General features: G+C 40.0%; 2 protein-coding genes across 2 annotated transcripts; one reads left to right on the top strand and one right to left on the bottom strand.

Annotated features, from left to right (window-relative positions):
- Positions 1-37,121: 37,121 nt before the first annotated feature.
- LOC107808060 (cytosolic enolase 3) lies at positions 37,122-45,878 on the top strand. Its single transcript, XM_075219546.1, is given in 14 exon segments — positions 37,122-37,333; positions 37,336-37,392; positions 37,480-37,634; positions 39,404-39,578; positions 40,367-40,438; positions 40,516-40,632; positions 41,298-41,378; positions 42,251-42,327; positions 42,395-42,498; positions 42,874-42,972; positions 43,069-43,154; positions 43,320-43,406; positions 45,014-45,211; positions 45,538-45,878. Coding segments are annotated over 14 exon segments (1,449 nt in total). The 5' UTR covers positions 37,122-37,258; the 3' UTR covers positions 45,604-45,878.
- Positions 45,879-46,540: 662 nt separating this feature from the next.
- LOC107778290 (proliferating cell nuclear antigen-like) lies at positions 46,541-48,412 on the bottom strand. The gene is given in 4 exon segments (NM_001325257.1): positions 46,541-46,924; positions 47,013-47,110; positions 47,201-47,353; positions 48,012-48,412. Coding segments are annotated over 4 exon segments (795 nt in total). The 5' UTR covers positions 48,331-48,412; the 3' UTR covers positions 46,541-46,699.
- Positions 48,413-72,089: the final 23,677 nt, after the last annotated feature.

The following is a 72,089-nucleotide window of genomic DNA, read 5'->3' as shown; positions in this document are numbered from 1 at the left end:
TCATGACTTTTGTTTTTGTTTTTTATAACGGTGTATTCGGGGCTTCGGGCTAGCTTGCGCACACCACTTCTTCTTCCTCTCTCCTTTTAATAAATATTTTCCCATTTGTTTTCCACTCTTTCATTTGTTTACTGCTATTCTAAGCTTCTTTGTCACAAAATTTCAGTCCATAAAAGCTATTTGTATTTCTACTTTGGTTTTTCCCTCACAAAAATGTCATGTCAGTTTTTGGTTTGTCGAAAAGTTGCAATGGTTTTGTAATTAAACTTTAGTTTCATTCGGTATAAAAAATAATTGCCCGTGTGGTTACTATTTCTCCTTACGCTTGGTCTTCTCTGTTCAAGTTCGTCCTTTACCACTCCGGCACATTTAGTTCTCTTTTCTTTCTTGTTTGTGCTTTGAATAATTTCGTTGTTCAAGTTCCAATAAGACTTATAATCCTATATGGTCATTCACTACTCTACCAATCAAATCACTTAAGATTCTTGGTCATGATGTTTTTTTTTGTTATTAGTCATACTTAATTTGGACTTCTTATTTTAATTTGCGGATGTAAGTCAATACCTGAAGTATTTTTTACATTAGGTTTGAGAAAAAGAATGGAGATTTGGATGAGAGTTGAACACTACACTTCTAGGCTGTAAGGCAAGAGCCAAGGAATTTGATCTTATAGCACTTCAGATTTGTAGGATGTCACAGTACAAAATATTTTGTACTATTATCACGTACAGAGGATTTTTGATATATGCATCATAATAATTTCTCTCGTGTTAAAAGGCACAGTACATGTTATTTCTCGCCCTTATATACGCTTAACATGTTAATATGTTATTTGTTTGGTTCATTATTGTCACGAACCCGGTTCGCCCTCCGTGAACCATCGTGACGGCACCTAGTCTCTACGACTAGGTAAGCCTAAATTGCGGAAGAAAACCAAATTTTCGGAAATAAAACAATTTAAAACAGAAATAATATAATAAAATAGCATCTAAAAGTGCCGCTCGGCATACAAAATACAACTCTCAAATCTAATATATATCACTCCAAAACCCGAAAACCCATGAATCACAAGCTAAGAGATACATAAGAAGCTCTAACTCCAGAATTTGTCTAACAAAAAGGGAAATACTGAAGGGCTATACTATTACAGAAAGATAGAAAGGGACTCCTCTGCGGACGCGGCAGATATACCTCGAAGTCTCTACAGAAGCATCTCGCTTCAAGGATGATAAGACTAAATGAGAGTACCTGGATCTGCACATGAAAAACATGTGCAGAAGGGGCATGAGTACACCACAGCGGTACTCAGTAAGTGTCAAACCTAACCTCGGTCGGGTAGTGACGAGGAAGGTCAGGTCTCTACTGAGATTAAATAAATATAGGGATGACAGAATAAGATAAGCAGCACAATTGAGAATCTATAGTAAGAATTTAATACAGGATAATAATAAATACACATAAAGGAAATACAGCTCAGCACCAATAATAACAATCGGGGATCTCCCAGGATACGTTCCTGTAGACCCATATGTACGTATCCAATGAATCTCCCGGGATCCCGTCCCGTAGTCCAACTCATAGTGCGCGGGGATCTACCGGAATCACGTTCCGTAGTCCCAAATATAAATATCTTGTACTGGGAGAATCTACCAGGTGCATTCCCATAGTTCCATATAACTGTGCAGGGGGATCTACCGGAATCCCACATCCGTAGTCCCTAAATAAACAGACAATGGGGAGCTACCGGAATCCCACATCCATAGTCCCAAATTAAACAGATAAGGGGGAGCTACCGGAATCCCACATTCGTAGTCCCAAAATAAATACACAGCAGCAACAAGAAAATATACAAAAATGGCAAAATTTCATATTAAGGCAACAAATGATTCTAGCCTAGCATGCTGCACAGAATTCAGGTAAGACAGGTTGAGCAAATAAAGTAATTAAGTCACTTAGACATGCTTTCCTAAGCTAACAACAGGCTTAATAGTGCAAGTAATAAAAACAGGAAAAGGAAACATACTAGTGATTACTTAATGAAAACCGGATTTCCAACAATTAGCACAAGTAAGCACTCGTCACCTCACGTACAAGGCATTTCAATTACCAAATATACCAATCCTAAGGGAAGGTCCCCCACACAAGGTTAGGCAAGCCACTTACCTCGAAACGGCTCAAAATCAACCTGAAACCACGCTCTTGCCACGAGTACTCGACTCCAAATGGTCCAAATCTATTCAATTCAATTGCATAACGTAAATAACACTTCAAGTAATTGATTCTACAAAGAAATTTTAAGCTAATACGCGAAATTAGGTAAAATGACCAAAATGCCCCTCGGTCCCACATCTCGGAATCGGGTAAAATTTATATTTTCAAAATTCCCACACTCTCCCAAGTTCATGCATACCAAAATTATCCCAATCCAATGTCAAATCTCCAATTAAAACCCAAATTTTTGGTCTAAGAACTTTCCCCAATTTTCATACAAATTTCGAAATTAAAGGATGAATTCATGTTTGGATTAATGGGTTACAAGCAAAAAGGAGTTAAGAATCGTTACTCAATCCATATCTCTGAAAATCCCTCAAAATCTCGCTCAAATCCGAGCTCCCAAGCTTAAGTTTTGATAAAAATGGCTAAACCCTCGATTTTGAAATTTTTATATTTTATCCAGATGTTTGTACATCGCGATCGCGTAAAATGATGTGCGATCACGAAGAGGAAAATCTGATGGCTCCTGACCTGGGCTAAGCGAACGCGTGATGAAGCACTCGAACGCAGAAGAGGAAAAGGGCAGGCTTACGCGTTCGCGGATGGGGCAATGCAAACGCGAAGGAGAAATGGTCACAGTACCCCCAGCTCCTAGTTCTACTACGCGAACGCAAATGGAGGGATGCGAACGCGAAAGAGGAGAGGGCAGACTTCCGTGATCGCGAGCCAAAACATGTGATCGCGAAGAACAATTAAATCATCCTCTGAAATTACACTACGCGAATGCGGAGGGAAGGGCGCGAACGCAATTAAAGAAACCAGATATCAGCAGTTCTGCAGTTCCAACAAGTTCCAAAATGACCCGTTGAGCATTCGAAACACACCCGAGGCCCCCGGGACCTCAACCAAACCTGCCAACCAACCCTAAAACATCATTGAAACTTGTTTCAACCTTTGGAATGCTCAAAATAACATTAAAACACCTATTTTTCATCAGATTCAAGCCTAAGAATTCCAAAAACTCTAAAAACACGCTTTCGATCAAAAAGTCTATCAAACCTCGTCTGAATGACCTGAAATTTTTCACACACGTCACATTCAACACTACAGAGCTACTCTAACTTTTGGAATTCCATTCCGCCCTCTGATCAAAATCTCACCATCGAACCGGGAACTTCAAAAATTCAACTTTTGGCATTTCAAGCATAAATTAGCTACGGACCTACAAAACACAATCTGAATACGCTCCTAAACCCAAAATCACCCAATGGAGCTAACGAAACTATCAAATTTCCATTCCGAGGCCATCTTCACAGTGTTCCGACTATAGTCAACTTTCCAACACTTAAGCTCTCATTTAGGGACTAAGTGTCCCAAAACTCTCCGAAACTCAAAACCGAACATCCCGGCAAATCCAAATAGCAGAAATAAACTTGGGGAAAGCAGTTAATAGGGGATCGGGGTTTTAATTCTTAAGACGACCGGCCGGGTCGTATCCTCCAACACTTAAACATTCGTTCGTCCTTGAACGAGCATAAAGGCATACCTGAAGTAGTGAAAAGATGAGGGTAACGGCTGCGCATATCCTGCTCGGTCTCCCAGGTCGCCTCCTCGACCGGCTGACCTTGCCACTGAACCTTCACAGATGCAATGTTTTTTGACCTCAGCTTTCTAACCTGCCTTTCCAATATTGCCACTGGCTCCTCAACATAGGATAAATCCTTGTCCAACTGGATTGAACTGAAATCCAACACGTGCGACGGATCACCGTGATACCTCTGGAGCATCGAAACATGAAATACCGGATGAACCCCTACCAAGCTGGGAGGTAAGGAAAGCTCATAAGCAACCTCCCCAACACGCCTCAATATCTCAAAAGGGCCAATAAACATCGGACTCAACTTCCCTTTCTTCTCAAATCTCATAACGCCCTTCATAGGTGAAACCCGAAGCAGAACCCGCTCTCCAACCATATAGGAAACATCACGAACCTTCCGATCTACGTAACTCTTCTGTCTAGACTGGGCTGTACGGAGTCTATCCTAAATCACCTTGACCTTCTCCAAAGCATCCTGAACTAAGTCTGTGCCCAATAATCTAGCCTCACCTGGCTCAAACCAACCCACCGGGGATCTACACCGCCTACCATATAAAGTCTCATACGGTGCCATCTGAATGCTGGACTGATAGTTGTTGTTGTAAGCAAACTTTGCCAATGGTAAGAAATGATCCCAAGACCCTCCAAACTCAATCACACATGCACGGAGCATATTCTCAAGAATCTGAATAATGCGCTTGGATTGTTCGTCCGTCTGAGGGTGAAATGATGTACTCAACTCCACCCTAGTACCCAACTTATACTGAACGGCCCTCCAGAACCGTAATGTGAACTGAGTACCTCTATCTGAAATGATGGACACTGGAATACCATGCAGACGAACAATCTCCCGGATATAAATATTCACCAACCGCTCCGAAGAATAAGTAGTAACATAGGAATGAAATGAGTGGACTTGGTCAGTCGATCCACAATTACCCAAATAGCATCGAACTTTCTCAAAGTCCGTGGGAGCCCAACTACAAAGTCCATGGTGATCTGCTCCCATTTCTACTCCGGAATCTCTATCTGTTGAAGCAACCCACCCGGTCTCTGGTGCTCATACTTCATCTGCTGACAGTTGAGACACCGAACTACAAATCCAACTATATCTTTCTTCATCCGCCTCCACCAATAGTGATGTCTCAAATCCTGATGCATCTTCGCAGCACTCGGATGGATGGAATACCGCGAACTATGGGCCTCCTCTAGAATCAACTCTCGAAGCCCACCAACATTGGGTACACAAATCCGACCCTACATCCTCAATACCCCATCATCACCAATAGTCACATCTCTGGCATCACCGTGCTGAACCTTGTCCTTGAGGACAAGCAAATGAGGGTCATCATACTGCTGCTCCCTGATACGATCAAATAAGGAAGACCGAGAAACCACGCAAGCTAGAACCCGATTGGGCTCTGAAAGATCCAAATCTCACAAACTAGCTGGCTAAGGGGTGAACATCCATTGCCATAGGCCTCTCCGATACTAGTAAATAAGCCAAACTCCCCAAACTCTCTGCCCGACGACTCAAAGCATCGGCCACCATATTGGCATTGCTCGGGTGATACAAAATAGTGATATCATAGTCCTTCAGCAACTCTAACCACCTCCTCTGGCAAAAATTTAGATCCTTTTGCTTGAACAGGTGCTGCAAGCTCCAATGGTCAGTATAAATCTCACAGGGAACCCCGTATAAATGATGGCGCCAAATCTTCAGGGCGTGAACAATGGCAGCTAACTCAAGGTCGTGAACAGGGTAGTTCTTCTCATATATCTTCAACTGTCTGGACACGTAGGCAATCACCCTACCATCTTACATCAACACCGCTCCGAGGCCAATCCTCGAGGCATCATAATAGACCGTATAAGACCTCGAGCCTGTAGGTAGTATCAAAACTAGGGCTGTAGTCAAAGCTGTCTTGAGCTTCTAAAAGCTCGCCTCACACTCCTCCATCCACTAGAATGGAGCACCCTTCTGGGTCAGTCTGGTCATAGAGGCTGCAATCGATGAAAACCCCTCCACAAAACGACGATAGTAGCCCACCAAGCCAAGAAAACTGTGGATCTCGGTAGCTGAGGATGGTCTGGGCCAACTCTGCATGGCCTCTATCTTCTTCGGATCCACCTGAATACCCTCACTCGATACCACGTGGCCTAAGAATGCCACTGAATCCAACCAAAACTCACATTTCGAGAACTTAGCATATAACTTCTTCTCTCTCAGAGTCTGAAGCACAGTCCTCAGGTGTTGCTCATGATCTTCCCGACTCCGATAATACACCAGAATATCATCAATAAAGACAATGACGAACGAGTCAAGATACGGCCGGAACACACTGTGCATCAAATAAATAAAGGCTGATGGGGCATTAGTCAGCCCAAATGACATAACAAGGAACTCGTAATGACCATACCGAGTCCTAAAAGCAGTCTTCAGGATATCTGGCTCCCGAATCTTCAACTGATGGTAACCTGAGCGCAAGTCAATCTTAGAAAACGCTTGTGCACCCTGAAGCTGGTCAAACAGATCATCAATATGAGGCAAAGGATAATGGTTCTTCATTGTAACCTTGTTCAACTGGCGGTAATCAATACATATCCGCATTGAACCATCCTTTTTCTTTACAAACAAGACAGTAGCACCCCAAGGTGATACACTAGGCCGAATAAAACCCTTGTCAAGCAATTCCTGTAACTGATCCTTCAACTCCTTCAACTCAGGAGGAGCCATACGATACAGAGGAATAGAAATGGGCCGAGTGCCCGGCAACAGATCAATGCCAAAATCAATATCTCTATCAGGAGGCATGCCTGGAAGATCAGCTGGAAACACATCGGGGAAATATTGTACTACTGGAACTGAAACAACTGAAGGGGTATCAATACTGATATCTCTCACATAAGCTAAGCGCAAATGCGCAAACTCTGTGCACCATGCGTCCTGAGGCTCTAAGGAACATACTCTCTCAGGAACAGATCTGAAAACTGAGTCTAAGTCAGTGAAGCAGCTTCATCTGGACTGTCTAACTCATAGGTGTGCCACCACTCATAGGCGGCTCCTTGAAGCTGAAAAGTAGTGAAGGAAACCCTGCTCGATCCTGATATACCCACGGTACGGAGAATGCGGTAACTCTCATCTAGATATTCCAGAGCATCCTCTGATGCTAGACTGATGAATACATGAGGCTTGTACCTATTGAACCTCTCAAGCCTTAGCTGCTCCTCCTCGGAAGTCGTTGCCATGTCCTTAGGCTGAACTGGCACTACAGGCGGTACAGGAATAATCTCAGGGACCTGCTCAACATGCACTCACTACTCAGGAGTGCGGGCGGCGAGAGTCTGTGCTCCTCCCCTGGCTTTAGATGTAGCTGCAACAAGGGGAAGAAACCCTGCCTGAGCCAGAGTGGTGTACATGCTCATGAACTGTGCCAGAGTCTCTTGAAGAGCTGGAGTAGTAGTAGCAGTAGGCGTGTCAGGTGCCTGGACTCTGGCTGGAACTGCTGGTGGTACCTCGGCGGTAGCTCGCGCAGGTGCTCTGGCTACACCACGTGCGCGTCCTCGGCCTCTACCCCGGCCCCGACTTCTGGCGACTCTCGTAGGGGCGCGAGTGCCTGATCATTTCAGGTGGCGCGTGTCCTCACCATCGGTGAAAGAATAGAAGATAAAAGTTCAGAATTCGTGATGTCAAAAATCTCGCATGACAGGGAAATCAAATGAAGTGGAATTTTCCTTACGGTTACATAGCCTCTCATAGATAAGTACAGATGTCTTCGTACCGATCAGCGAGACTCTAATAAATTGGCTTATGATCCATGACTCCTATGAACCTAGAGCTCTGATACCAACTTGTCACGACCCCGGTTCGCCCTCTGTGAACCATCATTACGGCACCTAGTCTCTACGACTAGGTAAGCCTAAATTGCAGAAGAAAACCAAATTTGCGGAAATAAAACAATTTAAAACAGAAATAATAGTCTAAAAGTGTCGCTCGGCATACAAAATATAACTTTCAAATCTAATATATATCACTCCCAAAACCCGGAAACCCATGAATCACAAGCTAAGAGGTACATAAGAAACTCTAATTCCAGAATTTGTCTAACAAAAACGGAAATACTGAAGGGCTATACTATTACAGAAAGATAGAAAGGGACTCCTCGGTCTGCGGACGCGGCAGATATACCTCGAAGTCTCTACAGAAGCACCTCCCCTCAAGGATGATAAGATTGAATGAGAGTGCATGGATCTGCACATGAAAAATATGCGCAGAAGGGGCATGAGTACACCGCAACGGTACTCAATAAGTGTCAAGTCTAACCTCGGTCGGGTAGTGACGAGGAAGGTCAGGGCCCTACTAGGTTAAATAAAATATAAAGATCAACAGTATAGAATAGAATAGTATAAATAAGTATAGCAGTAAAATAACATAGGATGTACAGGACAGCAACAACTATATAGAACTAGGTAAACACGGAAAAGAAATACAGCTCAGCACCAATAATAACAATTGCGGATCTCCCGGGATACCGTCCTGTAGTCTCATATGTACGTATCCAATAAATCTCCCGGGATCTCGGCCCATAGTCCAAGTCATAGTGCGCGGGTATCTACCAAAATCCCGTTTCGTAGTCCTAAATATAAATACCCAGTACTGGGAGAATCTAACGGGTGCATTCATGTAGTTCCATATAACTGTGCAGGGGGGTCTACCGAAATCCCACATCCGTAGTCCCAAAATAAACAGACAAGAGGGAGCTACCGGAATCCCATATCCGTAGTCCCAAATTAAACATGCAAGGGGGAGCTACCGTAATCCCACATCCGTAGTCCCAAAATAAATACACAGCAGCAATAGGAAAATATACAAAAATGGCAAAATTTCATATTAAGGCAACAAGTGATTCTAGCCTAGCTTGTTGCACAGAATTCAGGTAAGATAGGATGAGAAAATAAAGTAATTAAGTCACTTAGACATGCTTTCCTAAGCTAACAACAGGCTTAATAGTGCAAGTAATAAAAACAGGAAAAGGAAACATACTAATGATTACTTAATGAAAATCGATTTCCAACAATTAGCACAAGTACGCACTCGTCACCTCACGTACAAGGCATTTCAATTACCAAATATACCAATCCTAAGGGGAAGGTCCCCCACACAAGGTTAGACAAGCCACTTACCACGAACCTGCTCAAAATCAACACAAAATCACGCTCTTGCCACGAGTACTCGACTCCAAATGGCCCAAATCTATTCAATTCAATTGCATAATGTAAATAACACTTCAAATAACTGATTCTACAAAGAAATTCTAAGCTAATACGCGAAATTAGGTAAAAGGACCAAAACGCTCCTCGGGGCCATGTCTCGGAATCGGGTAAAATTTATATTAGAATCCTCACACTCTCCCGAGTTCATGCATACCAAAATTATCTCAATCCAATATCAAATCCCCAATCAAAACTCAAATTCTTGGTCTAAGAACTTTTCCCAATATTCATACAAATTCTGAAATTAAAGGATGAATTCATGTTTAGATTAATGGGTTACAAGCAAAAAAGAGTTAAGAATCGTTACCCAATCGATATCTCTGAAAATCCTCAAAATCTCGCTCAAATCCGAGCTCCCAAGCTTAAGTTTTGATAAAAATGGCTAAACCCTCGATTTTGAAATTTTTATATTCTGTCCAGATGTTTGTACATCGCGATCACGTAAAATGATGTGCGATCGCGAAGAGAAAAATCTGATGGCTCCTAAACTGGGCTATGCGAATGCGTGATGACGCACGCGAACACGGAAGAGGAAAAGGGCAGGCTTACACGTTCGCAGATGGGGCAATGCGAACGTGAAGGGGAAATGGTCACAGTACCCCCGGCTCCTAGTTCTACTACGTGAACGTGAATGGAGGGATGCGAATGCAAAAGAGGAGGGGGCAGACTTCCACGATCGCGATCCAAAACATGTGATCGCGAAGAACAATTAAATCATCCTCCGAAATTACACTACGCGAAAACGGAGGGAAGGGCGTGAACGCGATTAAAGAAACCAGATACCAGCAGTTCTGCAGTTCCAACAAGTTCCAAAATGACCCGTTGAGCATCTGAAACACACCCAAGGCCCCCGGGACCTCAACCAAACCTGCCAACCAATCCTAAAACATCATTCAAACGTGTTCCAACCTTCGGAACGCTCAAAACAATATCAAAACACCTATTTTTCATCGGATTCAAGCCTAAGAATTCCAAAAACTCTAAAAACATGTTTTCGATCAAAAAGTCTATCAAACCTCGTCCGAATGACCTGAATTTTGCACACACATCACATTCAACACTATGGAGCTACTCCAACTTCCGGAATTCCATTCCGACCCTCGGATCAAATTCTCACTATCGAACCGGAAACTTTAAAAATTCAACTTTCGGCATTTCAAGCCTAAATTAGCTACGAACCTCCAAAACACAATCCGAACATGCTCCTAACCACGAAATCACCCAACGGAGCTAACGGAACCATCGGATTTCCATTCCGAGGCCTTCTTCACACTGTTCCAACTACGGTCAACTTTCCAACACTTAAGCTCTCATTTAGGGACTAAGTGTCCCAAAACTCTCCGAAACTCAAAACTGAACATCCCGGCAAATCAAAATAGCAGAAATAAACTTGGGGAAAGCAGTTAATAGGGGATCGGGGCATTAATTCTTAAGACGACCGGCCGGGTCGTCACAATTATATGGCATTGCATCTCACAGAAATTACCGGACACACTTGGACATTTATATACTATGTTTTTGGAAAATACATTTCTGTATTCTTAATTTTCATTAGCATCATATCCGAGACTAATTAAAAGGATAGCCTAGCCATTTATTAAATAAATTAATCACGAGTTCAAGTCCCACATTTTCATTCTTTAAGACCATATTAGGAGATTTCAGAATAAATAAATTGTTTTGAGGCATGAACTTGCATTATCCTAAAAGTAAATATTAACTCCCGATATCACTTTTGTATTTTATTCATATTTCGATTTATGTGCCTTTAGTTTTTTTCTCTTAAATTTGGAGTACAATCAACCTATGTTAAATAAATTGTGACAATGGAGTTCTATTATACTTTTTTGTGAGTTAAATAATTAGTTTTCTCTGATAATAGTTTTTCCAAAATATTTTAATCTTTAGAGTTATAACTTATAAGTTCATTTGGAACTTTAACTATCGTCCTTTTTTTTTACTGACATTTTACTCTTTCTTCTCTGACTATTCTGATATATCTCAAATTTATCTATGTGAAACAAGATTACAAGACAACCCTAATGAAGTATTAAAGAGATTAATTTTTGTAACACAAATAGCTCTAGAATGACAGTTAGGGCAAAGGATATAGAGAAAAAATGTTGATCAAATAATTCCTACTTCCGACATCGTTAGTTAGAATAGTCAAATTTCAAAAAGATGATATACCAAAATTTAGCTGATAGTATGATGACTAGAAAAATATCCCGGTTTGGCCATAGATTTTACCAAGTTTTTTTTCCAAATTTGTTTTGAAAAAGCCTATTTGTTTATAAATTTTATCCATATTTTGGCAGATTTTGAAAATAAAATTTTCAAATCCAAAAACTAGCTCTACACCTGTTTTGGCCCAAGATATTACTACCTTTGAATTTTTTTAAAAAATTATCCCAAACTTTTATATTTTATAAAAAAGCGTATGATCTATTATGACCCAACTAATCCATCGGCTAGTTACTATCAAATTTTTTTTAGGCTAATGGATCTTGTAATATCATTACAATTTCACGAATTGTAGTAGCTAGTGATTATGTTATTAGCAGTTGATATTAAAATATCAGATTATAATTTTAGGATAGTGTATTATGTAATTCATTATAAAAATGATGATTTTGTGCCAAACTTATCTATGTTTAGGACTATGCTGTGTGATAATGATAATGAATGGCATCGATGAAGGTTATACATATACAGGATTAGTAAGTTTGTTTGTTTGGTATTATTGATATTTTTGATAGTTTTTAGAACTTATGGGTGTAAGTCACGTTTTATTTTTTTTTATAAAAAAAGTGAAATATATTTGGAAAAATGATGTCCAAACATATTTTCATCTTCAAACCAGACTTCAAACAGGTTTTTTTAAAACAAATTTGGGAATCTATGGCCAAACGGTACCATAGAGATAGAGTTTGTTGGGAAGTATACCTTTTGAATTTACTCATAAAAGATTTTAGGATTATACGAGAATGCTAGCTTTTGTATATCTAGATTTATAATTTTATTGATAAATTACGTGGGTGTTTGGACATAAGAATTGTAAAATTTCAAAAAAGGGTAAAAAAAAATTTAAAGTGAAAATGGTATTTGAAATTTTGGGTTGTGTTTGGACATGAATATAATTTTGGGTTATTTTTGAAGTTTTGTGAGTGATTTGAGTGAAAATTTTGAAAAACAGGTTTTTGGAATTTTTAAAATTTTCAAAAATTTCCTTCTTCAAGTGAAAATTGGAAATTTTATGAACAAACAGTGATTTCGAAAAAAATGAAAACTTTTTGAAAAAAAGAGAAAAATTTCTTATGTCCAAACAGGCTCTATATTTTCTGAATATGTAGATTAACTATTTTAGTGTATATGCAGAAAAACTATTTTTTTTAAAATAGTATAAAATTTTAGCCAAAACTCATAACTATAAGGTTGGCTATGTAACTAGGGGTGGGCGTTCGGTTCAGTTATTTGGTTTTCGATTTTGTAAAAGTAGTAACCGAAACCGAACTGAAATAAGTTCGGTTCAGTTAGGTTTTCTAATTTCGATTCGGTTTATTTCGAATCGGTTTCCATTTTGAACATTATCATACTAGGTTCCTTTTATGTAATACTAGAACTGGTGAATTTGCTTTTTTTTTCAAAACTTCGGACTTCTTAGAAATACTGTGTTTATAAATAAATAAAAAAGACTAAGCTTAACACACTATTATGGATCATAAAATTCAAACAGAGTGCAAATTATAACTCTGTGTGAAATCCTCCAAGTATACTATCTGTCACGAGCCGGATTTCTCACCCTTGAGAGTCGTGATGGCACCTACTAGTGAAAGCTAGGCAAGCCAACAATTTACCTTTTCGCCATTTTATTAATCCTTTAACAATTATAAACCAACAGTTTATAAACAGCGGAATTTAAACAAGCCGAAGGAACAAATGAAATCGTTTAAATATTTCCAATATAATTTCTTAAACAAAGACTACCCAGAACTGGTGTCACAACTTCACAGACGGTCTAGGAATACTACAAACAAGGTCCGAAAAATAAATGCAATATTGTTTCTGAAATACATAAATGAAATGGGATGAAAGGATAGAGGGAGACGCCAAGGCCTGCGGACGCCTGCATGACTACCTTGGATCTCCGAATGGACTGAAGGCAGCAACCCCAAGCTAAGGTCCAAAAGCTGCTACATTGGGATCTGCACACAGTGCAGAGTGTAGTATCAGCATAACCAACCTCATCTGCTGGTAAGTGTCTAGCCTAACCTCGGCGAAGTAGTGACGAGACTAGGACCAGACTACCAAATAAACATGTGCAGTTAAATCGTATACAACGGAAAGTAAAAGCATGACTGTATAGTTAAGAATGGTAGGGGGAAACATGTTGCGAGGAAACATCAAATGATAATAGAAGGACAGCAGGCAAATACAAGGAACACCATAACTCAATTATCAACAAGAATCGGAAATCAAACAAGTGCACGGCATCACCCTTCGTGCTTTTACTCTCGTCCTCACCATAAGAATCAATATAATCTGCACGGCATCACCCTTCGTGCTTTTACTCTCGTCCTCACTATAAAATCAATATAATCGGCACGGTACATCGTGCGGCACGGCATCACCCTTCGTGCTTTTACACTCTTCCTTACAAAATCATACACGGCATCATCCTTCGTGCTTTAACACTCTCTCACCAAAACAATGCACGGCATCACCCTTCGTGCTTTAACATTCTTCCTCACCCAATCAATAATCACCAGAAATAAGGGCAAGGAAATAAATGAAATCATAATAAAATCCCGGCAAGGGAACAATAGTACAATAATCATATCCCGGAAAGGGAATAATATCAAGAACATCAACATCCCGGAAAGGGGGATAGAATTAAAAGCAACAACATCCTGACAAAGGAGACAATATAATAATCCTCTTCTCTTTTTTACATTTACTTCACAACTCACTACAAAACTTGAGCCAATGCTCTATAAGGTTCAATTACCAATTTTAATTCCACAATTCGTTTTACAGCTTGAGCCAACACTCCTCAATATTCAATTACCAATACTACTTTCACAAGCTTTGCTCAACAATAGAAATCATCACAAAAGGCATGAACAATACATACGGAGTCATAATAATCATAATATAAGACTCACGGGCATGTTTGACACCAACGTATAGATACTCGTCACCATACCTATACGTCGTACTCAACAAATAACACAAAGCAAATAGGACACAACTCCTAATCCCTCAAGCTAAAGTTAGACCAAACACTTACCTCGATGCCACGAACACAATTCAAGTCTCAACTATCGCTTTACCTCTTGATTCCACCACCAATTTGCTCATATCTAGCCACAAGTTACTTAACTATATCAATAAATGCTAAATCAATCAATTCCAATGCATGAAAATAGGTTTTCTAAAGTTTTTCCCAAAAAGTCAAAAATCTCCCCCCGACCCACATGGTCAAAACCCGAGGTTCGAATCAAAACCCAATTACCCATTCCCCCACGAACCCAAATATACAGTTTATTTTGAAATCGGACCTCAAATCGAGGTCCAAATCCCCAAAATTTAAAAAATCTAGGTTCTACCCAAAACACCCAATTTCCCCCGTGAAAACCTTTGATTTGAGTTGAAATCATAAGAAAAGATGCTAAAGATTAATAAAAGCAAGTTAGAAATGACTTACAATCGATTTGGAAGAGTACTTGTCTTTCAAAAATTGCCCAAAAATGTTTTGATTTTGAAAGGGTTTGAAAAATGGTTGAAATGCGTCTAAGTTATGATTTTGCGGGTTGCAGGTGTCGCAATTGCGACTATTGCGAACCCCTCAGACTACTAACTTCGCAAATGTGAAGATTTTGTCGCATTTGCGATCCAGCTTATTTCCGGTCACCTTCGCATTTGCGAGGGACCACTCGCAAATGCGATGTTGCATTTTCGATAAAGAAGTCGCATTTGCGAACAAGGCAGCCCAGGTCGGATATCGCATTTGCGATGTTTCTCGCATTTGCGAGCCACGCTTCGCATTTGCGAAGCCAGCAAACCTGCAACATACCAGCTGAAAACATGCAACTTCCTAAGTTCAATTCCACTCCGTGGCCTATCCAAAACTCACCCGAGCCCTTGGGGCTCCAAACGAAACATGCACACCAACCTAAACCATCATACGGACTTGCTCGTGCAATCAAATCATGAAAATAACATGTAAAACTATGAATTAAACCTCAAAACTCATCATTTTCATCAAGAACACTTAAAGTTCATAACTCTTCAACCGAAGGTCCAAATCATGTCAAAGTAACTCCATTTTCACCAAATTTCACAGTTATTATTTAAATACTTTAACAAGTTTGTACCGGGCTCCAGAACCAAAATACAGGCCCGATACTAATGGTTTCAAACATTAATTCTTTTCTTTATTTCATAAATAATTCAGCAAAATAATTTCTTTCAAAAATTGATTTCTAAGGCTTGGGACCTCGGAATTCATTTCCAGGTATACATCCAAGTCTCATATTTTACTACGGACCTCCCGGGATCGTCGAAACACAGATCCGGGTCCGTTTGCTCAAAATGTTGACCAAAGTCAATCATAATCAAATTTTAACTCTAGAAATTTTTATTTCTCATATTTTCACATAAAAGCTTTCCGGATATACGTCTGAACCACGCACGCAAATCGAGGTGAGTTAAAAAGGAGGTTTTAAGGCCTCAAAACATAGAATTTATTTCTAAAACAAGTGATGACCTTTCGGGTCATCACATCCTCCACCTCTAAAATAACCGTTCGTCCTCGAACGGACATAAGAAGGAAGTACTTGAGTCAGGGAAAAGATGGGGATAATGGCTCCGCATATCGAACTCGGACTCCCAGGTCGATGCCTCAGCAGGCTGACCTCTCCACTAAACACGAACAGAAGGGAAAATCTTCGATCTCAACTGACAAACCTGCTGGTCTAGAATAGCTACCGGCTACTCCTCATAGGACAAGTCCTTGTCCAACTGGACAGTGCTGAAATCTAACATGTGGGATGGATTATCGTGATACTTTCGAAGCATGAAAACATGAAACACTAGATGCACGGCTGATAAGCTCGGCAGCAATGCAAGTCTGTAAGCCACATCTCCCATTCGATCAAGAAACTCAAACGGGCCAATGAATCTAGGGATAAGCTTGCCCCTCTTCCCAAATCTCATCACGCCCTTCATAGGCAACACCCGAAGCAACACCCGCTCACCGACCATGACAAATCACGAACCTTATGGTCGGCATAGCTCTTTTGCCTGGACTGAGCTATACGAAGCCTATCCTAAATGATCCTGACCTTGTCCAAGGCACAATGTACTAGATCCGTACCCAACAACCGAGCCTCTCCTGGCTCGAACCATCCAACCGGCGACCGACACCGCCTTCCATATAAAGCCTCAATAGGAGCCATCTAGATACTCGACTGGTAGCTGCTGTTGTAGGCAAACTCTGCTAGAGAAAAAAACTGATCCCACGAGCCTCCAAAGTCAATGACACAAGCTCGGAGCATATCCTCCAAAATCTATATAGTGCGCTCAGACTGCCCGTCCGTCTGAGGATGAAATGTTGTGCTCAACTCAACCCGTGTGCCCAACTCCCGCTGAACTGCTCTCCAGAAATTTAAGGTAAACTGCGTACCTCGGTCCGAAATGATAGACACAGGCACACCATAAAGACGAACAATCTCTTGGGTATAGATCTCAGCTAACCTCTCGGAAGAATAGGAGACTGCTACAGGAATGAAATGTGTTGACTTGGTCAGCCTTTCAACAATAACCCACACTGCATCAAACTTCCTCTGAGTCCGTGGGAGTCCAACCACGAAGTCCATAGTGATACGCTCCCACTTTCACTCAGGAATCTCAATCTTCTGGAACAAACCACCAGGCCTCTGATGCTCGTACTTAACCTGTTGACAAGTCAAATACCGAGCCACATATGCAACAATGTCCTTCTTCATTCTCCTCCACCAATAATGTTGCCTCAAATCCTGATACATCTTAGCGGCGCCCGGGTGAATAGAGTACCGGGAACTATGGGCCTCCTCTAAAATCAACTCCCGGAGCCCATCCATATTAGGCACACAAACTCGACTCTACAGCCTCAAAACTCCATCATCTCCTAATGTAACCTGCTTGCCACCTCCGTGTTGCACCGTGTCTCTAAGGACACACAAATGAGGATCATCATACTATCGATCTTGGATACGCTCCAATAATGAAGAATAAGCGACTGTGCAAGCTAAAACATGGCTGGGCTCAGAAACATCCAACCTCACAAATTGATTGTCCAAAGCCTAAACATCCAAAGCAAGCGGTATCTCACCGATCGGATATACGCAAGACTGCCCATACTGGCGGACTTCCTACTCAAAGCATCAGCCACCACATTGGCCTTTCCGGGATGATATAAGATGGTGATATCATAGTCCTTCAATAGCTCTAACCACCTTCTCTCCCTCAAATTTAGTTCCTTCTGCTTGAATAAGTATTATAAACTCTTGGGATCCATGAACACCTCACATGACACGCCATATAGATAATTCCTCCAAATCTTCAACGCGTGAACAATGGTTGCTAACTCCAAATCATGAACTGGATAGTTCTTCTCATGAATCTTCAACTGCCGCGAAGCATAGGCAATGACCTTGCCATCCTTCATCAACACTGCACCAAGTCCAATACCAGATGCGTCACAATAAATTGTATATGGCCCTGAACCTGTGGGAAAAACCAACATTGGCACCATAGTCAAAGTTATCTTGAACTTCTGAAAGCTCGCCTCGCATTCGTCCGACTACCTGAATTGGGCACCCTTCTGGGTCAACCTGGTCATCGGGGCTGCAGTAGATGAAAACCCCTCCACAAACCGATAATAATATCCTGCCAAACCCAAGAAACTCTGGATCTCTGTAGCTGATGCGGGTCTAGGCCAGTTCTTGACTGCCTCTATCTTCTTCAGATCTACCTAAATACCCTTTGCTGATACAACATGACCCAAGAATGCAACTGAATTCAACCATAACTCACACTTCGAAAACTTCGCATACAATTGACTATCTCTCAAAGTCTGGAGGACCACTCTCAGATGCTGCTCATGCTCTTCCCGGCTGCGGGAATAGATCCAAATATAATCAGTGAAGACTATCAAGAACGAATCCAAGTAAGGCCTGAACACTCGGTTCATCAAATCCATAAAAGTTGCTGGGGCATTTGTCAACCCAAATGACATCACCAAGAACTCATATTGCCTGTACCGAGTGCGGAAAGTTGTCTTAGGGACATCAGATGCCCTAATCCTCAACTGATGGTAGCCCGATCTCAAGTCAATCTTTGAAAATACCTTGGCACCCCGAAGCTGATCAAACAAATCATCAATCCTCAGCAATGGATACTTATTCTTGATTGTAACCCTGTTTAACTGTCGGTAATCTATACACATCCTCATGGATCCATCCTTCTTCTTAACAAACAACACCGGCGCACCCCAAGACGAGACACTAGGTCTAATAAAGCCTTTATCAAGCAAGTCTTGCAACTGCTCCTTCAATTCTTTCAACTCAGGCGGGGCCATACGATACGGCGGAATAGAAATGGGCTGAGTGCTCGGAGCCAAATCAATGCAGAAGTCAATATCCCTGTCGGGACCTCAGGAAACTCACGAATAACAGGCACAGAATCAATAGAAGGAACCTCGGCACTAGAATCACAAACATATGCCAAATAGGCCAAAGACCCTTTCTCGACCATACGCTGAGCCTTTATATATGAGATAACACTACGGGTAGAATGACCAGGAGTCCCTCTCCACTCTAAACGAGGCGAGCCCGGCAAGGCTAAGGTTATAGTCTTGGCATGACAGTCCAAGATAGCGTGGTATGGCGATAACCAGTTCATCCTCAATATGACATCAAAATCAACTATGTCCAGAAGTAACAAATCTATACGAGTCTCAACACCCCCGATCACAACTATACATGAACGATGGACACGATCTACCACAATAGAATCACCCACCGGAGTAGACACATATACAAGAGCACTCAAAGAATCACTAGGCATGACCATATACGATGCAAAATAAGATGACACATCGGAGTATGTAGATCCTGTATCAAATAGAACTGAAGCACCTCTACTATAAACCAGAACAGTACATGTGATAACTGCATCGAAAGCCTCAGCCTCAGGCCTAGCTGGAAGAGCATAACATGGGGGCTGGGCCCCACCACTCTGAACTATGTCTCTGGGACGGCCTACTGTTAGCTGGCCTCCACCCCTAGCGACCTGACCTCCACCTATAACACCTCTACCTCCACCTCTTGCTGGCTGAGCGGGTTGTGGAACACTCAGTGCCTGAACCATGACACGTGAACCCTGATGCTGAGAACTGCTCGATACACGAGGGCAAAATCTAGCAATATGCCCCATATCACCACAAGTATAACAAACCCTCGGCTGCTGAGACTACTAACTGTGACGACCTGAATGACCACCCCAAAATCTATGGAGCGGTGGTGCACTAATAGGAATTGGTGTTGCACTATAGGACTGCTAATCAAAATACTGCATATGAGAACCACGACCACCTAAAGCACCGTGAGAAACCTGAAGTGTTGACTGAAAAGACCTAGGAGGATGGCCTCTACCATACGAATCCCTGCCTCCAGAAGAGGCGCCACTAAATCTGCCTGAATGACGAGGACTCTTGTCAGACCCCTGACCACCTCCCTGCAATAGAACCATCTCAACTCTCTTGGCCATATTGGTCGCCTCCTGAAAAGAAATCTCACTCCCCGTCTCCTTAGCCATCTGAAGTCGAATAGGTTAAATGAGTCCCTCAATGAACCTCCTCTCTCTCTCTCTCTCAGTGGGGAGTATAAGTAGAGCATGATGGGCCAAATCAATAAACCTGGTCTCGTACTGAGTAACAGTAATAGAACCCTGCTGGAGACGCTCAAACTGCCTCCAATAAATTGCTCTCTAAGTGATAGGGAGAAACTTCTCCAGAAATAGCTGAGAAAACTACTCCCAAGTCAAAGCTGGTGACCCGGCTAGTCTAGCCAAACAATAATCTCTCCACCAAGTCTTGGCGGATCCAGACAAAAAAAAAGTAGCAAAGTCGACCCCATTGGTCTCCACTATCCCCATGTTCCTGAGAACCTCGTAACAGCTATCTAAATAATCCTGGGGATCCTCAGAAGATGCACCTTTGAAAGTGGTAGTGAAGAGCTTGGTGAACCTGTCCAATCTCCACAAGGCATCAGCAGACATAGCTGCTCTATCACCGGTCTGAGCTACCACACCCAGCTGAACTACTCCAACTGGCTGAGCTGTTGGAGTTTGAAACTGGGGAGCCATCTACTCCGAAGTGCGGGTAGCAGAAGTCTGGGCTCCTCCTCTAGCCTGAGAGACCGCTGGTGCTACAAGAAGCAAGACTGCCCGAGTGACACTCTCCATAAGGCCCACTAGATGGACCAGAGAATTCTAGAGTACTGGGGTAGTAATGAACCCCTCTGGGACCTGAGCTGGGCCCACCGGAATTGCCTAGGCCGGAGCCTCATCATCAAACACAACCTGAAGCTCCGCTGCTGGTGCTGCTGCTCTGGGCTGAGCTTTTCCCCTTCCTCGGCCTTTAGCACGGCCTCGGCCTTGCCCTCTGCCCCTCATGGGAACTGCTGTTGGGGGCTCAGGTTGCCAATCAGTGGATGAGGAAGCGCATGTTCTCGCCATCTGCGAAAGAACAGAGTAGAAATTCAATTAGCATTGAGAAACCAAACCGCACAACAAGGAAGAATAGATGTGGAGTTTTTCCTAACTTTGAAGCCTCTGGGGGATAAATACAAACGTCTCTGTACCGATCCCTCAGACTCTACTAAGCTTGTCCGTGAATCGTGAGACCTATGTAATCTAGAGCACTGATACCAACTTGTCACGACCCGGATTTCCCACCCTCGGGAGTTGTGATGGTGCCTACTAGTGAAAGCTAGGCAAGCCATCAATTTTCCTTTTCCCATTTTTTTAATCCTTTAACAATTATGAACCAACAGTTTATAAATAGCAGAATTTAAACAAGCGGAAGGAACAAATGAAACCATTTAAATATTTCCAATACAATTTTTAAACAAAGATTACCCAGAATTGGTGTCACAACTTCACAGTTGGTCTAGGAATACTACAAACAAGGTCCGAAAAATAAATGCAACACTGTTTCTGAAAAACATAAATGAAACAGGATGAAAGGATAGAGAGAGACGTCAGGGTCTACGGACGCCTACAGGACTACCTTGGATCTCCGAATGGACTGAAGGCAACAACCCCAAGCTAAGGTCCAAAAGCTATTGCATCGGGATCTACACACAGTGCAGAGTGTAGTATCAGCATAACCGACCCCATCTGCTGGTAAGTGCCTAGAATAACCTCGGCAAAGTAGTGACGAGGCTAGGACTAGACTACCAAATAAACATGTGCAGTTAAATCGTATACAACGGAAAGTAAAAGCATGAGTGTATAGTTAGGAATGGTAGGGGAAACATGCTGCGGGGAAACATCAAATGATAATAGAAGGACAACATGCAAATACAAGGAACACCACAACTCAATTATCAACAAGAATCAGAAATCAAACAAGTGCATGGCATCACCCTTCGTGCTTTTACTCTCGTCCTCACCATAAGAATCAATATAATCTGCACGGCATCACCCTTCGTGCTTTTACTCTTGTCCTCACCATAAAATCAATATAATCGGCATGGTACATCGTGCGGCACGGCATCACCCTTCGTATTTTTACACTCTTCCTTACAAAATCATACACGGCCCTTCGTGCTTTCACACTCTCTCACCAAAACAATGCACGGCATAACCCTTCGTACTTTAACATTCTTCCTCACCCAATCAACAATCACCAGAAATAAGGGCAAGGAAATAAATGAAATCATAATAAAATCCCGACAAGGGAACAATAGTACAACAATCATATCCCGGCAAGGGAATAAAATCAAAAACATCAACATCCCGGCAAGGGAGATAGCATTAAAAGCAACAACATCCCAACAAGGGAGACAATATAATAATCCTCTTCTCTTTTTTACATTTACTTCACAACTCACTACAAAACTTGAGCCAATGCTCTATAAGGTTCAATTACCAATTTTAATTCCACAATTCGGTTTACAACTTGAGCCAACACTCCTCAATATTCAATTACCAATACTACTTTCACAAGCTTTGCTCAATAATAGAAATTATCACAAAAGGCATGAACAATACATACGGAGTCATAATAATCATAATATAAGACTCACAGGCATGTTTGACACCAACGTATAGATACTCGTCACCATGCCTATACGCCGTACTCAACAAATAATACAAAGCAAATAGGACACAACTCTTAATCCCTCAAGCTAAGGTTAGACCAAACATTTACCTCGATGCCACGAACACAATTCAAGTCTCAACTATCGCTTTACCTCTTGATTCCACCACCAATTTGCTCGTATCTAGCCACAAGTTACTTAACTATATCAATAAATGCTAAATAAATCAATTCTAATGCATGAAACTAGGTTTTCTAAAGTTTTTCCCAAAAAATCAAAAATCTCCCCCGGGATCACATGGTCAAAACCCGAGGTTCGAATCAAAACCCAATTAACCATTCCCCTACGAACCCAAATATACAATTTGTTTTGAAATCGGACCTCAAATCGAGGTCCAAATCCCCAAAATTTGAAAAACCTAGGTTCTACCCAAAACGCTCAATTTCCCCTGTGAAAGCCTTTGATTTGAGTTGAAATCATGAGAAAAGATGCTAAAGATTAATAAAAACAAGTTAGAAATAACTTACAATCGATTTGGAAGAGTACTTGTCTTTGAAAAATTGCCCAAGAGTGTTTTGGTTTTGAAGGGGTTTGAAAAATAGTTGAAATGCATCTAAATTATGATTTTGCAGGTTGCAGGTGTCGCAATTGCGAACCCCTCAGACTGCTAACTTCGCAAATGCGAAGCTTTTGTCGTATTTGCGAACCAGCTTATTTCCGGTCACATTCGCATTTGCGAGGGACCATTCGCAAACGTGATGCCGCATTTGCGATAAAGAAGTCGCATTTATGACCAAGGCAGCCCAGGTCGGATATCGCATTTGTGAGCCAGGCTTCGCATTTGCGAAGCCTACAGACCTGCAACATACAAGCTGAATACCTGCAACTTCCTAAGTTCAATTCCACTCCATGGCCTATCCAAAACTCACCCGAGCCCTCGGGTGTCACGACCCGAATTTCCCACCCTCGGGAGTCGTGATGGAGCCTACTAATGGGAGCTAGGCAAGCCAAACCTTAACTAATTGCTACACTTTCATTTTTGCTTCCTTTTAACAAACACAAGTCGATAATATGATAAAAGCGGAATTTTAAATAAATAAGCGAAAGTCAACAATTATATATCTTAAGGATACGTCTATTACAACTTTTAAAACCTCAAATATCCCAAAACCTGGTGTCACGGTTTCACAGACTGTCTAAGAGTTACTACATACAAGGTCTGAAGAAATGCAATGCATTGTTTATGAACAAAAGGAAATGAAATAGGAAATAGAGACGCCAGGGCCTGCGGACGCCTACAGGTCTACCTTGGGTCTCCGGGTGAACTGAAGGAAGCACTCCAACTACTGTCCGAAAGCTGCTCCTGGATTTGCATACAGTGCAAAGTGTAGTATCAGCACAACCGACCCTATGTGCTGGTAAGTGTCTAGCCTAACCTCGGCGAAGTAGTGACAAGGCTAGGACCAGACTACCAAATAAACCTGTGCAGTTCATATATATATATATATATATATATATATATATATATATATATATATATATATATATATATATATATATACACCGGAAAGGAAATACAGAAATAACCAGTCAACGTGGGAGGGGGAAACATGTTGTGGGGGAGATATTAGCTTCGAATAGAAAGGCATCAGGTAAGGAAAGTAACAACATAACTAGAATATCAACAAGGAAGCAGAAATCAACAATTTGCACGGCATCACCCTTCGTGCTTTTACTCTTGTCCTCACCAAAACAATCATATAATCAAAATATGCACGGCATCATCCTTCGTGCTTTTACTCTCTTTCCTCACTGTATAATCAATAGATTCGGCACAGAATGGTACGTCGTGCGGCACGGCATCACCCTTCGTGCTTTATACTCTTTCCTCACAATAACAAACAATGCACGGCATCACCCTCCATGCTTTAACACTCTTCCTCACCCCAAACAACAATCACAAGCAAAGGGGCAAGGGAATAAACAAAATAGTAATAGAGATCCCGGCAAGGGAACAACAATTAAACAATTAAATCCCAGCAAGGGAACAACAATTAAACAATTAAATTCTGGCAAGGGAACAACAAATAAATCAACAATAGCCTGGCAAGGATGACAACATAATGATCTCATCTCTTTCTCAACTTTTACTTCACAATTCACTTCACAACTTGGGCCAATGCTCTAGAGGTTCGATTATCACTTATACTTTCACAATTCATTTCACAGCTCGAGCCAATGCTCCTCAATGTTCATAGGTTACAATTCTTTCCACAAACTTTATACAACAATTAGAAATCTTCACCAAGGCATGAATAATACAACGAAATCCTAAAAATCACAATATAAGACTCACGGTCATGCTTGACACCAACGTATAGATACTCGTTACCATGCCTATACGTCGTACTCGACAAGAAGCAAATAGCAAATAGGACACAACTCCTAATCCCTCAAGCTAAGGTTAGACCAAACACTTACCTCGATGCCTCAAACACAACTCAAGTTTCAATTATAGCTTTACCCCTTGATTCTACTGCCAATTCGCTCGTATCTAGCCACAAGTTACTTAATTACATCAATAAATGCTAAATGAATCAATTCTAATGCATGAAAATAGGTTTTATAAAGATTTTCCCAAAAAGTCAAAAATCGACCCTGGGTCCGCTTGGTCCAAACCCGAAATTCGGACCTAAATCCGATTACTCATTCCCCCACGAGCTCAAATATGTAATTTATTTTGAAATCGGACCCCAAATCGAGGTCCAAATCCCCTTTTTTTTTAAAAAACCTAGGTCCTACCCAAAACACCCAATTTTCCCCATGAAAATAATTGATTTGAAGTTGAAATCATGTTAAAAGATGTTAATGATTGAAGAAAACTAGTTAAAAAATGACTTACAATTGATTTGGAGAAGAAATGTTGTTTGAAATATCGCATCTTATGTTTTTGGGGTTTTGAAAAATGAAAATAACTGGAAATCCCGTCTATTTATATCCCTCTCAGACCCTCTCCGCGGACCGCATAAAAGGACTACGGCCGCGAAGCTCCACCGCGGATCACATAAAAAGGATTGCGGCCGCGGAGCTCCCACCGCGGCCGCGAAGTTTCCACTGCGGACCGCGAGACCTGGCTTCAGAGACCTGCAACCTCTTTGAATCTACAACTTTTTCCTAAGTTCAAAACTTGCCGAAACATATCCAAAACACACTCGAGCCCTCGGGGCCCCTAACCAAACACACGTACTAACTCAACAACATCATATGAACTTATCCGTGCGATCAAATTGCCAAAATAACCTCAATAACAATGAATCAAACCTAAAAATCAAGAATTTTTTTCTCAAACTTCATCAAGTATCAAATTTAGCAATTTAGGTTCGAATCACGTCAAACGATGTCCGTTTTCAACAAAACTTTACAGAAATGACTTAAACCATATATAAGACCTGTACCGGGTGCCAGAACCAAAATACGGGCCCGATACCATCTCTTTCTAATCAAACTTCATTTCAAATTTCCTTAAAACATTTCAGAAAATAATTTCCTTTAAAAATTCATTTCTCGGGCTCGGGACCTCGGAATTCGATTCCGGGTATACGCCCAAGTCACATATTTTCCTACGGACCCTCCGGGACCGTCAAATTACGGATCCAGGTCCGTTTACCCAAAATGTTGACCGAAGTCAAATTTATTCATTTTACAGTCAAAACTTATCATTTTTCACTAAATTTCATATTTAAGCTTTCCGGCTACGCGCCTGGACTACGCACGCAAATCTAGGTGACTCTAAATGAAGTTTTCAAGGCCTCAGAACACGGAAGTTTCATTTTAAAACAAGTGATGACCTTTTGGGTCATCATATTCTCCACATCTAAAACAACCGTTCGGCCTCGAACGGACAGAAGAAGGAAGTACCTGAGTCGGGGAAAAGATGGGGATAACGACTCTGCATATCGGACTCAGACTCCCAGGTCAATGCCTCAGGAGGCTGACCTCTCCACTGAACACGAACAGAAAGAAAAATCTTTGACCTCAATTGACGAACCTGCCGGTCTAGAATAGTTATCGGCTCCTCCTCATAAGACAAGTCCTTGTCCAACTGGACAGTGCTGAAATCTAACACGTGGGATGGATCGCTGTGATATTTCCGAAGCATGGACACATGAAACACTGGATGCACGGTTGATAAGCTTGGTGGCAATGCAAGTCTATAAGCCACCTCTCCCACTCGATCAAGAATCTCAAACGGGCCAATAAACCTAGGGCTAAGCTTGCCCTTCTTCCCAAATCTCATCACGCCCTTCATAGGCGACACTCGGAGCAATACCCGCTCTCCAACCATAAAAGCCACATCTCGAACCTTGCGGTCTACATAACTCTTTTGTCTGGATTGAGCTGTATGAAGTCTATCCTGAATAATCTTGACCTTGTCCAAAGCCTCCCGAACCAGATCCGTACCCAACAATCGAGCCTCTCCCGGCTCAAACCATCCAACCGGAGATCGACACCGCGTACCATATAAATCCTCATAAAGAGCCATCTGGATACTTGACTGGTAATTGTTGTTGTAGGCAAACTCTGCTAAAGGCAAAAACTGATCCCACGAGCCTCCAAAGTCAATGACACAAGCTCGGAGCATATCCTTCAAAATCTGAATAGTCCGCTCGGACTGCCCGTCCGTCTAAGGATGAAATGATGTACTCAACTCAACCTGGGTGCCCAACTCTCGCTGAACTGCTCTCCAGAAATGCGAGATAAACTACGTACCTCGGTCCGAAATGATAGATATAGGCACACCATGAAGACGAACAATCTCCCGGATATAGATCTCAGCTAGCCTCTCGGATGAATAGGAGACCGACACAGGAATGAAATGCGCTGACTTGGTCAGCCTATCAACAATGACCCATACTGCGTTGAACTTCCTCTGAGTCTGCGGGAGTCCAACAACGAAATCCATAGTGATCCGCTCCCACTTCCACTCGGGAAGCTCAATCCTCTGAAATAAACCACCAGGCCTCTGATGCTCGTACTTAACCTGCTGACAATTCAAACACCGAGCTACATATGCAGCGATATCCTTCTTCATTCTCCACCACCAATAATGTTGCCGCAAATCCTGATACATCTTCGCGGTGCCCGGATGAATAGAGTACCGGGAGCTATGGGCCTCCTCTAAAATCAACTCTCGGAGCCCATCCACATTAGGCACATAAACTCGACCCTGCAATCTCAAAACTCCATCGTCATCTAAGGTAAACTGCTTGTCACCTCCGCACTGCACCGTGTCTCTAAGGACACACAAATGGGGATCATCATACTGCCGATCGCGAATACGCTCCAATAAGGAAGAACGAGTGACCGTGTAGGCCAATACACGAATAGGCTCAAAAATATCCAAACTCACAAACTGATTGGCCAAAGCCTGAACGTCCAAAGCAAGCGGTATCTCACCGACCGGAATATAAGCAAGACTGCCCATATTGGCTGACTTCCTACTCAAGGCATCGGCCACCACATTGGCCTTTCCCGGGTGATATAAGATAGTGATATCATAATCCTTCAACAACTCCAACCACCTCCTCTGCCTCAAATTCAGCTCCTTTTTGCTTGAACAAATACTGAAGACTCTTGTGATCCGTGAACACCTCACATGCCACGCCATACGGATAATGCCTCCAAATCTTCATTAGGTGAACTATGGTTGTCAACTCTAAATCATGAACTGGATAGTTCTTCTCATGAATCTTCAACTGCCGCGAAGCATAGGCAATGACCTTGCCATCTTGCATCAACACTGCACCAAGCCCAATACGAGAGGCGTCACAATAAACTGTATAAGGCCCTGAACCTGTGGGCAAAACCAACATCGGTGCCATATTCAGAGCTGTCTTAAGCTTCTGAAAGCTCGCCTCACACTCATCTGACCATCTGAACTGGGCACCCTTCTGGGTCAATCTGGTCATCGGGGCTGCGATAGATGAGAATCCCTCTACGAACTGACAGTAGTAGCCTGCCAGTCCTAAGAAACTCTGAATCTCTGTAGCTGATGTTGGACTAGGCCAATTCTTGACTGTCTCAATCTTCTTCGGATCAACCTGAATGCCCTCTACTGACACAAAATGACCCACGAATGCAACTGAACTCAACCAGAACTCACACTTCGAGAATTTAGCATATAACTGACTATCCCTCAAGGTTTGAAGAACCACTCTAAGATGCTGCTTGTGCGCCTCCCGGCTATGGGAATATATCAAAATATCATCAGTGAAGACTATCACGAACGAGTCCAAATAAGGCCTGAACACTCGGTTCATCAAATCCATAAAAGCTGTTGGGGCATTGGTCAACCGAAATGACATGACCAAGAACTCATAATGCTCGTACCGAGTGCGAAAGCTGTCTTAGGGACATCGGATGCCCTAATCCTCAACTGATGGTAGCCAGATCTCAAATCAATCTTCAAAAACACCTTGGCACCCTGAAGCTGATCAAACAAATCATCGATCCTCGGCAATGGATACTTATTCTTGATTGTAACCTTGTTCAACTACCGATAATCAATACACATTCTCATCGATCTGTCCTTCTTCTTAACAAACAACACCGGTGCACCCCAAGGTGAAACACTCGCTCTAATGAAACCCTTCTCAAGCAAGTCTTGCAACTGCTCCTTCAACTTTTTCAATTCAGGCGGGGCCATACGATACAGCGGGATAGAAATGGGCTGAGTGCCCGGAGGCAAATTAATGCAAAAATTAATATCCCTGTCGGGTGGCATACCCGGCAAGTTTGAAGGGAATACCTCAGGAAACTCACGAACAATGGGCACAGAATCAATAGAGGGAACCTCAGCACTAGAATCACGAACATATGCAGAATAGGCCAAACACCCCTTCTCGAGCATACGTCGGGCCTTCACATATGAGATAACACTGCGGGTAAAATGACTAGGAGTGCCTCTCCACTCTAAACGGGGCAAATCCAGTAAGGCTAAGGTCACCGTCTTGGCATAACAGTCCAAGATAGCGTGGTAAGGTGATAACCAATCCATCCCCAATATAACATCGAAATCGACCATGTCTAGAAGCAACAAATCCACACGAGTCTCAAGACCCCCAATCACCACAATACAAGAACGATGGACTCAATCTACCACAATAGAATCACCCACCGGTGTAGACACATAAATAGGAATACTTAATGAATCACTGGGCATGACCAGATACGGTGAAAAATAAGATGACACATACGAGTAGGTAGATCCTGGATCAAATAACACTGAAGCATCTCTATCACAAACCAGAATAGTATATGTAATGACTACATCTGAAGCCTCAGCCTCGGGCTTGGCTGGAAGGGCGTAACATTAGGGTCGGGCCCTACCACCCTGAACTACATCTCTAGGACGACCTGCAGTTGGCTGGCCTCCACCTCTGGCGGCCTGAGCTTCACCTCTAGTACCTCTACCTCCACCTCTAGCACCTCTACCCCCACCTCTAGCTGGCTGGGCGGGCTATGGAACACCTGGTGCCTGTACCATAGCACAAGAACTCTAATGCTGAGAGCTACTCGGTGCTCAAGGGCAAAACCTGGTAATGTGACCCGGATCACCACACGTGTAACAAGTCCTCGGTTGCTGAGACTACTGGCCCTGACGACCTGAATGACCACCCCGAAAACTCTGAAATGGTGGTGCACTGATAGGAGCAGGTGGTGCACTATAGGATTGTTGATCGGAATACTACATCTGGGGACCACGACCACCTGAAGTATCGTGAGAAACCTGGAGCGCTAATTAAAAGGGCCTAGAAGGATGGCCTCTACTATACGAGTCTTGACCTCCAGATGAGGTACCAATGAATCATCCTGAATGACGGGGCATCTTGTCTGACCCATAACCACCTCCTTGTGACAGAACCATCTCAACTCTATGGGCCACAATGGTCGTCTCCTGAAAAGTAATCTCACTCCTAGCCTCTCTAGCCATCTGAAGACGAATCGACTGAATAAGACCGTCAATAAACCTCCTCACCCTCTCTCTCTCTCTCTCGGTGGGGAGTATGATGAGAGCATGGCGAGCTAAGTCGATGAATCTGGTCTCATACTGGGTAACAGTCATGGAACCCTCTTGGAGGCGCTCAAACTGCCTCCGATAGGCCTCTCTCTGAGTAACGGGGAGAAACTTCTCTAGAAACAACACTGTAAACTGCTCCCAAGTCAAGGCTGGCGATCCTAATGGTCTCGCTAAGCAATAATACCTCCACCAAGTCTTGGCGGATCCAGACAAGCAAAATCAACCCCATTGGTCTCAACAATACCCATGTTCCTAAGAACCTCGTGGCAGCTGTCTAAATAATCTTGAGGGATCCTCAGTAGATGCACCGCTAAAAGTAGAAGTGATGAGATTGGTGAACCTATCCAGTCTCCACAAAGCATCGGCAGACATAGCCGCTCCATCACCGGTCTAAGCTACCACACCCGGCTGTACTGCTCAAATTGGCTGAACCACTGGAGTCTAAATCTGAGGAGCTACCCGCTCCGGAGTACGAGTAGTAGGAGTCTGGGCCCCTCCTCCACCCTAAGAGACGACTGGTGTTATAGGAAGCAAGCCTGCCCAGGTGACACTCTCCATGAGGCCCACTAATCGGACCAGAGCATCCTGAAGAACTGGGGTAGCAATAAACCCCTCTGGGACCTGAGCTGGGCCCACCAGGACTGCTGGAGCCGGAACCTCTTCATCAAAATCAACCTGAGGCTCCATCAATGGGGTTGCTGCTCGGGGTTGAGATCTGCTCCCACCTTGGCCTCTAGCACGACCTCGGCCTCGCCCTCTGCCCCTCGTGGGAACTACTGCTGGGGGCTCGGGCTGCTAAGCGGAGGATGAGGAAGCCCGTGTTCTCGCCATCTATGAAAGAACAGAGTAGAAGTTCAATTAGCATTGAGAAATAAAACCGCACGATAGGAAAGAATGAATGTGAAATTTTTCCTAACTCTATAGCCGCTGAGGGATAAATACAGACGTTTCCGTACCGATCCCTCAGACTCTACTAAGCTTGTATGTGAACAGTGAGACCTATGTAACCTAGAGCTCCGATACCAACTTATCACGACTCGGATTTTCCACCCTCGGGAGTCGTGATGGCGCCTACTAATGGGAGCTAGGCAAGCCAAACCTTAACTAATTGCTACACTTTTATTTTTGCTTCCTTTTATCAAACACAAGTCGATAATATGATAAAAGCGGAATTTTAAATAAATAAGCAGAAGTCAACAATTATATATCTTAAGGCTACATCTATTACAACTTTTAAAACCTCAAATACCCCAAAACTTGGTGCCACATTGTCACATACTGTCTAAGAGTTACTACATACAAGGTCTGAAGAAATACAATACACTGTTTCTGAACAAAAGGAAATAAAACAGGAAATAGAGATAGAGGGAGACGCCAGGGCCTGCGGACGCCTGCAGGTCTACCTTGGGTCTCCGGGTGGACTGAAGGAAGCACTCCAACTACTGTCCGAAAGCTGCTCCTGGATCTGCACATAGTGCAGAGTGTAGTATCAGCACAACCGACCCCATGTGCTGGTAAGTGTCTAGCCTAACCTCGGCGAAGTAGTGACGAGGCTAGGACCAGACTACCAAATAAACCTGTGCAGTTCAAATGTATATACAGCAGAAAAGAAATACAGAAATAACCAATCAACGTGGGAGGGGGAAACATGCTGTGGGGGAGATATTAGCTTCGAATAGAAAGACATCAGGTAAGGAAAGAAACAACATAACTAGAATATCAACAAGGAAGCAGAAATCAACAATTTGCACGGCATCACCTTTCGTACTTTTACTCTCAGCCTCACCAAAGCAGTTATATAATAAAAATGTGCACGACATCACTCTCCGTGCTTTTACTCTCTTTTCTCACTATATAATCAATAGATTCGGCACAGAATGGTACGTCGTGCGGTACGGCATCACCCTTCATGCTTTAACACTCTTCCTCACCCAAACAACAATCACAAGCAAAGGGGCAAGAGAATAAACAAAATAGTAATAGAGATCCCGGCAAGGGAATAACAGTTAAACAATTAAATCCCGGCAAGGGAACAATAATTAAACAATTAAATCTCGGCAAGGGAACAACAAATAAATCAACAATAGCCCGGCAAGTATGACAACATAATGATCTCATCTCTTTCTCAATTTTTACTTCACAATTCACTTCACAACTCGAGCCAATGTTCTAGAGGTTCGATTATCACTTATACTTTCATAATTCATTTCACAACTCGAGCCAATGCTCCTCAATGTTCATAGGTCACAATTTTTTTCACAAACTTTATACAACAATTAGAAATCTTCACCAAGGCATGAATAATACAACAAAATCATGAAAATCACAATATAAAACTCACGATCATGCTTGACACCAACGTATAGATACTCGTCACCATGCCTATATGTTGTACTCGACAAGAAGCAAATAACAAATAGGACACAACTCCTAATCCCTCAAGCTAAGGTTAGACCAAACACTTACCTCGATGCCTCAAACACAACTCAAGTTTCAATTATAGCTTTACTCCTTGATTCCACCGCCAATTCGCTCGTATCTAGCCACAAGTTACTTAATTACATCAATAATTGCTAAATGAATCAATTCTAATGCATGAAAATAGGTTTTATAAAGATTTCCCCTAAAAGTCAAAAATCAACCCTGGGCCCGCTTGGTCCAAACCCGAAATTCAGACCTAAACTCGATTACCCATTCCCCCACGAGCTCAAATATGTAATTTATTTTGAAATCGGACCCCAAATCGAGGTCCAAATCCCCATTTTTTTGAAAAACCTAGGTCCTACCCAAAACACCCAATTTTCCCGATGAAAATAATTGATTTGAAGTTGAAATCATGTTAAAAGATGTTAATGATTGAAGAAAACTAGTTAAAAAAATGACTTACAATGGATTTGGAGAAGAAATATTGTTTGAAAAATCGCCTCTTATGTTTTTGGGGTTTTGAAAAATGAAAATAACTGAAAATTCCGTCTATTTATACCCCTCTCAGACCCTCTCCGCGGACCGCATAAAAGGACTGCGGCCGCGGAGCTCCCACCGTGGCCACGAAGTTTCCACCGCGGACCGCGAGACCTGGCTTCAGAGACATGCAACCTCTCTGAATCTGCAACTTTTTCCTAAGTTCAAAACTTGCCGAAACACATCCGAAACACACTCGAGCCCTCGGGGCCCCTAACCAAACACACGTACTAACTCAACAACATCATACGAACTTATCTGTGCGATCAAATCGCCAAAATAACCTCAATAACAATGAGTCAAACCTAAATCAAGAATTTTTTTTCTCAAACTTCATCATGTATCAAATTTAGCAATTTAGGTCCGAATCACGTCAAACGACGTCCATTTTCAACCAAACTTTACAGAAATGATTTAAACCATATATAAGACCTCTACCGGGTGCCGGAACCAAAATACGGGCCTGATACCTTCTCTTTCTAATCAAATTTCATTTCAAATTTCCTTAAAAATTTTCAGAAAATAATTTCCTTTAAGAATTCATTTCTCGGGCTCAGGACCTCGGAATTCGATTCCGGGCATATACCCAAATCCCATATTTTCCTACGAACCCTCCGGGACCATCAAATTACAGATCCGGGTCCGTTTACCCAAAATGTTGACCAAAGTCAAATTTATTTATTTTACAATCAAAACTTATCATTTTTCACTAAATTTCATATTTAAGCTTTCTGCCTACGCGCCCGGACTGCGCATGCAAATCGAGGTGACTCTAATGAGGTTTTCAAGGCCTTAGAACATGGAAGTTTCGTTTTAAAACAAGTGATGACCTTTTGGGTCATCACATCGGGGTTCCAAACCAAACATGCACACCAACCTAAAAACATCATACGGGCTTGCCCGTGCAATCAAATCATGAAAATAACATGTAAAAGTATGAATTAAACATCAAAACTCATCATTTTCATCAAGAACACTTAAAGTTTATAACTTTTCAACCGGAGATCCAAATCACGTCAAATAAACTCCATTTTCACCAAATTTCACAATTATCATTTAAATACTTTAAAAGGTTTGTACCGGGCTCCAGAATTAAAATACGGGCCCGATACCAATGGTTTCAAACATTAATTCTTTTCTTTATTTCATAAATAATTCAGCAAAATAATTTCTTTCAAAAATTGATTTCTAAGGCTTGGGACCTCGGAATTCATTTCCGGGCATACGTCCAAGTCTCATATTTTACTGCGGACCTCCCGGGATCGTCGGAATACAGATCCGGGTCCGTTTGCTCAAAATGTTGATCAAAGTCAACCATAATCAAATTTTAACTCTAGAAATTTCTATTTCTCATATTTTCACATAAAAGCTTTCCGGATATACGTCCGAACCACGCACACAAATCGAGGTGAGGTAAAAAGGAGGTTTTAAGGCCTCAGAACACAGAATTTGTTTCTAAAATAAGTGATGACCTTTCGGGTCATCACACTATCATATATGCGATGGAAGTTTTATTAATGTGAAAGTATTTAAGATCGGAAAGCTGATGAACTTACTTATTTGGGTTGGGTCTTTGATGGATTGGGCCTAATAGAGTAATAGTATTAATTTATTACCTATGGGCTAAGCATATATATAACTTAAAAAATCTATTTCGGTTAACCGAACCAAATAAACTAATAACCGAAAATCGAACCGAAAAATTAAAATTTTAAAATTTTTAAACTGAAACCGACCGGGAAAAACCGAATAACCGTAACCGAAACCGAAAAAAATATTTTCGGTTCGGTCTACTTATTCGATTCGGTCTATTTATTTGGTTCTGACCGAAATATGCCCTATCTGCCACTGTAACACATATGCAAAAGGGAATTCCTACTTAGAAGAGGAAATACACACAGCTCACGGTCAACATCTGCTTCATCGGGCCATTTAAGTCTTTTCAATAACATCTGTACTTATACGTAGATAAGCTTGCTGAGAAAGTGGGCCCGCCACCTAGATTTTGCGTGCACACTCAATTACCGTGTAGGACTATCAATTCTCTGAATAAAGATGGGCCCCGTTTTGTTTAGAATTCACCTAATGTTATTTATCTACAGCTCACGCGCTTCATGTGTAGCCATTCTAAAATTTCACCCCTTAAAACATGAGGCCCACAATAAACTTTTCATTTTCTAGCTATCATTCTTGTGTATGGACTTCCTTAAACATCCAAAATAGTCAAAAACATGACATACGTTTACAGTTTTCCATATAAGTCTAAAAAATTTTAAACGAAATAAACAAAGATACATAGGTTTCATCTTGATGTTCCCTTATATTTAAAAAGGTAGAATGTTGTATTTTGTTAGAAACACTTTCTGAAATTATAAGTAACTTCAATTAAATTTTCTGTCAAAGGATGTACATAATTGTTGACTTAAATGTTTGGACTCTTAAGATTTAGAGTGAAAAAATTAAATGATTTGTACAGATTCAAAGAACATCTTTTCATTTTGGGAAAAACCAAACTTACCAAAAAATTTCATATGAGCTCCTTATCAAATGTTCGTTATAATACACACTATAAATTAGGTAAAACTTGAAAACTATACGTGGAATCAGTTCAACAAGCCAAGAGATTAATCATAAACATATCTCAATATATTTCCTAAGCCATTAATAGATTGCCTCAGTTTATAAGGTGAAAAGTGGTAAATTTCATATGTTAGTAGAAGATGATTTTATAACTAAATTAATTTGGCTAAAGTAAGTGTTGCTTTAGAAAACAAAAATGCATTAATTATATTTTTCAAATTTGTCCTTAATCCAATAAATGATTTATAAAATATGGAGACATATAAAAAGAGTAATTTGAGAAGGTATAAAAGGTAACCTAAATATCTTTAAAATACTATTAAATGATTTACTTAATCAATGTACCAAAATATTACGGGACACTTATTTTTAACAGAAATATAGTATTGTTTGAGAACCTATCTGTAATTTTTTTTAAGTAACTTGACATTTGTAAGTTAAAATTTATATTATTGGTATGTACAAGTTGAGTAGAAGATTTATTAATGTTAATTAGTGCACCACGATAATGAAGCGAGCTCATTTTAAAATTATATTTTCAAGTAATTGTTGGGATCAATAAAATTATGATACTTTTTTTCTTTGGGATTTATTGAAAATGAACGCTAACACAATATTTCGCTTACAACAAAAAAATAATTTGTTCTTATTCTAATATTTAAAGGAAGAATTAAGCTATATAATAGATTACCCAACCACTTAAATTAAAAATAGTTGGTGATTTTGTAAATATACTGCTTGAATAAAATATGTATAATCATGTACAATTAATATATAATTAATATATACCAGCCAAAACAAAAATAGTTAATAAAACGAATAATTTTGTAAAAACCCAATAATTGGGCACGTGCACAGCACGAGCTACTCATTACTAGTTAAATATACAGGTAAACAAAAAACTAAGCTCGCTATAAAATTGTAGAAATCCATACTAGTCTATTTTGTGAACGTTTGATCAGGGACACGCGGCATCATCAGACCAAGGCAAAGCAATCAGCTCATTTGTCCCAAATTCATTACTCAGACAAGATCCTAGGTTACTCCATCTTCGTTCAAATTCGAGCTCGAGCTGCCGGAGTAATTTTTCCGGCTACAAAACGCAACAGTTCTCTTCACTTCATTTCCTGATTTCCAACTTCTTTCTCGTGAAAAAATCTGAGATTAGCTAAGAAGAAGAAAATGTCGGTGCAAGAATATCTAGATAAGCACATGCTTTCTCGCAGAATCGAAGACGCCGTTAATGCCGCCGTCAGAGCGAAGATGCCGTTAATGCCGCCGTCAGAGCTAAGACCCTCGATCCCGTCCTCTTCATTGTAAGATCCTATTTCTTTTTAACTTCTCTTTTTGGTGCTTTGATTCAAAATTAGCAGTTTCAATAACCCTAACTGTATGCTTGATAGTCAAATCACATGCGGAAATCTGTACCGTCGGTGATAACGAAGGTGAAAGCGCGGCAAATATTGGACAGTAGAGGAATTCCGACTGTCGAAGTTGATCTCCACACGAATAAAGGCGTTTTCCGTGCTTCTGTACCTAGTGGTGCTTCTTCTGGAATGTAGGCCATTTTGATTCCTTCTTTTCTTTAAAGTGAATTTTGTCTCTCTTTTTGTTTGTGAGTAATAATTTTGCATGCCTGAACACTTTCCGCAAATTTGATTTTTTGTTGAACTATTGATTAATGGACTAGGGTTCAATCCAAATAAGTTGGAGATTCTATATGAGCGGTGATGGCTGAGTCAACTTGCATGCAACTGGAATAATTCATAATGCAACCTGTCTAACACAAGTTGCAAAAATACTAATTCAGCGATATCGAGATTGAAATGAAATTCTAGTTAGATCTCGGCGTCTTAATCTTACTCACCAAGGTTGGAGCAGTTGAGTTCACACACAATGTTGTAGTTAATATTCGTATATGAGATCTCCACATTGTTTCTCCTATGCCTCAACCACTAGGCCTTTCCCTTGGGGACTTGACTCTATGAATCATCTACACCGTTCTGTTATATTTAGGTCCAGTACTTCATTCCAAGGTAACCCAAGTCATTTGTGAACCAAAAATCACCAGATGGAGGGAAATGTTCTTTTTTTTTTTTTTTTGATTTGCACCGGGTGTCCGAGTCTGTAAGAGTCTCGACTAATCCCGGGGGTGCACAGGCCCTCAGCAAGGAGTCTCCCGCAAGTGCACCATGGTTAATTCAGGTTTTACCCAGTCCGATGACCCTTAGAAATTGTTTGCACCCAGTGGGTTTCGAACTTGAGACCTTGAAAGGGAGCAAACCCCAAGGCTCAAGTCAATTGCCACCAGGCCAACTCCTGAGGGTTCTTGGAGGGAAATGTTCTTTTCTTGATAACAAATGTTTGGTGTGTGCAAATGCCCTTTTTTTTAATCAAGAGCAAATGCCGTTTTTTTAATTTTTAAAAATGTTTTTGATGCGTGCAAAGACCGTTTTTATTTTACGAATACAATCAAACATCTCTATAACAGCATCCCTATATAACAACCATTCACGGTAGAAGCCAAATTTTCTCGGAGCCAATCTTTTATGTTACCTCCTCCGTTTCAATTTGGATGTGGTAGTTTGATTCAGCACGGAGTTTAAGAAAAAAAGAAGACTATTGAAACTTGTGGTCTTAAAAGCTTAAGGGGTAAAAACTTTGTTGGGCCATGACATTTGTGTGGTTATAAAAGTTTCTCATTAAGTGTAAGATGGGTAATATAAAGAGTTTAAAGTTGAATTATTTTCAAATTTAAAAATGTGTCATTTATTTTGGAACAGACTAAAAAGGAAAGTAACTCATCTAATTTGAAATGGAGGGAGTATGTTATAATATATGTCATTTATAACAGCACTTCACTATAACATCCAAAAAATATCGGAACAAACGCGGTTGTTATAGAGATGTTTGACTGTAATTGTTTGCCATGAAGCTCCTTTGCTCTTTCTTTTTGAACAATTTTCTGTGATTCATGCAAGAGCCTTTTATTCCCATGTTCATCTTTGCTAGATAGTTTTTATACATGTGACAGAAATGAACAGGACTCTAGGTACTTTCTAGTCTTAAGTCAGGATTTGGATTGTGATTCGCTGTGTACATCTCATTTTTACTACCCAATAAGAGTGACCTGTTAAAAGCAAAAAAAATAGTAGAGGTCGGAAGTGCAACAGTGAAAATGCAGACTAATTTTCCAGCCTCTCTTAAGTGATTTTTTTTTTTTTGAGCTAGTTGCAGAATTGTGTTTGAGCATTTACTTAGCCATTGCAATTTATATTGGAGAATAAAGCAAATGGTGTAATGGTGGTATTTTGTTCTAAATATCAGGTATGAGGCTATTGAACTGCGTGATGGAGAAAAAGGAACTTATCTTGGCAATAGTGTGAATAGAGCTGTCAAGAATATTAATGAGAAAATTTCAGTTGCATTGGTTGGTATGGATCCAACTCTTCAATCTCAGATTGATCAGATCATGATAGACTTGGACAGAACAGAAAATAAGGTACTTTTGCTTCTCTGAGTACAAATGTTCAAATGATTAGGTATTTATTTCGTTTAGCTCGCCATCTGAGTCAGAATGCCTCTGCATATTTCGATTACTTGCATAGTTTATGAATGTGGAACTTAGTACTTAAATGCTACTTTAGACTACTTGCATAGTTTATGAATGTGGAACTTAGTACTTAAAATTGCCATCTTGCAACATACTTGGAGTTCTGGACTTCATGGATTGCATGAAATTCTTAAACAAGAGTTGCTATCTTGAAAGATAAATTTTGGGGACCCTTGAGTTGGATTGTTTTACCTACAGGCAATTGAAGCTTTCCCTATCTTTTTCTCTTCCATTATATCCATTTGTTTGGTTCTGTCAAAGGAGTTTATTTTCTTGTAATGTTCCATATAAATTAGTGAACATAATATGAGCAATACAACTTTGGTATCCTTTTTCTATAGAATGTAGTTGATTAGGCTCCCTTGAGCGTGTGTATGCATTTCTTTCCATCCTCTTTCTTTTAGTTTTATCGTTTTTTTGTCTGCATATGCTATGGTTAAGGAAATATCTATCACTGGCTTTAGAAAAGTAGCTCTATCATTCGGCCCTAAGCATACCTTCTTTCCGCCCACCATTTTTGTGATGTGTACTAGAAAGTATTTTCTTGCAATGAGGATTGTAATTGACCTGCTCTTGAGTTCCTCATTTGTTCAATGCCTGCGAATTTAATAATTTTCCCTTTTTTGGACATAATAGCTTTCATCCTCACTGACCTTCTCCTTTGTCCAATGTGATAGAGTGAACTTGGAGCAAATGCTATTTTAGCTGTCTCAATAGCTGCCTGCAAAGCTGGAGCTACTGAAAAAGAGGCAAGCATACTTCCTCAGTTTTATACCTAAACCCATAATCTTCACTGGACTAGGTAGCTTATCTTGATGAACTTCAGGTTCCACTTTACAAACACATTGCTGATCTTTCTGGTCAAACAAGCTTGCTTCTTCCTATTCCAGTCTTTACACTCGTAACTGGAGGAAAACATGCTGGAAATAATTTGGCTATTCAGGTGAACCCGTAGTCTTTACTTGTATATTTTAAGACCTGCACAATGCTTGCTCACAAGTTCTTCATAGTGGTGGTGACTCATTATTTGTGAAGTAGTGCCTACTTCCTAGAAGAACAAGCTGGTGACGTGCTATTTTTTCATCAAGTTCGTTGAAAAAATTTATAAATTGGGTTTGGGTTAATGCCATTGACATGTTCTCTTTTTCTTTGATTCTCTCACCAGCCCACCAACAATTTTCTTTTTGTTTTTCTCGGTTTTGCACTTGCATCAATTTTTGACATGTAGAAGTTTTATGACATTTGCAGAAGAGAGTTAATGATATATAAATTACTTTTGTTGTCTGATTTAAAGAATAACATATTTGATGCTGAAAGAAACAGTCCTGTCTCTACTCATCATAAATAGTCACTTCCAATGACCAAAAGTAACTTTAGACGAAGAGACCTATTTCCACTTGGAATGGTGGATCCAAATCTATTAGCTAATATGTTTCCCGCTTTTGCTTTTGTGCTCTTCAGAGATGTTTCTTTGAGCTACTTTTGCCACTATGTTCCCATCACTTTCTTCAATATTTTGATTATCTTGATATGACACCACTATTTTTGAGCTCATAATGTTGTGGTGCTAAATTGTAAATCATATCTCGTGATATTAAACTTCCGCAGGAGATAATGATTCTGCCAGTGGGATCAAAGACATTTGAGGAGGCTTTACAAATTGGCTCTGAGACCTATCATCATTTGAAGGTGAATTCATTCAACTAGAATATTTTCTAACTCTATTATCGGATAGTCTTTATCTGCCACATGATGGAAGTTTGAACTGCTCTAACTATTTATACAAACAACATATGTCTAATTAATCTTATGTCTTCTTACCCTTACCCCAGAATCCTTGAGTGTTTTGTCTTGTTCCTTTCTTAAGTGTTATTAATGGCTTAATGCACTGTGCAAGTTAAGCTTACTTCTGATTCATATGAAAGAGAAAACATCCTTTGTTTGTTATGGATACACACTATTTTGCTGGAACAGCTGCTATCATCCATGATTTTCTATTAATCCTGGAATAATGTGCAACAATTTGTGCATTATTTTGTACTAGCCCGAAGTATATACTTTGCAGCCTGTACAAGTTGCCATATTAGAAAACCTCCTTTGATATCCACATGTGATAGTGATACTATTCCGAAAAATGTGGAGTTGGGGCTGTACTGGTGTAGTGGTCCAATTTTTCTCATCGCCAATGAATACTCAGTTAGAATGTAAATTTTGTGTAAAAGCATATTAACTAAAAATACTATTTCTTAATACTAGTTTAAGTTTAAAGGTTTTGTATTAATAATCTTTGCTTACAATTGAAAAGAACCTTGAGATGCTTTCAAGGAGAGTCCACTTCCAATCCTAGACTCAAAGCAAATTGTCTTTTGAATCTTTTTTGCTGGAGCAAATAGAATGCTGTGAATGATGTAAATCTGATACTTGACTTCATAAGCTCCTTAAAGTTTGTCTTGGAGTTAATCCAGCTTTTTTACTGTTTCTTGTATCCCGTGGTTGCAATCATCAATAAACTGCTTTACTTTATATATAAAAAAGGTCTTCGCTTACAATTAAAAGGGCAGGTAGTGATTACAGAGAAATATGGTGCCTATGGATGTAATGTTGGTGAAGATGGTGGTTTTGCTCCCGACATCTCAAGGCAAGTTTTGATGCCTTTTTCATATGCTTCTCAATGAAATTGTTGACCCTGGATACTCCATTTGCAGCTTAAGAGATGGGTTGGACCTTGTTCAGGAGGCTATCGGGAGAACAGGGTACAAGGAGAAAATAAAGATAGCTATTGGTGTTGCTGCGACTGAGTTTTGCATAGGTGATATATTCCCTTTAGTTCAAAATCTTGCTGATTGTAGATACGTAGAATCATGTGATACTCCGTCATGGCTAGCTAGGAAAGTCTTCAGTTGAGTTGCAGTAATCTTTGCTCTCATGCATGTAATATTAATCAGGATTGAGTGGGAGGACAATAGCTTTGGGGGGGGGGGGGGGGGAATTACTCAATCATTATCAAAAACAAACAAAAAAATACTCAATCTGCATTTTGTCTTTAGCTTTTGGCGTGTAGTAGGCTAGGTTGAAATGGTGTAATGATATGTCTCTTTGATTGTATAATCTACTTATATTCTTATTGCTGACAAACTGACATATTCTTATTACTGACAAACGGACTTGTGTTATTCAAATGTAGGTACAAAATATGATTTAGATTTTAAGACTCCAAATAAATCTGGACAAAATTTTAAATCAGGGCAGGATATGATTGATATGTACAAAGAACTCTGCGCAGGTATTTTGCTGTCTATTGATTCTGTGGTGTGAGCTTTCTGTTATTCGATGATGTCACATTCTCTCATCAATTCCTTTTTTTTTCCTCTCCCTATAGACTACCCCGTTGTCTCAATTGAAGATCCATTTGACAAGGAGGACTGGGAGCATGTCAAGTACTTTTCGAGTCTTGGAATGTGCCAGGTTCGTTTGGGTTCTCCCTGGTGATTTGATCATCTGATTGCAATATCTGCCATGATGCACTTCTGCCCACTGACATACATTTATTGTGATCTTGCTATTTTTTTAAAGTCATTTTATATTTATCAAGTGTCCTATCATGTGTCAAACATGAATTGCTTGCTACAGGTGGTTGGAGACGACTTACTAATGTCAAATCCTAAACGGATTGAAAGAGCCATACAAGAGAATGCGTGCAATGCCCTTCTTCTCAAGGTACCTACTGATAATTGTGTTGCTACTCCGACATCTTTCTTTGAAGCAAAGTTTTGTCCTTCGTGACCGGCCATCCTGCACCGGGGGGGGGGGGAATATTCCTTTCTCCATGGCACGAGTGCAATTTGCAAGAAAAAGGAGTATATTATGTAAGTTTCACACTTAGAAAGAGTAAAATCAATAATTGTTGTAGCAAACAGTGTTAATTTGACGCACAAAAGGAAAAACATCCTCCATAGAAGAGCTCTGTTGAGATTTATCTTTGCAAAGGATAACCCATATTGCATAGATTGTTTGGTTGTAGGTTTTGGAAATTAAATCTTTATTTTGTGAAGGGACACCGGCTTGTGATAATTATCCAAAGCAGTTTGATTTATTAAAACAGGAAAAAACATAGATCTTTGCAAAAGTATGGCTTTCTAACCAATCCAATCATATCGCCGAAAAGGGTTATCCTGGCAACTCAATGTGCAATATGATCATTCAAGATTTTGTGTGGTTTCACCTTATTTTGGTTTTCCTTTGGTAATTTTGTGCTTCCCTTTCTTGGATTGAACTAGACTCTCCACATTTTACATATTTGCAGTGCTAGGCACTCACAAGAATCTTCTGCAATAGTGTAACATTTTAATTCTTTAGCATATGATATGATTTGGACTTAGATTAGCTCTTGAATTTTAAATTTTGATGTCCGAACGGCCTTATACTTGGGTTAGTAATCAAACATTAGAATACGTTCTTTATTTTAATTTTAAAATTATTTCAAAAATTTAACTCATCTTCATGTGAAGGACAATGAAGAGGCTATGATCTAGGAAGTTAGACTAGTAATGAGATTATGCATCAAAGCACACCTGAAGGGGTGGTTGCTATCCATTAAAGTAAGCATACCTGACCTGTAGGGGAAAAAAGAACTTTAATTGAACCCTACCACTTCATTGATCATCGAAGACTGGATCAGATTGCCAGCTGAATCCCCCACCCCCAAAAAAAGGCTCAATAAACAGAGTAATCCTGACCCCTATCCAACACCCACACTGGAGTTATTGCACATAGCAACCACTATATCTTCAATGTTTACTGCTTTTCTCTAATGGAGTGAACAACTCCCTGGCTTTTGGTTCGTCTTGGTGACCAAGAATTCTTTGAAGGCTTTACCTGCCATTTGAGATCGCTCTACAGTTTAGTATTTGTGGCAACTCTGGAGAAGTACTTGTTCATCCACAACTGTCAAGATGTTTTTTTATTGTTTCGACAACTGTCAAGAAATTGTCCATCCATCTGATGCCAAAAATGAGACGCCAATATTTGCACTATATTAATTCTGAGTCTCTGCCCTATTATTAGTGATTTGAGATCTTAGTAAAATATGCCATTTTGATTACTTCGGGATTCTGATACTTTCTTGATTATTAGGTCCTTCAGATTTTCTTTGTCAAGTCTCCTTAATAGTATCATAAACTTAGTAGAACTGGACAGTATCCTATCCTTTTATTACTTAAACTATTGAATACATAGGATCCAGTCTCCATATTGTCTGTAAATATCAGTAACATATGTTGCTGATGTAAAATACTTTCTGATGGCATGGATTGGCTGGGATGCAGGTTAATCAGATTGGTACGGTGACCGAAGCCATTGAAGTGGTCAAGATGGCTAAGGATGCCCAGTGGGGGGTTGTGATATCTCAAAGAAGTGGTGAAACTGAAGAGAGTTTTATAGCTGATTTATCTGTTGGCTTAGCTACTGGTCAAATTAAAGCAGGTGCTCCTTGCCGAGGAGAACGACTAGCAAAGTACAACCAGGTCTGGTTGCTAGCCTATGATTTTTTATAAAGTATTTGCCATGTTTAGCTGAATTTATGGACTGATTTCAATTATTAGAACTGTAGTGGTTGTCCTTTTTCTTATTCTTTTTTTCCTAGAGGGAGTGGTGGGTTTGAAAAAGTAATTCGTCTATTTATAACCTCAATGAAAGAATTTTTAGTGGCACGCCATCTGCTGTGCCATGCTCTTATTGTGGTTTGACACTGAAGGACACTACAAAACACTTCTTTCCCTCAAGCATGACTTTTTCACATCCTTTCTTCCTGTCCTTTTTCTACTAAGTATGACGTTTGTTTATCTTGCAGTTGCTTAGAATTGAACAAGAGCTTGGTGATCAAGCATTTTATATTGGTGAAAAGTGGAGGACCTGATCATTTTTCGGCAGACTTAGATTTGGACATTCTTCCCATTCTATCTTAGTTGCAGCGCTACAGACTAGCGTCTTTTTGTTTGCAGCTAAACGGCTACCGTTTTGAACACTCTCCATGAGCAGTGCTATAGCTTTGCAGCTAATGGTTAGACTGCGGGATGAGATTGTATGTTCTAATCTAGTGGTGTTAAAATCTGAATTTTCCTGTTTGTAGAGGCATTTGTAAAAAGAAATTGAGTTAAAGTGCAATCGGAAAAAATCTCATGTTTTTTGCAACTGTATCGTGGTTTTCATCTAACGAGCGTAAAGGATGTTTGCCGTGCGTACTGAGCGCAACAATGAAATAGATAACATTTACTTCCCTGTTGATATTTCTGATATTGGCAGTTCTTGGTTCCAATTTTCGGACATATCTCAACTAAAATGCTTGCAAATCTGCAATCGCCAATTTCATATCTGCAAATAGGTGGTTGCTCGTACTCATTTTACTACTAAATGGAAACTTCCACATCTCTTCTTTTCCTAGCACCACTATTAATTCTAGCAAACTAGTGCATCATTTCCAAGAAAAATGCGAGCAAAATTTAAGAATATTGGTCATAATTATACAAAATGCTAGTACCATTTTATGTTTCATCTTTATCGTGGACAAGCAAATGGGAATTGGCAAGTGCCTCCCCTAGTCGTGCATTGCTTACAACAGGCCAAGGATATTTTCATAAATCAATATTTTCACAGCAATTAAGCATTTCAGATCCTAAAATCATGTCCAGGAGCAGTTACTCCTATATGCTTCCAGAACGAAAATCCCTTCACTGTTGCAAGTATATATTTAATGAAGCATCAAATGAATCAAGAAACTGCGTTAATTCAATGGAGCAGGCTTACCACATTCAAGCATCGGAGCAGGCAAGAGAATAGAAAAAGAGTAAAAACAGAGGGAAATACACGATTTCATTAATTAACACAAACCTAAAAATTTGTCTAGCAAGTCTAAACTACATACTGCTTGCCTGAAAGCCTCAAATGAGCTTCATCACATAAAATTTAACCCCCCACCCAACAATCCAAGCTCAAAAGAAAGCAGAAACATAAAATCAAGGCTTGGTTTCCTCTTCATCCTCTTCAATCTTAGGTGCCAGGTAAAACCTTATATAGCCCATCTCAGCAATCTTGTACTCAACAACAACAGGAAGCTCTGAAGATAAGCTGATGGTCACTGTGTTAGACAAAGGAGTTGCTTTTGTGAAAGAGTTCAGGTATCTCAGGGCAAAAGTCAAAGATACTGGCTCGTTCATCTCTATTACTGTGGCTTCTTCAGGCTGCCAATTTGAAACCAACATGTCAAACATCAGCTTATACCACAAGAAATAATCAACGAGGCAGAAGCACTATAAGCAAAATATCTACCTTGTCAACAGTTGTATTCTGCCTGCAAACGACATTTGCAGTACCAATGTCACCTCTGGTTGAGAATTTTACACCTTCCTTTGTCACAGAAATTACAACTGCAGTTACCAATTGAAACAAAAGTTAAATCTTCAATCACCGTTAGTTAGTTCACTAATGCTGCAGTTAACATGAGAGGCAAATTGCACCTGTATCACCAATACTGCTAAGGTCTTTGCAAATTCTAGCAAACTCTGCAGAAGGCATTCTAACAATAGCATGGTACTCTGCTTCTGGAATCCCAAGATGCTCACTGTCAATGTCCATCAGCTTCATCTCAAAATCAGCAATCTTGTCTTGGGCTGTGATCCGTTACAGTAATCTTAATAAGTTACACCCAGCCATAACAATGGAAGAATGGTAGACTAAATCCAAATTCAGAATCAAATCACAATTTCTAAAACAATATATTCAACTTAATACATGCAACATGCAACACCACACGCTACGATGAATATACTCAATGCCAATTTCTTGGATCAAATGTCAATAATATCACTTCCGAGCTAAATCAAACTAGTTTAACTCATTTTTATTTGATATTTTTTGGAAACAGTAAGGTAATTACTTATAAAAAATTTAATTTAGATATTCAAACACTATGGCAAAAGTACTATTTAGCTGCAATTTGATCTCTTGGATCAAATATCAATTATACTAATTTTGAGCTAAATAAACAAGTTTATTTCATTATAATTATTTAGAATCAGTAAGATAATAATTTTCAAAATTTATAACTTAGATATTCAAAGATTATGCCAAAAGCACTATTAGCTGCAATTTTTCCCACGTCAAAATAACCAAAAGGTACATATCAAAGTTCTAAATAAAGTAATCATAAGCAAAAAAAACAATTTGCAACTTTACATAACAAATTTTACAATGTTTCTAAATCTTATTTATCTGTTACACGACCTAGGAAAAAACTCGGCTTCAGAACAAATAAGTTTGGGAACTTACTGGGGCTTTCAAACATGAAAGTGACGGTGTCACTGCCATCGTCAGCCTTGAGGGTGATGATGTCATCATTTCCCGCACATTTGAGCATTTTAGCCATGTTACCAAGGTTCATCCCCATTGAAATATTACGGTCACAGCGATAGTGCTCAAAACCCTCAGATCGGAGCAGCAGCGCCACTAGCGCCACGTGGCTGGAGTCCATGGCCTGCAGAGAGAATCCGGTGGCAGAGCAATCGAAGTTCGCATCGTTCACCAGATCCTTAATTGATTCTAGAACCTTCTTCAGCAGACTTCCCTGAACAAGCCGTAATTCCAACATTTTCGATGAAAAAGGGGTTTTGAGAAGGTCTGAGGATGTTAGGGTTAGGGTTTGGAAATGGGGAGGAGGGAAAAGGACTGACAGTGTTTGAGAGAGCAATAGAGAGAATGGGTGGGAAATAGGGGTTAGGGTTTATATAGCTGCTGAATTGGGAGGTGTGCTCAAGAATTCAGGGCTCGCTATTGGCGGGAATGGAAATGAACTGCCGAGTGGAAAAAATATTTTTCCCGCCTTTATTTTGGGCTACTTTAGCCCACATATCTCTGTGTCTGCCGCGGAAAGGCCAACGAATTAAGTAGTATGGCCTCTTGGGCTTTAAATTAAGATGGAAATGTCCAAAATAAGTCTAAACTTACCAATTTCTAGCCATTAATTACATACTTATCAAAACTAGTCAAGTGTAAATTAAAAATCTAGATAAACAAGGATTCTTTCTCTCCAAGAATCACGCGCAAAGATCTACTTCTATATTTTTAAGCGTGATCAGCAACACTAGATGCAAGACGGAAAGGAAATTTCATGAATAAGATAGCAAAGATGAAACACAAAGAAAAAAAGTATACAAGATTCCAAAAAATCTAAGCAAAAAGGGATTTTTTTTTCCAATGGATATGGTTAAAATTCATTAAATACATATGGATGAGTCCATATATGAATTTGAGGAAGATTGGATGTGATTTGGACTAGTTTTGATGCAAAATTCATAATTGAAATCGAGTTTAAAAATTTCTCTACGACATATAATCAAACATGTATCTCACATGCACGTATACATAGATATATAGAAGATACATATTTGATACACAAAAGATACATGAGAGATACACATTTGATACACAGTGAGATACATATCATCTTCTTCTATGTTCATCTTGTGTACTTCGAATTTCGCTCAAATGCCAATACAAACCACCTAAGCTCTCCACCAAATCATCCAGAAATTGAGAATCACACTCCTTAAGATATATCCAATCTATTCCAACAACACTTGCCCGAAATAAATTCCAATGTTCAAAACCCAAATTTTTGAATTCAAGCTTAAACAAGCTTTAGTGGTTGCCCATGGTACTTTTAGTTTAATCTTTCGACCCAATCAAACTAGTAGTGATTTCTAAATTGAATTAAGGTGCTCGATTCTTTGAAACTCACTTTAGCTCACTGTATGTTTTAAAAACTAACACTAATAGAAAAATGTTTGGATTAAAATGATATTTGGGCCTTTTCTGGTAAATATTTTATTTTTAGGCTGGTTGGGATTAAAATTATTTATGGACTGATAGTTTGAGTAGTTTTGCCTTTAAACTATTTCAGTTTTTTTTTTGGGGGGGTGGGGGGAATTTAACACCGTGCATCAATTTAGACTATTAATTGGTTAAAATTAACCTACTTTTTTATTAACAATCAAGTAACAAATAATTATATATATATATATATTATAATAATAATTTGTATATCAAAATATATATCACTTTTTGTATATATCAAAATGTATATCACAACTTTATTTTCCTTCTTTGTATATTTAAAATATAAAATTATAAATGTAGTTGTCTATAATTTATTATTGTCTTTATATCCAAGTGTATAACATAAAAATAATTATCTTCTTTTTATATCACAGTATATAATACATCGAATAAAATGTATATCACAATTTTATTTTCTTGCTTTGTGTATATCAAAAAATTATTTTCATTTTTACATATCAAAGTATATATTAAAAAGTTATTTTATTTATTTGAATATCTATGTATAACATCTTTTTTTGTATATACATAAATTTATATACAAGAAATACATTGATATACAAGATGAGAATTAAAATTATTTTTTAATAAAATAAAGAAAAGAGAAAAGAACAAATAATGAACTACGATCAATCCATGAGCCTTTACAAAAGTACAGCACATCCATATTCAAAAGGTAGCTCGAAGAATGATCTACACATATTTGAAACAAAGCTAGAAGAAGAAGATCTATATGAAAGAGATCTCGAGAAAATAGAGGTTGGTTGCAAAAGGAGATAGGATAGATAAAAGAAATACGAGGAGAGCGAGGGAGAGGACAAAAAGAGATATAGTGGGTTACGGAGAGAAAGAATAAATATGAAAGCAGATTTTTTTTGGGATTTTGGTTATACAAACCCTTCTCTTTCTTTTTTTGCCTTCGCCAAACGTAATCTAAGGCCAAAAATTTATCAATTCCTATTATATGTTGTCATCTGATGTTAATCAAACCATAATGTCCACCAAGATCTAATGTGAATTTTTTTATGTACACTACTGCAAGGAGCGTAATAGGAGGGGGTACATGGGATACGTGAACTTATGCTTCCCTCGTTAAATCATATATAGTAATGTTATTTTTTTTTTAAAATATTTAAATATATATGTGTGCACCCAAACTCAAGATATCATATGATGTGATGATTATTTGGTGTACCTCTTCATGTGGGATTAAGAGTTAAAATCGTAAGTCAATCTTGTTATTGTCTCTTTTTTTTTTCTTCTTCTAGAACTAGGTGCCCAAGGGAGATAAGTATTTCCGGTGTCACTTTTTGTATATTAATTAAATATTTTTTTTCTTTGTTTGATTTATTCTTTGAAAAATCTCACACGTTGAAATACCTAATTTTTTTTTGTCACCGTAAAATCCTTTATGATTAAAAGAAATGTGTATATACAAGGTTGGTATGAGAAGATATTGCAAACTTGTTTATTTTAGTTTCCTCTACTATAAAGCTAGGTAGTGGATTTGTTAGGAGTCTTTATTTTTTTTTCTCTTCCTTAGATAGTTAGTTGAATCTTTGCTAGATGTGGCTTTGTACTGAAATTCTTGGTGATTACTAAAATAATTAGTTATCAAAAAAATATGTATACTAAAGGTAGTTGTAGTGGATGATGTAGCATATAATCGATGAGTTCAACTGATTCTAATATTTTTTACACATAGTATATAGATATAAGAAATTACTATCTAATAAAAAATAAAATTGAACTTATAATTTCACAAGTATAATAGATGCAACAATAAGAATTAAATGTTGAACCCATAAATTTTATATCATAGATCTATCTCTTCGTAATAGTGTACCCATCTTTCCAAAATTCTGTATCCACTTCTAGCGATTGCATATTATTAGTGAATTGTTCCTCTGAGAGCACTTATTTGCACTACTATACCACACATGTAAATAATGACGTTAAAGAGACCATATGTGTTAAATCATTAATGGTAGGGGCAGATTTACCTTAGTCCAAGCGATGTCATGTGGCTAGAGCTGTCAATATCGGATGACTTGGCCTAGTCTAGCTCATCCACACGAGCTTTGATATTTGATGGGCTGGGCTGGGCCATTGTTTTAGTAGGCGTTAAAATGATCAACCCAACCAAGCCCTACGTGGGTCGCAGGCTCCCGCGGGCCGGCCCACCATTAAAAATTATTTTTCATATTTTAAAATGTAAGTTTAACTTCTACACACGCGCGCGCGCACACACACACATATATATATATATATATATAAACAAACATACTAATCGGATAGAAAGGTCACGCAAAACTTAATAACTTTTGAAATTCTTCCAATAGATTACTATAAAACACAAAAAGGAGGATAATATTTTATTCATTAAAATAAACTACTCAAAAATATTTTCAACGTGCTCATGGCATATTCAATACAAACAAATCATCTTCGTCAAGTACATTTGAGTCCTCTTATAAAACAAAGATGTCTTAACATCTTCATTCTCATCGAAATTTATAGTTATATGCAATATTAATTAGTTAAGCATTAAGAAATAATTAAAATTTTAAGAACAAAAAGTATTTATATTCACTTAAAAAGTAATTATTAGTTTGAGATTTGACTACTCTTCATATTATTTTTAGTTTCCTATATATTGGTTTATAATAAATCGTTATTAGCTCACGGCCCGACCCAGCCCAACTTCAGTCAAGCCTCATGGGCCATATGCTTATTTGGACAGGACTTAAAAAACTTTATTTTTAAATGAGCTATGAAAATCTTAGCACAACCCTATTAAATCATGGGTTGGGTTGGGCAGGCCTAACAGGCAAAGTCTATATTAACGGCTCTACACGTGACGCTACTTGGTCGGAAAATTTTATTAAATATGTATATATAATTAAAAGGCAAAAATTAAAGTACGATTAAATAAAATAAAGTGACATCACTTGACACAAATAATTGTATAGCTAAAGGTGCCTCTCTTTTTTTCCTAGTATAGGTCGTATAACGACACGACCGGTCCATCTATGCTTCAGGTTAAAGTTTCATAGAGCACAGGAAAATCATAAAGCTCTCAATACTGTAAAAACTTTCCTTACTCCTGCTTCTCCTATAGAACACACCTTTCTTTGCCTCAATCTCTTCAACACTTTTTCACTCACCATGTCTGACTCTCAGCAACACCTGCAACAACTTAACCAAATTAACGACTCTCCAGATATAGGATCTATGCAAATCGATGACACAAGTATGCATACGCAAACCAGCTACTTTCCTACAAACTCTACTAACAGATAAATACCTTCTGCCAACTATAACCAACCAAATACCTTCCTTAAATACTTCAGATCTAGCAGATGAAGTACTCCATAGTCCTACTGACGATGACACATTTATACCAATTACATTAACTGATAAAGCACGTTTATATGAGCCCTGAAAATACTTTGTGATAGTTAAGCTATTTGGTAAACGGATTACTCATCAAATCATACGTAATAAAATGATGACTCTGTGGAAACCAACAGAGGTCCTGCCTCTCATTGATTTGGGTTCTGACTTTTTTCTCATTAAGTTCCAAAGAGAAGAAAATATGATTAAGGCTTTACACGGAGGTCCATGGTTTATTCTTAGTCATTTTCTAACTGTACAAAAATGGGAGCCAAAATTCAAAGCCTCCTCTACACAACTCACATACTCAGCTCTTTGGGTACGACTACCTGAACTGCCTACAGAGTTCTACGACTTGGAAATACTAAGTAGGATTGGTTCAAAATTGGGGCGACTATTAAAGATAGATACATGTACCTCATCTACTACACGAGGAAGGTATGCACGCATATTCATTGGAGTGCCTTTGGAAAAGCCTTTAAAAACGCATCTCTATATAGGGAACCATAGACAGTCTCTTCTCTATGAAGGACTAAATCTTCTATGTACCTACTGTGGAAGATTTGGGCATCCTACTACCAGTTGCCCTGAAGTTGTTCATGCACCCAATGAACAAAACAATAAAACCCAATAGTTGGAATCTAATATCACCCCTGATTCTATACCTATTAAGGAAAATAAATGGAAAACAGTGACCTTCACTAAGAAAAGTATATACCCAACCAAACATCCCAACTTTGACAAGGGGAAGGTGGCTACAATGGCGGCGCCACCAGCAGCACAACCCCTCGCAGGTCAGTCCTCTAACCCTACTTCAGATGTACTGGGTCGGGTCACTTCTACAAGGCAAGTTACACTGCAAAGGCCCGTTATAGAATTTAACAACAAATTCCAATCACTCTCTTATGCTAGGCCTTCAGACTTATAGATTGACCACTTTCACCAAAGCCCAATACCATAAAATCTAGGTACTAAAACAATACTAACTCAGCAACATGCAAAAGCCCACTTCCATACTCCTGATAAGTTGCCGACCTCATTGCCCAATCAAATTACTAATGACCCTAAGCCTAGATTATCTGAACCAAATTCCCCACCTTTAGTTGGTTATAGCACGTTTTCTCAGGACTATAAGACACCTCATGAGTCATTGCCATATAACCATCTACTTACATCCTCAACCCAATCAAGTTTAAACAACTCAGGAAGACCCCTTCATATTCTAGACACGTTGGCTCCAACTCAACACAATACAATACCAACCATGCATGCTATAGTAACCTCGTCTACTTCTGATTCTAGGCTTCCCCAAAATCCATGCAAATAATATGATGAGTTTCCATGTGAAGATCATCATGAAGTACCCACTACCTTATTTCCTTCACTGCTTAATATCTACCATCACTCCATCCAAACAACCAAAACTAATACTACTCTTTCTGCTGAACCACAAAAATTATCAACTCATATTCTCAATGCAGAGACCAACAATCATAGGCACGAGCCACAGTCAGTTTCTGAGGGCAAATATACAAACCAACAACTAGTTGTTTCATCTCCCTAGTCTAACAATGGTGGGACCTCAGTTGCCTCAGAGCTCATCGCCCCTAATCTACACATCTTAGCTCATGTCCACGTACCTCCCACTCTAATCTTGGTTGGAAATGGGACTACAAGGATATGCTCTAATATTCACTCTGCAACTGACCAACCAAGAAGTGGTGTTACTAGTCCAAAATCCAACTCATTTAGCAGAAATAGTGATAGAAGGAATGAGGCTGGGAATGGAAGCTTTCAATCAAAATCAATGGTACACGACCCAGACTCCTCTTCCAATGGAACACCAGGTTTCCAGTTCCACTCATCAGCAGTGGCCATATCCAATGACTAAGATGAGCCTGACTTGGGACCAAACAGTTAGTCTCCTACCCTTCTACCCACCTCATCACATGGGTCAGGTTTATGCATCTTGGTTCCAACCACTGGACTCATTCAATCCACTATCCCCCTACTCGAGCCTACTAAGTCCTCTAGAGAGTCTCACCCCACCAAATAGTCCAATACAATCACCTACTCAATCTCCACATGAACTATACAAAGATACAAGAGAGGAACTGACAACAATACTTGCAGAGATGAGGGAGACAAGAACGGAATTTTGGTGGTTAAAAGGGATTCAATTTTACAACCTCAAAGAACAGTTCGAAAATAAGTTCATTCTAAAGTGCCCACCGAAAATGGTAACATGTAGTCTCAACTTTCGTCAAACCATCAATCCAGAGGTTGGGAAATACGCTATGGTGATCATTCCGACGCTTCTTCAACTTCTACTGAGTCTGGATCTGATGACATCCACAACTGTCCATGCAATGACTCAGGCTCCTATGGTCCAGCCCAAAAACCCTAATTCATACATGAATCTCTTAGTCTGGAACTGTAGAGGCTCTCATAATCCAGAATTTAGGAGACACTTTAAGTCTTTACTCGATAATTATAAACCAACTCTTGCTATCTTACTTGAAATACGAATGCAAGACCATGCAAGCTTGCGTGAAACATTTAATTTTGGAAATATGGCACAAGCTCCTGCAAATGGTCTCATAGGTGGTTTAGTGGTGTTGTGGAATGCAGATCATATCAGCGTGACAGAAATGAGAATCTCTGATCAGGAAATGCACTACATGGTCCACGTTAGTCCCACAAAACCTCCTTGGGTATTATCTGCAATATATGCTAGTCGTCATTATCAGTTACGTGATATTCTTTGGCAAAACTTAAATAATTTGCATGGTAATATTATTATGCCCTGGCTAATAGGGGGCGACTTTAATGAAATTTTAGAATCTAAGGAAAAATTTGGAGGTCTTCCTATGAACAATAATAGGGCTGATAAATTTGTAAATTGCATGCATTACTGTAGCCTTATTGATTTAGGTTATTAAGGCAGCCATTTTACATGGACTAATAAACAAAGGCATGGTCGTACAATATTAGAAAGGCTTGATCGTTTTCTAGCTAATTATGACTGGTTAAGCCTATATCCAAATACGACTGTGACGCATCTTCCTCATACTCACTCAGATCATTGTCAAATCTTAATTAACTTAGAACCACCTCAATCTTTACAACATAGGATATTTAGATTTGAGACGATGTGGGCATCTCACCCACAGTTTCAATAACTTGTTCATGCCACTTGGTCGAATAACCTGCCTCTACTAGCTACTATTAATAATTTTAAGGTAGTGGCCACACGTTGGAATCAAAATACTTTTGGTAATATATTCTAACAAAAAAGAAAGCTTCTGGCTAGACTATCAGGGATACAATCCTCTATACATTATCCTACTAGTATATTCTTACAAAATTTGAAAACTTAATTGACCTTGGAATGTAGTCATATTCTACGTATAGAAGAAGAATTTTGGCAATTAAAATCACGAATTAATTGGTTAAATGAAGGGGATGTCAATACTAAGTTCTATCACTCGTCTACACTTCTCATACGTCGAAGAAATAGAATAACTGCTTTACAAGATAAGTAGGCAACTGGGTATCTACCACTAATGAAATACATAGTTTAATTAATAATTATTTCAACGAGCTTTTTCAAACTGATCAGCTAATTTCGACAAAACGTACCACGAATACTTATAATTGACAGATCTCTACTAATGATATACTTAGTCTTGACTCACCTCTTCATCAAGATGAGATTATGTCTGTATTACACAGTTTTAAGCCATATAAAGCCCCAGGTCTAGATGGTTTACACCCATTTTCTACAAAAAATATTGGCCGGATGTAGGTGATAAAGTTAGTTCCTTTTGTAATGATATCTTCTGCTCAAAGATCATTCCTCCCGAACTAAACAAAACCCTTATATGCCTTGTTCCTAAGGTAAAGCATCCTACTAAAATTCAATAATTCAGACCTATTAGTCTTTGCAATACTGTCTACAAGCTTATTACGAAGATAATTGTTAATAGGCTCAAGCCAATCATTAGTAAAATTATAGGTCCAACACAAACTAGTTTCCAACAAGGCAAAAGAGCTTGCAATAATACTATAATAGTACAAGAATCCTTAAATTACTTAGCTAAAATGAAAGGCAAATATCTGTCAATGTTATTAAAACTTGATTTAGAAAAAGCATTTGACAGGTTAGAATGGTCTTTCATAAGACGTGCATTATTTTATTTTAACATACCTCCCTCTATGATTTTCTTAATTATGTCTTGTGTTACAACCACTTCCATTTCTATATTAATTAACGGTTCAAAAACTCAGTACTTTACACCAACAAGAGGTATTCGTCAGGGAGATCCACTTTCACCTTACTTGTTTATAATGTGTATGGAATTATTTTCACGAAGCATATCCCTATCAGTTGACTATCTAAAGTGGCAACCAATTCGACTGTCGAACAAAGGTCCACTTCCCTCTCATCTCTTCTTCGCAGATGATATTATACTTTTCTCTAAGATTACTACCAAAAGTTGCCATGCAATTATTGATGTTCTGAATAACTTTTCCCAACATTCAGGGCAAAAAATCAATTTTGAAAAGTCAAAAATCTTCTTCTATAAAAATTGTAGCTCCTTCGATAAAGATTTTGTAATTACTTCTTTCAACATTAAAGAAGGAACTTCTTTTGGTAAATACTTGGGATTTTCTATGTTCCAAGCAAGACCCAAAAATGCAGACTTCCAATTCCTCCTTGATAATTTCAAAAATAAACTAGCAGGATGGAAGTCTAGGTTTTAACTTTGGCAGGAAGAGCCACTTTAATAAAATCTACTCTAAACCAATTACCGAACCATATCATACAGTACATTCATATTCCGACTCACATAGTTAATAAAATGAAACAATATCAACGGAATTTTTTATGGGGTACAACTTCAGAAAAAAAGAAACTACACCTTGTTAGATGAATGAAATTACTATACCAAAGGAAGCAGGAGGATTAGGAATTCAAAAATTACGTCAAAAGAACATTGCTTTACTAGCAAGTCTAGTTTGGAGGATATTTAAGACACCATAAGCAATGTGGGCTAACATCCTTCTTAGCAAATACCTTAATACATCACCCAAAAATAATCACTCATAAATTTGGACTAATGTTATCAATGGCTGGCATCACTGTCAACTAGGAATAAAATAGAATATAGGAAAAGGCACACATATTAAGTTTTGGGAAGACTCATGGATTGGGCCTGGCACAACGATTAGATAAAAAATTCAGGGTTCATTACCGTTATACCACCAGAATATCACTATCTCCTTTTTAATAAATAATAAGGGATAGGATTGGAATAAATTCCCATTTGAGTTACCCACTAATATTACTCACACAATTCAAGCTACTTATCTTTCCAAATATAGTAATAAGGTAGATAATATCTTCTGGGGTTTAACTCTAACGAGTCACTTCACAACTAGATCTATATATAGAGTCTTGGAAGCACAGCTAGATGAATCTACTAATAATTCTACAAAATACAATTGGATATGGAAGCTTCCTGTCCAACCCAAAATTAAAGGGTTCATTTGGCTTCTTCGACTACCTACCAAGGACTACCTTAGGCATATTAATTTAATTCAAGATGCTACTTGTCAATTCTGCCACCAAGAGGATGAAACTATTAGGCACTTATTTCTTGATTGCACAAACGCTAAAACATATTGGCAGGAATTGGGTATTCTTCATTTTATTACCTAAAGAATGCCCTACACAAACGCATGTAATTGGGTACATGACCTCATAATTTGTAAGGCTCTTCAATTTCCTTATCACATGAATCCAGCTACATACTTGCCCCTAAGCTTATGGAATATATGGCTAGCACGTAATAACAACTGTTATAAGCATACTATGAACACGACTTCAGTTAAATTCACAACTCAGCAAGCGGCAGAATATACCTACCTAGTAGCTAATAAACATATTTGTGTTAAAAAAAGACAAAAAAAACTAAAATGGAAACCTCCAAAAGAATATTTTTATAAACTAAATACTGATGGAGCACATACAACAACCAAGGCTGGAATTGGTGGACTAATACAAAATTCAAAAGCTGAATGGATGTTGGGTTTTACAGCAGCAGTCCCAAGAGATTCATCAACTTCATCTGTATTGCATGCTTTGTTATAGGGACTTTAGATGGCTTACTCACACAACCTCGTTCCACTGGAGGTGGAAGTGGATTCACGAGATATTATAACACTACTCTTATCTAACAATGTCTTATTTGATAATTTGTTAAGCGACTGCAGGTACTTCCTGGACAGGTTAGGTAAGCCAGTAGTACAACATGCGTATAGAGAGCAGAATAGGGTTGCGGATAAACTAGCAAAGGTAGATGTAATTTTTACCTTAACTCAGTGGTGCATATTTTGGAAGACAACCCAGACTTTGCATGGTCAGTTTTTGAGCAAGAAAGGAGTGCAGTTCAAGGATATGTTTTGGAGGACTTCAGCCCTCACTCAAACAACTATGATGCTATAAATGGCTATTATAATAGTAATGCAGTAGATAGTAGTATTAATATCGGCTTGTATAATAGTTTGGCACCCATTACTAGTACATTATTGTGTAATAGGATGCAACATAAGCATCTGCCCTCTGTACGCAACACTTAATCTTAATATATGTTTATCTTTTAAACCAAAAAAAAGACTCAGCCGGTCATTTCATTAGTTACCACTCTGTTTCCCTCATTTCTATATTTTATTACCTTTTTAAGCTGTATTTTGTATTACCGGGTTGGTTGGCTCGGGTTCGGAGAGGTTTTGGTAAGGTTTGAGACACTTAGTTTCTTTTGAGGAAGCTTAAGTTGGAAAAGTCAACCGGATGTTAACTTATGTATTAAAGGGCTCGGATGTGAGTTCCGATGGTTCGGATAGCTCCGGGAGGTGATTTGGGACTTAGGAGCATGATCGGAATGTGTTATGGAGGTACGGAGTAGATTTAGGCTTGAATTGGCAAAATTGGAATTTTGGCGCTTTCCGGTTGATAGGTGAGATTTTGATATAGGGGTCGGAATGGAATTCTGAAAGTTTTAGTAGGTTCGTTGTGTCATTTGGGATGTGTGTGCAAAATTTTAGGTCATTCGGACGATGTTTGATAGACTTTTTGATCGAAAGCAGAATTTGGAAAATTTTGGAATTCTTCGGCTTGAATCCGATGCAAATTTGGTGTTTTGATGTTGTTTTGAACATTACGAAGGTTGGAACAAGTTTGAATGATGTTATGGGATATGTTGACATGTTTGTTTGAGGTCCCGAGGGCCTCGGGTGAGTTTCAGGTGGTTAAACGGACTAAAATACATAGTTGAGAAGTTGCAGATTTTTGGCTTAAGCCGTTGCAGGCTTTTGGCCTTCGCGTTCATGAAAAGTTGGGGTCATTGAGCTACGCATTCATGAGAGGAGAGCCGCGTTTGCGATGGGTTGTGGATCTGAGCATTCACGTTCGCGAGAGGGGAGACGCGTTCGCGAAGAAGGATTGAAATTTCTGGGCAGAATGTTTTAAAAGCTCATTTCCGCGATTTTTAGCCTAAGTTCCTCCATTTTTGGGCGATTTTGAAGCTTTTTGAAGAGGATTGAAGAGGGAATCAAGGGGGTGTGAGCACGTGATTTTTGCTTCACGAAAACTACTCTAAAAGAACTCACGGATAAAACAAATTTCATCTGTGTACAATTTTTGAGAATTTGCGTGACATTTTGGTAATTATTTTGTCCGTAAATGTTTACCGTTGTTGTGATTAGTTAAAAAATACAAAAAATACATGTTGCATGCACACTCAAGATTTGATTGTATATTTTGGAATTAATTAAACCATGTTTTATTTTAAAAGAAGGAAAATCACAAAAAATATGTATTTTGTTGCATTTTTGTCATTTATGTGTGCCGTTGTGTAATTTTTTTATTTTTTTAATTAAATATTTGACCTTGTGTGTTAATTGTTGTTAAGGTTTAATTAACATTTTTGTAGGCTAATTTTGGTTTTATAAACTATTTTTAGAATTTTATTGATTGATTAATTAAAAGTAGAAAAGAAAAAGAGTTGAAAGTAATAAAGAACACTCGGTTTGGGCCAAAAAACTAAAATAAAAATAGGCCCAAACGAGCTGGCCCAATATACTAAACCGGTCCATCTCCTCAGAGATGCCCAAATGGCACCGTTTCTGTCACAGTTGAGCAAGGCCGTTGATCTCAAATGGATCAATGGCCAAGATCATATCTTCCATACCCGTTCCCTGTACCCGACCCATCACCTAGTTCGAACCGACCCCCCAACTAAAACCAAACAACACCGTTCCCTTTAAGTGTATTGATCCGGGCCATTGATCTCATCAGATCGAACGGCCCAGGATCGATTCCCTCCCCTATATAAAAGCCACAATCTCTCACCCCACGCCCCCCAAACCAAACCCCCCTCCTCTCTAACTCCTTCGTCTCTCTCAACCTCAAAGACCGGTTCCCATGAACAAACCCTAGCCGCCACCCCACCCCTTCGCCTGAAAGCCGGCGGCAACGACGCCGCTGGCCATGAAACTAACACCCCTGAACCACCATGATCCCCTCTCTCCAAATCCACACTCAGCTTACCTCGAATCTTCCCCGAACGTCTCGAATCTTCATTTGAAGGTTCGAGCAAAAAACCTGATCTACACCAACCGACCCCAAAGTCACACCAGTCACTCCCCTGGCCTCACTCGTAACCAAACCATGCTTGGTTTGGTTCGAATCTAGGTAGAGACCTTCGAGCCCCGAATCGGACCGTGTGAACCCTAGAACTCAAAACCATGGGGGTCTGTCCAGTTTAAAGGAAGAGTTGGGGTCTAATCGACCTTAATTGAGGTGTTCTCAGTTGAGGACACTTCAATTAAAGTCCGTTCGACCTCAAAGAGGTCGAGTCCAGTTCGAGCATGGGTCATTTTTTGTTCTTAAGCTTCTGAGGTAATTTCTCCTTTCCTATTTGTTTGTTTATATCTGTTTTTTTTGTTGTTGTTTGTTTAAGGTGGTTTTAGTAATCTTTCAAGTTTTGTCAATGTATCCCCTGTGTCTATCAATATGAAATCACCTCTGTACTTGTTCGAGTTTAATTATTTGCTATCGATTGTATGTGTTGTAATTCGCGTAGTCGATTCGATATATGTCATCGATTAGTTTTACAGTTTTGAATGGTAATAATTTGATCCATCTTGTTTAATTCTGATTAAGCCATTTGTCTGAATTCAGTTGCGAATTGGTTGTAGTTTGCTGGATAGTTAGGGTCCAATTGTTAGTTGGCTGAGTTTGAATTGGTTATAGCTGAAGGGATTAATACAGATTGAAACAGGGGGGGGGGGGTAAGGCAGCAATTTCAGGGAATTTTAAGAAGGTATTTAAAGGAGTCTGAAAATGGCTTAATTTGAATGGCTGTCAATAGGGTATTAAAATACCATTAAACTGATACATTGTTTAAGAATAGTGGGGAACAAGACTTAATGGCATAGGGAGGTTGATTAAAATAAGTTAAAATACCCATAACTTTGATTAAAAAAAGAAAAACATGCGGTATGGGGAGCTGCCAGGAATATCATGGGCATTTTTTGATTAGTTTAGTATGTTTTAGGGGTATGGGCAGAGTTAAGATGGAAAGATATCAAGGCAGCCTGGTGCTTGCTTGTTTTGGCTATAAATAGGCTCATTTAGAACAAAAGAGGGGCTGGTTTTTTTTGATCCTCAGAATCCAGAGAAAAACAAGAGTGTTAAGGCTGGTTGATCCATAAGGCTAAGCTTTACATCAAAGAGCTTGAGCTTGTCTTTTTCTTTGAGTGTTTGACAAATCAGAAAACTACTGTTTCTTGCATCTGTCTGTGTTCTCTTGGTACTGTTGGATTTCAGCTTGTACTCTCCTAGCTTTCTATTGGTTGAGCACTGTTCCATTGGGTTACTGCTTGGTTTTCTGCTTGGTTTTCTTTAAATCTGCCACGGGGTGTCTATTACTGGTTGTTGTTGGCTTCACTGGTTGTTGCTGTGTTGCTGAATCTGCTGTGTTACTGCTTACACTACTGCTGCTTCTACTGATTTTCCTCTACTTCTTTGCTTTCCAAATATCAAGTATTGATCTCAACATTGAATGATGTATAAATGTCAAGTTGATTAAAGCCTATTTGGAAGAAAGAATGAAGTGCAAGCACTACTGTTATGGCATTGGTCTCTATGCCGTTTTATTTCCTAATCATTTTTGAATGTTTAAGTTCTGTTAGATAGGTAATGGTTATATAGAGATTCGAATAATTAAGATCTGTTATAATTTGTGTAATTTGGATTAAGTGAATCTGTAATATGTGATGGACTGTAATGAAATGAGGAACCGTTAAGTATAAATGTATAAATATTTCTGCCGTTGAGTATTAGTTGAGATTGATTTGAATTGATGGTCGTTGGTTAAGTTGATTTCCAGTATTATCAAAAACCCTTTCAATATGTGAATAGGAAGATTGTAAGCTATCGAAGTAAGGTGACGTTTTTTTCAACATGGCAAATTTTAGATAACGTGAATTAGTATAAAAGTTCGAGTTCTAGAATTCAGAGAGTTTAGAGTAAAGTTGTGGTTTAAAAGGCAGGAATTATTGTTAAGTAGATATAATTAGTAAGGATAATTATAGGCAATTAGTTTTAGGCTAGTGTCACTAGACCTTGACCTTTCAATTCTCATTGTAGCCATGTTAATATTCAATTCAAGCTCATAAATCGGCATGTTAACAAATGGAGTAATAGCAAGGGATTTGAAACTCGAATTAGTTTGCAATATATTTGTAACTATGGTTATAGGAGCTTCTGTAGGATAAGGAAGTTGATGTTCGGTCATTTCCTAATTCATGTTCGCTATCGTACCATTGGCTCATTATTTGACATACAGTGCGTAGTTTCGATTTCATTCTTTTGAAGTAGATTCGAATGCGTTTTTCCTTAGGTTTAGTTTTAAGCTAGTAATTGATTAGGATTCTTTCATTTTTAGAGACGGACAAAAATAGAAAAATGTAGTCACTTTATGATTGTCTTTTTTAAAATAAATGAGATGAGCCTCGCTGGATAAACACATAAATGGTGGGGCCCTCGTTAAATGTATGTATTAAATGCTTAGATTCCGGGACGGGCCGTTTAGCAAATTTCACGGCCCTACCCAAAATAATGATACGCTAGTCGCTTTAGGCGCGTATTTAATAATGTTATCTTCTTAAACTCGGGTGCACATTTATGTGACCCAAATCCAAATCTCAACGGAGTCGAAATGTGTCGCTAATCACGGGTGCATTGATTGTGACGTGGTTCAGGATGCATGTCCATGACGTTGCAAACTCCCTTTAAAAATAATGAATGAGACGAGTCTCGACAAACAAGAATACATAAATTGCGGGGCCCTCAACGGATGGTTATTTCGAATGCTTAGATTTCGAGACAGGCCGCATAGCGAACTTTACGGCTTTTCTAAAAATAACAACGCGTTAGTCTTTAGGCGCGTATTTAATAATGATATTTTCCTAAACTCGGGTGTGCATTTATGTAACCCAAATCCAAATCTCAACGGAGTCGAAACGCGTCGATAGGCCTCGGGTACATTGATTGTGACGAGGTTCGAGATACGTTTTCACGACGTTGCAATTCTTTTGTAAAAATAACAACAATAATAATAGAAGCGGTAAAAGAATCATAATTTGCACTAAGTACATAATTGTTAAAATCAGATAAATAAGCCGGATATAACAGTTGAGCGACCGTGCTAGAATCACGGAACTCGGGAATGCCTAATACCTTCTCCCGGGTTAACAGAATTCCTTATCCGGATATCTGGTGCGCGGACTGTAATTTAGAGTCATTCTTTTCCTCGATTCGGGATTAAAACCGGTGACTTGGGACACCCTATATCTCCCAAGTGGCGACTCTGAAATAATTAAACAAATCCCGTTCGATTGTCATTTAATTGGAAAAAACTCTTGTACCCTCGCGGGGCGGAAAAAGGAGGTGTGATAGCTCTGGCGACTCTGCTGGGGATGTAAACCCAGAATCTCTGGTTCAGGGTTCAGAATTCGAGCTTAAATGAATTGTTATATTTGGCTTTGTTTATTATTTGATTTTTACATGTTTGGGCTTAAGGTGCTAAATGCTGCTTTTACCGTTTTGATATTATCTGAACTGTATATAAACTGTGCCGAAACCCTTCTCTTCTTACCTCCGGGGAGGAGCTCGCTGGTCGAGACTCCCTATTCTGTTAGTGTCAATACCTGAAATAAGAAAGAGGCCGGACCAGTTACAAAGCCGGACGATCCCGCGGGTCCCCGGTACGTAGCCCCCTCCTTGACGCGAGTTGTCCGCTCGGGTGCACAATCTAGAACAAATACCCAGGTTATGGACCTAGAATAACTCGGCTTCATGCCGGATCCCTAGTAGGAACGTTTGTTTTCATCACGTGCATTTGACTTTGGAGGCTCAACACAGGGGTTGGGTCTGTCTAGGACAGGTGTACCAAAATGACAAAAGACCATCCTGATGCATCTTACTTGCTTCTACTTGTGCATTTATTTGCTTCGGACTTGCATGCTGACCGGCTTTTGACTAGTTTGAGGAAAGAGATACAGAAGTACGAGGGTTAAAAAGAGTTAAATCACCTGCTTTGAAAAACTAGTAGTGCCGAAACTCTGCCGAATTTTTGAGAAAATGAAAAAAAAAAGAGAAAAGAAAAAAAATAAAAAAATAAAAAAGGGGTTTTAGTTAGTCTTATTTGCCAATGAAAAAGAGTCTTGTTTTCAAAAAAAAGTTTGTTTTATCGGCCCGAACTACGCCGGTTTGATTCTCACAGGGTGTGAGATATGTAGGCAACCCTCATCGGGTCCAACCTCCCTTTTTGCAAAAATAGCCAAAAATGTCAAAATTTTAATTTTCGTGGTAAATAAGTTGGGTGATGTCGTTCTTGTCAAAAATAGCCGAATATTCCCAAAAGGGACGCCGGAAGGCTGACTTTGCGTGAACAGCCACTTTTAGTCATTTTTGGATTTCTGACTGGTTGACTCACCCAGCTTTAAAATCTTTGTTCCCGAAGTGCTGAAAAATCGTGTGCGGAGACGGATCTTTCTTTTAATCTGTGAAAAATTAAAAAAAAAAGGCAATTTGATTGGGTCAAATAAATTTTATTTCTTAATCACCCTAATAAATGTGCAGGATGAGCACGATGCAAAATGAACCTTTTTCAATAATGACCAAAATCCCTTTCAAGTTGGGATTATGGTGGGATGCTTTAGGTGGTGAAGGGCAAGATGATGTCAAGAAATATCTGAAAGGTCTTACGGGTTTATTGGAAATCCAGCCTCGGGGGGATATTTTGATCACTTACTGGGACCCGGTGCACAATGTCTTCCACTTCTCCGATTTTGAACTCACCCCGACTTTGGAGGAAATAGCCGGGTACATCGAAAATGCTGAAGTTCCGTTGAGGCAAAAATACCTGGTTGCTCCAAGAGCTGTCACTGTGCATCGTTTCTTAGATTCGTTAAAAATACCTAGGACGGTCCACAACCCAAATTTGGCCGCAGGTTTTTGTAATCCGCACTTCATATACGACAGATACGGTCATGTCGGGGGATTCAACAACCCGGGCAACAAGCTATGCAGCAAGGGTAACCGTCAGAAGTGGGACGAGCATAAACGAGTGGCTTTTATGGTAACCTTTTTGGGCCTTTTGGTATTCCCACGGGAAGACGGAAACATTGATCTGAAAACAGCCGGGGTTGTTAGTACTTTGCTCATTCAAGACAAAAGCACGCTTGCGCCTATGATAGTATCTGATATCTTCAGAGCTCTCACGGCCTGCAAAGCCAGAGGAAGTTTCTTCGAGGGGTGTAACTTGTTGCTACAAATATGGATGACTGAGCATCTCTGCCACCGTTCCCAGCTCTTGAGTTATGGTTCCTCAAAGAAAACTTGCATAGAAGAGTTCTACACAAGAATCAATGGGGCCAGTCTACCCGAAGGAGTCACAGCATGGACATTATTCTTTCGTACCCTCATTGCCAGCCAAATACAGTGGACACTAGGATGGTTGCCCGTGGATGAGGTCATCCATATGCCGGCAGCTAGGGCCCACTTTCTATTGATGGGGATAAAAAACATTCAGCCTTACGCGCCATATCGGGTCTTGAGACAACTCAGGAGGTGCCAAACAGTGCCTCAGGAAGAAGATCTTAGTGCTCAAGTAATCGAGATTAGCCCTGACGGACAATTCCCTGAAGCAAGAGTTCGTCAGATCTGGAGTGAATGCCAATATTTAAAAGCAGATACTTGCGTACAGGATCAGGCCAAAGGCGAAGTGGCGCCAGGATACCTTGCTTGGTACACGAGGGAACTTGAGCATGAAAAGCCAACCAAAAAACCTCACATTCAAGAGTTCGTTGAGGCGTCACAAGAACCATGGGACTGGTTGGCCAAAGAGCGCAAATACCGGGACGAGGTAGGCAAACTGAAACAACAGATCAAGGATCTGAAATTTGAGAACGAGGTGAAAGTTGCTGCCGATGAGGGAGAGAAGAACAGGTTAGCCCAAGAAAATGAGGCTCTCAAGGCTCAGATCAGACAAATGAGGATAGATGCTGACAATCAGCAAAGGAGTCGGTCGGATGAAAGATTGATTTATGGACTAAAAAGGGAAATCGGTGAGTGCCGGGATGATGTAAAGAAATCTGAGGGTACCATAGCACAACTCCAGGTACAATGGGCAAAGAGAACGAAAGAGCGCACACAGTACCTACAACAGGCAAGGAAAGATTATGAAAAAACCATTGTCGGTCTAAAAAGAAAGGTGGCCACCCTAGAGAGCAAGGCGGCTAAACAAGCCAAGGCTTTTGAAACCGAGAGTAAACATTATTGTAATCTGATGGCCTCAATGGAAGGCGAAATACAGCAGTTACGGAAACAACATCTGCATGATTCTCGGGTTTTGAAGGTTGGAAGGGATCAGATAGAAAGCCTACACCTAGAGAAATATCAAACCAGAAACAAGATTCTGACTATTGCTCGTGCTATCACCAGGAGATGTCGAGAGTGTGAAGAAATGACCCACACTACTTTCATGTCAGCAGTAATGATTTTCGTCAAGCGGACAATGTACGAGCTGGAGCAACTTGAAAGGGATCTCGCACCAAAGCCCGCGGCAAGGCCGAACGATGCCTCGCGGGCACCAACTTTTGGAGCTTTAATGTATTTGTAGTTCGAGTCAGTGTTTTGTTTTAGAGTCTGTTGTCTGTTTGTATATTTTCTTTTCATCAAAACATGTTATTATTTTTTTATTATTTATTATTTGTTTTTACCTTAGATTTGTTCTTTTCAAAAAATGTTTAGTTGGTATTATAGTGTGTCAGTAAAGAAAATGGAAGATTCCCAAAATTTGCTTTCACAGTTATGTGACAGAACTACGCCCGGTCTGATTCATGCGGGGACATGATACGTAGGCAATCCACATAAGATTCGACCACCACTAAAAAGAAAAAAAAAGGGCAAAGTGAATAAAGAAAGGACATAAGCCGGAATGACGCATATAGCCAGAGCAAAAACATGTTAGAAATGGTGAAACTGCCTAGGAGCATTGCATTCCCCAATGTGAAATTACACTATGTGTTAAACTCTAATGCTAACAAGTTTGTTGTTAATATCAGAGAAAGAAGTTTCGAAACAGTTAGCTCCTTAGAACGTTCTGGCAGAGTACCACTACCACACAAGATCTAAAGGGCCCATTCTGAAAAGTATGTCTGGTTCGGACAAAAGTGTTGAGGAGGAAAAGACAGAGATGCAAGTAATGAAAGAAGAGGTAGACAGGTTGAGACAGGAGATAGCGGGGATGCACCTATCCTGGGCTAGGGGACAAACATCACCAACCCTTCCCCCTACTCCTACCCTCTTGCCGGCTCGGACTCCGGAACACCCTCTCACTGGTCCATCAACGAACTTCCCCATTGCCCAATACTATCAAGGGGAAACTTCCTATAATCCCCAAGCTCCACCACCCAAACAAAACCCTCCTCCGCCAACTGTCCCTGTCTTCGGGGCACCTCCACCAGCCACACTGCAAAGATCCTCCAGCGAGCCGTTGTTTCAGGTTCACGATCACCAGTATTACCCCCTGAACCAACCTTTAAAGCACCCGAGCCATACACTTACACCCCTCACCTTCAACTCCCGACAGAAACTGAGAGGCCGACTAAGAATCCGGAGCAGGATGAAGTGCTTCGTAAAATGAAAAGCCTGGAGCAATCCTTCAGGAATATGCATGGATTGGGCAGCCAAGTTAGTGTGGCCTACAAATATCAGTGTCTTTTCCCTGATGTTCAATTGTCGGCCGGTTTTAAGATGCCCAAATTTGATCTATATTAGGGACATGGTGATCCCATGGCACATCTACGAGGTTTCTGTAGTAAGATGAGAGGAGCAGGTGGAAAGGATGAGCTCCTGATAGCTTATTTTGGTCAAAGTTTAAGCGGGTCCGCACTCGAATGGTACACGAGGCAGGATCCTAGCAGGTAGTATACCTGGGACGATCTAGCACAAGCATTTGCATGTCACTTCCAGTATAACCTTGAGATCGTCCCGGACTGTCTCACACTGTTAAAACTTGAGAAAAAGCCTGGAGAGAGCTTCAGGGAATTCGGATTCCGTTGGAGGGAACAAGCAGCGAGAGTCGATCCGCCAATGAGGGAAGGTGAAATGGTGGACTACTTCTTACAAACTTTGGAGCCAACTTACTTTGGTCACCTGGTGACGTCAGTTGGTAAATCTTTTAATGAAGTAGTAAAAATGGGCGGCATGGTTGAAGAGGGACTCAGGTCCAATAAGATAATGAGTTATTCGGCAATCAAGGCCACAACTCAGGCTATCCAGAGCGGCACGGGGGGTGCGCTCGGGAAAAAGAAGAGAGAGGAGGTCGCAACAGTCGAAGCAGGCACTTGGTCCAGATCAAGAGGTCCTTCCCATCGATACCAACCCGGACCCCACTACCCAAATTATCCACACACTCCATACAACCCTCCACAACCCTATCATCCACCACAAGAGCCACATTTCTCCATCCATCACGCCCAAACTTACAACCAGCCTCCGGCTCGCCCGCAATGGCGTGCGCCGGTTCCCCAACATACATATCCACCTCCCCAAAACACATATCCACCACCAAGGGCATACAGGAATCCTTTAGGGCCAAGCTTCCATGTAAATCAGGCTTTCAGGAACGAAAGGATGCAGAGGCCGAGAACATTCACTCCGTTGGGAGAAACCTATACTACTCTATTTTACAAGTTGAGGCAGATAAGCTTGTTAAGTCCTGTCGAACCCAAATTGCCAAACCCCCTTCCCAGAAATCTGGACCACTCAGTGAGCTGCGAATATTGTTCGGGGGCTCCCGGGCATGATACCGAGAAGTGTTGGAAGTTGAAGACTGCCATACAAGATCTTATTGACACAAATAGGATCGAGGTTCAGGCACCAGAGGCACCCAACATCAATGAAAACCCATTACCGCTGCACCATGAGGCCCACATGATCGAACTAGTGCACAAAGGAGGGAAATCCAATAAGCCCTCACAAACGGTAATGATGATTCGGGCCAGCCCAAACGAAAAGTCGACCAGTGAAAGGGCAGTGGTACAGTTGGGGAAGTTAGATGACAAGCCATTTGTGGTAGTAGGGAAAAGTTCGTCTGTTGCTGCGAAGAAGCCAGAGTCAGTCGGGGTAGTACTGCCGGGAGTATCAAGCACCCCAGTGTTGGTAGTGAAGGGGGCCCGCGTAGAACCAATCGTTATCAGGCCAGTAATGTAGTTGCCGATAACAAGTGAGAAAGCAGTGCCATGGAGCTACAGTCAAATGACAGTGATGCATAAGGGGAAGGAAGTTGTGGAAGAAATATGCGAGGCCCAGGGCTTAACCCGTTCAGGAAGGTGTTTTGCTCCCGCGGAATTGAGAAGGACCAATCCTGTAACAATAAAAAAGCCAGTAACGGAGGAAGAAGCAGAAGCGTTTTTGAAGAAGATGAAGGCCCAGGACTACTCAATTATAGAGCAGTTGAGAAAAACCCCAGCCCAGATTTCATTGCTATCCTTGTTAATCCATTCAAGCGATCATTGTCAGGCCTTAATGAAGATTCTGAATGAGGCCCATGTCCCGGACAAGCTCTCAGTGAACCATTTGGAGAAAATAGTGCACAAGATCTTCAAAGTAAATCGAGTAACATTCTCTGACGATGAGTTACTGGTAGAGGGTACAGAACACAACAGGGCACTCTACTTGACGGTAAAATGCAAAGACTCGGTGGTCACTCGAGTACTAATTGATAATGGATCTAGTGCAAATATCTGTCCTTTGGCCACTCTGAACAAACTAAAGTTTGTTGATGATAGGATCCACAAGAACAACGTCTGCGTCCGAGGTTTTGATGGAAGCGGTACTGACACAGTGGGTGATATTGTACTGGAATTAACCATTGGTCCAGTCGAGTTCACCATGGAATTTCAAGTGATAGATATGGTAGTATCGTACAATCTTTTGTTGGGATGACCCTGGATCCACGCAGCTAAAGCAATACCTTCTACGCTGCATCAAATGGTCAAATTTGAATGGGATAGACAAGAGATTGTGGTACACGGGGATGACGGTACACATGCCGTCAGTGATGCTATTATGCCCTTCATAGAAACCGACGATGACAAGGGCCCATGGGTTTATCAGGTTTTTGATGCAGTCTTAGTGGACAAAATTCCTGAGGGTGGGGGCCTTCCACTTCCCAGAATCACAGCTGCAACCTTCATGATAGCCTCAGAGATGTTGAACAGCGGGTTTGTACCAGGAAAAGGTTTGGGGATTGATCTACAGGGAATGGTCGAGCCAGTTTCTTTGCCCAAGAACCTGGATACTTTTGGGTTGGGATTCAAGCCTACCGCAGCGGATGTAAAACGGGCCCGCAAGATGAAGAAAAGAGTTTGGGTCCTTCCTAAGCCAGTCCCACGACTGTCCAGGTCATTTGTCAAAGGAGGGTGCAGAAAGTTACCAGTACCGGAAGTTCTTGGACCTTTGATCGGGCCGGATGG

Source organism: Nicotiana tabacum, chromosome 8 (genome assembly GCF_000715075.1).
Source record: "Nicotiana tabacum cultivar K326 chromosome 8, ASM71507v2, whole genome shotgun sequence".
In the NCBI taxonomy this organism is placed as follows: domain Eukaryota; kingdom Viridiplantae; phylum Streptophyta; class Magnoliopsida; order Solanales; family Solanaceae; genus Nicotiana; species Nicotiana tabacum.
The sequence above is the reverse complement of the archived record's forward strand: the minus strand, read 5'-3'. Positions and strand labels throughout refer to the sequence as shown.